The sequence below is a fragment of the Cheilinus undulatus genome, linkage group 7 (assembly GCF_018320785.1).
Source record: "Cheilinus undulatus linkage group 7, ASM1832078v1, whole genome shotgun sequence".
Taxonomy (NCBI): Eukaryota; Metazoa; Chordata; class Actinopteri; order Labriformes; family Labridae; genus Cheilinus; species Cheilinus undulatus.
Genome location: NC_054871.1, coordinates 3475650 through 3531812, shown reverse-complemented (window position 1 = coordinate 3531812; position 56163 = coordinate 3475650). Strand labels below are relative to the sequence as shown.

The 56163-nt window shown below is 40.0% G+C and overlaps 1 protein-coding gene across 2 annotated transcripts; it reads left to right on the top strand.

The window, feature by feature from the left end:
• The first annotated feature begins 4457 nt into the window (after positions 1-4457).
• On the top strand, positions 4458-48445 carry vcam1b (vascular cell adhesion molecule 1b). 2 transcript variants are annotated; one of them, XM_041791280.1, is made up of 10 exons: positions 4458-4579; positions 13518-13820; positions 16776-17081; positions 17158-17418; positions 17763-18032; positions 19965-20243; positions 24077-24379; positions 28550-28819; positions 45096-45356; positions 47120-48445. In XM_041791280.1, exons 1-10 carry the CDS (start codon positions 4543-4545, stop codon positions 47278-47280), a joined length of 2451 nt encoding a protein of 816 aa, XP_041647214.1. In that variant the 5' UTR covers positions 4458-4542; the 3' UTR covers positions 47281-48445. The 2 variants fall into 2 exon arrangements, with proteins under 2 accessions (XP_041647214.1, XP_041647213.1); XM_041791279.1 differs by lacking the exon at positions 4458-4579 and having other exon boundaries at positions 11741-13820.
• The last annotated feature ends 7718 nt before the right edge of the window (positions 48446-56163 follow it).

Below are 56163 nucleotides of genomic sequence, written 5' to 3'. Positions count from 1 at the left end.
AAACACCACCGTCTTCTCTGGACCAAAGCTCATTTAACATGGACTGAGGAAACATGGAAGACTGTTCTGTGGTCAGAGGAAACCACAGACGCTGTGTCCTGTGGACTAAAGAGGAGGGGGAGCATCCAGCTTGTTCTCCTGGCTCAGGTCTAAAGCCTGCATCTCTGATGGTATGGGGTTGCATTAGTGCCTATGGCGTGGGCAGCTCTAACATCTGGAAAGGAACTATCAATGCTGGAAAGTAGAGAGAGCTTTTAGAGCTACATATGCTCCCATCCAGACAACGTCTCTGTCAGCAAGACCATGCTAAACCACATACCACATCCATCACAACAGCATGGCTTCACAGGAGAAGAGTCCAGGTCCTGAATTGGTCTGCCTGCAGTCCAGACCTTTCACCAATAGAAAACATTTGGAGCATCAAAGACGGAGAAATTAGAAGACCCAGGACTGTTGAGCAGCTAGAATCCCACATCAGACAAGAATGGGACAACATTCCTCCTAAAATATTATCTAGTTTGCAACCTCTGAAAATGAACATGTATTACTATGCAGACAGTGATGGCTCCGCTCTAATAGTGACTAACAGTCATGAAATAAACAGTGAAAGTGAGTGGTCACATGACTCCTCAGCACTGATAATCAGGGAGAGAAACTAACAAAGCTCATGTTGGTGTGTGCCTTCAAAAGATGATGGCAAGGGTGAGGAGGAGTTATGGGAGGGACTCCTTGCTACACTCCTTCCCATGGCTGATAAAAAACGAACTCTGAGCAGACCATAGTGGAGACAAATCCAGAGTCTGGGCAACAGAGCACACAGCTAGTCATACATAATGATTGTTCAATGAGATGGAGAACACTAGAAGCTAATCAGACTGGTTCTGGGCCTGACTTCTTCCTTCTGATAAAAGTCAGAAAAGACTGATCTGCTGCTCCCAAAGATTGTCTTGTCAAATTTCCCTGTGGTGTTGGGGTGTTGAGAGTGGTTTACCCTCCCCAGTCTGCAGAGAAGACGATGCTATCACCCTGTTATAAATAGGAAATATTAAACATGTTCAGTGAAATGAATGGTGAGTGAAGTGGGCTCTCAGTCAGAACAATAACAGGAGATGAGGAGAGACCAGGCGTTCAGCTCTGTAGCTTGACCTGAGGACCAGGTCGTTTAAAAACAGAACTCCGTAGGGGAGAGTGGGGTGAGTTGTGCCAGTTTTTACTCAAAGTGACTTTAAAGTGAGGCCATGACAGTAATGCCTCCAACTTAAGTACGTACATATATTTCAGGATGTGGTGCTTCCCTGGGAACAATAACGTTGGATCTGACATAAACATAGCTTTCAGAAAAAAGAGGTCTCGTGGCACATCTTGCCCCCGGTGCAGGGTAAGCTGTGCCTTTAGGGAGAATACATTGGGGTAAATTGTGCCAGTGATTATTGAAGTAAAACAACATTTTAATCTCATAAACTGTAGTGCTATATAAAAGCAAGGCAAATTCAACACAAAATTACTTTTTAAGGTTTATTTAGATATCATCACCCTATCAAACTAATGGCATAAGTCATATTTTCTAGTTTTTGGTAAAATACAAAAAATTAAATACACAATATACGATAATACGACAAAAAGGCGTTGTCACTAGATGCCTGTTAGCATACATAGAACGCTGTCTGTCAGTTATGCAATATGTAAGTGACTTTTCTGCCAATTTCTGAACATCCCATTGTGGCTTCGGCCACTTAAAAACTGAATAAAACTGCTCTTTTATAACAGTACAAACTCAAAACTGAAATCAGTGTGAGCTAAATTAAACAAATGGCAGGTAAATCAAACACTGATGGGGCATGTCCATCTCCTCACTTCTGGTTGTGTGGATTTGTTGGGGTGTGTGGGTTAGGGTATAGGGCTGTTGGTCTGGGATTTGTGTCTCTGGGTTTGTGGGTGTTGGGGTCTGGCTGTGTGGGTCTGGGTGGTTTGATTTTATCCCCTGTGGGTATGTAGGTCTTGGTCAGGGGGTCAGCAGGGGCTGAAATATGAATTTAAGTCCAATCTTAGGGCCAAACAGGGTCAACATTAAACCATAACCTGTCAACCTTTTTTCCACAGGTAATACATTTAAGGGGGAGAAAAACTGATGATAAATGATTATGAGATTTTAAAAATATTCAAAATGATAAGTTTAAAGGCTCAAAATCTGAGATAAAAAGTCAAAATATTAGCTAAAAAGGTCAGAACACAAAATCAAAAGTGAAAATTATCAATCAGGTTTGAAAAATGACTTCATTTAAAAAAAAAGACAGTAAAAAAGATTACGACTTTAGAAGCGGTAAATGTCCCTGAACCCAGAATGAGAATTTTTTAGATTATAAAACCCAAAAGTCAAAATCTGACCACAGTTTGGGTTCTTGTAAATTTTTGAATTACACCGTTGTAAAATTAGGATTTAAAAAATGTTAAACTTAAGAAAAAAAATGCATTTTTAATGTCAATTTAAGAATATTTAAATTCTGAAATTTTGATTTTTTTCTTGTAAATTCCTGATTTTTGTAACTCTGAAATGTTGCAAATATAAGACTTTATAATCTAAAAAAAATGTATTTTTTTCCAAACAAAATTTTGATCTTTTTGATTAGAAATCTTCAGACTCTCCTTATATTTTAATCTTTTATGTTGGCCCCTATACTCTATTGTACATTTGGTTTGTAATCATGATTTTTTTTTTTTTTTTAATGAACATCTTATTTTGACGATGCCAGAGCAGGCAGGTTTGAGTCCTAATTGTGAGATTCAAAATTGAAAATGTGAAATTAAAACACATGTTAATTTCTTTCCCCATATTCCTGACTTCTTATCTAAATATTTTTACTCCTTACTTTTTCAGATTTTGTGACTTAACAAGGAAATCTTAAATCATCAAGGATACATTCACATTTTTATATTTGAGGAAATCTGCAGACCTCAGACTGATGGGACAGTTAGAACAGAAATACCAGATCATCTTGAGGGCCGGATTAAACTGTTCCACGGGCCGGATTTGGCCCCCGGGCCTTGAGTTTGACACCTCTGCCCTAGGAGTCCCAGGACCCCAGGTTGGGAACCACTGCTTTAATATAATAATTGCAGATATTTCTGGCTTTGAAAACTTGGAAAAATAAGAGGTCATGTAATTAAAAGTATTTATGTGCAGTTTTCCTGTTTTAGTTTTTGAAGACATGTAGAAATTTCACGTATAGTGCCTTTAAATAAAGCTCTAAGAATATCTAAAATGAACAGAATCCATCTAGATCAGTGATACTCAACATGTGGCTCTTTTATGTCTTAATTTGAAACATTATTCCCCCAGAAAACCTTATAAAGGGAAATTTGACCTCAGAATTTATCCATTGTAAGTCACATTAATCAGTTTGTTTCCCACAGTTGGCTTTATTTGTCAAACTTAATTGTCAACCTCTATTTTTGTTAACATCTTTCCATTTCACATATTTGCAATTTTTTGCTGCTCCATTTTTACTGATTTTAGCCCATTTTTGACACTTTAATCCTGCTTTTTGAATCTTTTTGCCACTTTTTTTTTGTCACTTTCTGCCCAGTTAAACTACCTTTTGCATTTATATGCCACTAATTTCCCATTTTGCCTTTCTGATGTTTTTTTGCCCATTTTTCCCACCTTTTTTTCTGATTCTTGTCCATTTTATTCACTCATCTTTCTCTATGTTTTCGCCACTTTTGGACCATTTTTGCCACCTGTAACTCATTTTTTTGCCACTTTTCACCCATTTTTGCAGCTTCAAGCCCATTTTTGCCACTTTTCTGCCACTTGTCACTTGTTTTTTCAGCTTCAAATCCATTTTTGCCACTTTTCTCCCCTGTATGACACTTTTATCCTGCTTTTTGCAATTTTTTTGCCCCTTTTTGACATTTCACGCCCACTTAAGCTGCCTTTTGCAATTAAATGCCTTTTTCTCCCATTTTTCCCACTTTTTTTCTGATTTTTGCCCATTTTAGTCACTTTTCACACATTTTTTGTCGCTTTTAATTCATTATTTGGTCACTTTCCACCAGTTTTTTTTTCACCTTTCTCTCAGTGTTTGCTGCTTTTTGTCCATTTTTGCCACCTTTAACTTTTTTAATAGCCGTTTTTCTCTGCTGAGATTGAGAGTCTTGCGAATGTATTTTTCAACTATTTGTCTCTTTGGTTGAGCAGGGCTGAGTAACACTGTTCTAGATAATCCATCAGTCCTCCAGTCAATAAAACATGTTTCAGATGGATGATTTAATTTTTCATTTTCAGCTGTTTTTTAACGCTGAGGGAGAAAAGGGAAAAACTAAAGAGCGTCCTGGTGGTCCAGCAGAGGGCGCTGTGGTCCACAGAGACACAAAGACACAGACAGACGGAGAGAGAGAGGGTGAGAGAGAGGGGGAGGTGGTAGAGGAGGTGTTTTTGTGTCTCCCCTTCACACATCCACTGATTCTGAAACGTCGACACTCAGACAGTCTGCTGATCCTCACTCCTTCATTCATCACTCCTTCACCAGAGAAGAAGAGAGGATGGACGTGAGCTCGATTCATCTGCTGCTGCTGCCAGGTCAGATCTTTGTTGGTTCATTTTATAACCAGGTAGAATCTCCATGTTTGATTCAGGCTCATCATCATGATAATAACAGTGATAATTAGGGCTGAGTAATGGCTCGGTAAAATCCTCATTAACGGCTGGATTTTGGTCTTTAATCACATTCATCAGATTTAAATCAGAGTTTTTAATTGAGCCTACTTCCAGTTCAAATCAGATTTACCCTCAGTGCTGACAGTGTGAAGCCTTTCCTCCTCTGTTGATTAGAGAGTTAAGTGAAGTCAATCAGCCGTAGGTTATGACTGTAGGATTGATTATTTCAGCCAGAGCTGCTCTGCTACACCAGTGTGGTGTGAAACCAGGACTGAGAGCTAGGAGACGCTCCACAGAGATTATTCTGTCAAATCAACTGTTAAACATGAGGAAACATGCAGGACGGCATGTACAAAATGACTCACTGACCTCCAGTCATTGGGGGGTTCATGTTTAGCTGCTCTCTGCCTGAGTAATCCAGTCAAGGGTGACGATTCAATCAACCAAGTCTTCTTCACTTTGAAATCTGTACTGTCTAAAGATAAGGGTACTGTTATTCCTATTTTCTATGAAAACCTGCTTTTATTTTGAAAGAAAATGAGAAACTTCTTAAAGATTTACTCCAGGGGTGTCAAACTCAAGGCCCTGGGGCCAAATGTGGCCCCTAGTGCAGTCATACCTGGCCCGCCAGATCTAATGATATTTTAATTATAACCAGCCCACCAGTATGAGGTCTGCAGATTTACTCCAGTATAAAAATGTGAACTTAACCTTGATGGTTTATAACATCATTGTTGAATCATAATAATTAGAAAAAGTAATCAGTAGAAATAATTTGATAAAAAGTCAGAAATGTAGAGAAATTTGTGTTTTCTCTGTATTTTCAATTTTTCATCTCACACTAAAAATTCTGGTTTTGAATTTTTATTTCATATTACAACCTTTACGTCTCATAACTGACTTTTTCTCTCATATTTGTACCTTTGAGATTCATAATTTTACATTTTTAGAATCTGTTTTGTCCTTGTAAAGTCATGATTTTGACTTTATCTCATGTTTTGACCTTTTTCAACACCTAACTTTGACTTTTATCTTTTATTTTTTACTTTTTAAACTCATGATTTTTAATTTTCTTTCATATTTTGACCTTTAAAACTCATGAATTTGAAATTCAATCTCATATTTTGACATTTTAAACTACATTGTTGCCACTTTTCTCCCCTTTGTGACACTTTTATCCTGCTTTTTGCAATTTTTTGCCCCTTTTTGCCTTATTATTGCCACTTTCCACCCATTTGAGCTGCCTATTGCAGTTAGATGCCACTTATTTCCCATTTTGCCACTCTGATGTTTTTTGCCCATTTTTCCCACCCTTTTTTCTGATTTTTGCCCATTTTATTCACTTTTCACTCATTTTTCTCCATGTTTTCACCACTTTTGGACGATTTTTGCCACCTGTAACTCAATTTTGTCCACTTTTTTGACACTTCTCGCCCACTTGAGCTGCCTTTTGCAATTAAATGCCTTTAAACTATTTCAATGTTTATCTCATATTTTGATTGTTAAATATCATGATTTTGAATTTTATCTAGTTTTGCTGACCATTTCAACTCCTAACTAATTTTTATTTCATATTTTGACCTTTAAAGCTCATGATTTTGACTTTTATCTCTTTTTTTGACTGTTAAAAATCATGGTTTCAGTTTTCTATCTCATATTTTGCCTTTTAAAAACATTATTTTGACTTTAAATTTCATGTTTTTACCTTTAAACTTTTAAGTTTGACTTCTTATCTCAGATTTTGAGTTTGTAACTTATCATGTTGACCTTTTAATCTCACAGTCATTTAGGTTGACACTCAATGCTTAAATATTGACCCTGTTAGGCCCTCAGGTTAGACCCAAATTCAGAATCCGGCCCCTGCTGTGACTGAGTGTGACGCCCCTGATTTACTCCTATTCAGTAAAAAGAGCTTGCTACTGATGGAAAAATCATGTAAATATGTAAATTTAACAGTAAGAAGGTGACACTGGCAGCAGGGAGGTCAGTGAGTATGCAGCGTCTGGGCTGCTGTGGTAGCTGAAGTACGGCAAGCTTTAAAGGACAGTTTAAAAAAGTGATGCATCAGCTTTTGAACTTACACTGATTGATCAGCATTAAAGATGATTAAAGAGAGGAATCATAAATGACAGACTGATGTTTATGACAGTTTAGTATTATTGATCACAGATCAATCAGCTATCAGCTAATCAGTTCAGTAAACATGGGGTTACTCCATGAGAGGTCACGACCTGTAGTTTGATAAAAAAAAGTGTGAAGTGCCATTGATCAGATTAATCAGCTAAAGATGCATTTGGCAGCAAAGTTACATAAATCAGACATCAACCTTAGTCTGGGAATTATTCATTCAATTCATCATCAGTAAACAATAAAATAAAAAATGTTATGATTTTTTATCATTTTATAGTTTTCAGAAGGAAAATAAATGATGGGAAAGTTGTTCATTTCCTGTTTTATGATTTTCAAAGAACAGAAATAAGCTGGAAACAGGGTTTTAGTGTTGTAGCATTTGAGACCGGTCTTTGTCTTGAGACCGGCCTCAAGAGCACATTTTGAATGTCTTGGTCTTGTCTCAGACTTGAAAGCATTTTTACTCGGTCTTGTCTCTATCTTGGACTGGCTGGAGTAGGGATTTTCCATCAAGACCAGCTCTGATCTGCTATTCTTCAACTTCATTAATGTGATAATAAAGAGAAGCACTTAATAAAACAACAAAAAGCAACACCTGCAAAAATGTGGACACCTGTCCATCTTATTTCTACCTCAGAATGCTCACTTCAGCCCTCATTCACCTGGCAAATATAGGCAAACATCTGACTTGTCAGTGGCTTTTAAAAGGATTTACTTTTTACAAGAAATTAGTTGAACAAATTTGTTAAGATTTGAGATTTTTGCATGTTGTGGTTTTAGAAAGTTGCAGACACCTTGTTTTTACCTGTCAAATTTATTAAAAAGGAAACTAAAACTGAAGAAAGAATGCTTTTTAACTGTTCACCTTGTCATGGTTTTTTAAAATTGATTTTTACGGTCATGGTCTTGTCTCTGTCTCGGTCTCGGCCCCCAAAAGTCTTGGAAAAATATGTGACTTTTCAGACTTACAAGCACAGCAATTACATAACATTAGTTTTACTAAATCGATTTATGATCCAAATTCAAGTGTCACTTTGCACAGACATAATATGCAATGGGAGTTTGGCTGGCCGGACGCTGACGTCGCCGCCATGTTGCCAGAGGCAAGTCCACTACGTCATTCAACACAGTAGACAAGGACTGTGCAGGTTTACTGAATAAAAAGCTCAAACAATGAGATTACATGGATTTTAATGAATCATTTATAATAAATGATCTGTATAAAAGTAATAACTGACAGTGAAATATAAGTATATATAAAAAAGTCGTAAATCGTTTTTGTGCAGACGGTCCATTTTGGCAGAAGTGGTCCGGCACACTAAACGCTGAACTGGAAGTACTTCTTATACACGTGAAAAAGGCCTTGTTGTGCAAGTTATCGGAATAAAAAGGTCAAAATGTGTTTTGAAAATGTGCACAGTCCTTGTCTACTGAATTGAATGACGTAGTGACTTTCCTCTGGCAACATGGCGGAGATGCCGACGTCTGACCAGCCAATCTGCCATTGCATATTGTGTCTGTGCTCAGTGACACGTGAATTTGGATCATAAATCGATTCATTAAAATAAATGTAACCTTATCGCCGTGCTTGTTAACCCAAAAACTCACAAGTTTTTTGTCTACTTGTTTTTTCTTACCTGGCGGACTTGCCTCTATTGACATGGCGGCGACACACGAAGAAAACAACCAAGAAGACGTTCAGTTCAAGTGACTCCCTGTATTAGAAGATGAGATATGGCGGCGATTTTCCGACTTCTAGTATGAAGTGGAGGTCCTTGGACGCATCCAGGTCCTCTTGGTGGAAAGGGGATGAAATGGGATTAAAAAGAAAAAAATTGGTTTAAACTGGCAAAATGGGCTTAACAAATATTGAAATGTGGTTCAAAGGAGTGTAAAAGTGTGGTGAAAAGAGGTTAATAGTGGCAATAATGAAAAGGGCAAAAATTGGTTTAGTAGTGGCAAAACGGGCAGAAAAATGTTGGAAAGGGTTTAAAAGTGACACAAATGGCTTGAGAGTAGAAGCGATGGGCGGGAGAACTGATGAAACGAATTTAAGAAGTGACAGAAATGGGTTTAAAGTGGACAAAATGGGAAAAAGTGGTGAAAACTGAATAAAATGTGGCCATATTGTTGTCAATAGCCAAAAACTGGTGGAAATTTCTCAAAACGGATGAAAAGTGGCAGATAATAGTGGTAAAATTGGGCAGAAAAAGTTGATAAAAAGTGGCACAAATAAACACTTTGAACATTAGAACCTAATAATGGCCTGCTGATAAATACATGCACTGATGTCAATACATCATAACTGGGGAGGGCCCAGTCTCTGGTTTGTCAGGGGCCCAGTGAATTCTCTGTGCAGACTTATTTTTTATGAAACATTACGTTGAACTCACCAAATGACCATGCTTTTACTGGGCACTTTAACTAACTTAATGCATAATCATAAAAAGCTGTTCAAATATACGGTTTGAAATCATTTAAAAAATATTCTTAGTTTTTTAAGGCATCTGGTGACCCCCTCTCAGTGTCCTCACGTCCCCCAAGAGGGTCCCAACCCCCAGGTTGAGAACCACTGCTCTGGATTACACCAGGGTCACAGTGGAGATGTTAGTGATGGGTTTTTAAAGCTCATATAGCTGGAATGAAATGGTGTCTGCTGTATAAACAACTGTTTTCATCAGCAGGGATTCATACCAGACTCTGACCTTTCAGATACAGAGCAGTTATTGTTCATACGTGTGTGGACGCAGTAAAGTGGATACTGACAACGGTTCTGTATCTGATCACTCAGACTGATGTAGACCTGGTCTGGGATGGATTGGATTGGTTGTGCAGACTCATCAGTACCGGTACTGTGGGGTGGGGGGTTGGGGGGACCGTCTCACAATCGAAAGGTTGTTGGTTCAATCCCCAGCAGTCACATGTCGCTGTGTCCTTGGGCAGGATGCTTAACCCCAGGTTTGGGCTTAACTCAGCTTTATCAGTGGTGTGCAAGTGGGAACAAATGAATGTGCGATGGGATTGGCTAATACTGATGACCAGTTCTCCATAGCAACCTCTGCCATCAGTGTGTGAATGGATTGTAGGTGTGATCTGTAGTGATGACTAGAGTTAAAGAGCGCCCTATCTGCTGCTGTAGTCTGCCAAGCATGTCTGTATTTATGTCCGTCCTGCTTCACTCAGACGGGTGGCCGTTTCAGCTCCTTTTAGAGATCCAGATTATTTGGCTCAGCTTAGTTATAAAAGCCAGTCTTTCTGCTCCCAAACAGCTCTTCATCTGGAATCAGTTTAGCTTTTATACAACAAAAACGGTCAAAACGGCTGCTAAAAGAGCCAGCTCTTAGAACTGTCTGGTCAAACGACACATCACAAACCCCTCATGGCTCCTTTTAAACTGAGCTGTCATTTCAGTCTAACCAGTACTCCACACTGTTTATTTAGCTAGATTATATCACTGTCTTTGAAATCATGTTTATGGCAACACGAGGCTGTTGAAGAGAGCGCTAGCCTCTTAGCTGGTGGCTATTTCAGCTCCATTCATTCTTATCAGCATGTAGAGCAGTGATGCTCACGTGTGGCTCTTTTATGTCTTAATTTGAAACATTATTCCCATTTTTGCTGCTTCTTTTTGACATTTTTATCCTGCTTTTTGCCACCTGTAACTCATTTTTTGCCATTTTCCCCCATTTTTGTCACTTTCCCTCCGTTTTTGCCACTTTACCCCCATTTTCCCACCTTATTTTCTGATTTTGCCCATTTAAGTCACTTTTCACTCATTTTTTTTGCCATGTTTTTGCCACTTTTGGACCATTTTTACCACTTTCTCCCCTTTTTTGCCACATTACCCCCAGGGTTTACTGGTTTTTGCCCATTTTAGTCACTTTTCACTAATTTTTTGCCACATTGTTGCCACTTGTAACTCATTTTTTGCCACTTTACCCCAAGTGTTTGCAGCTTTTTGCCCATTTTTGACACTTCTTTTTTTCACTTTTCACCCATTTTGACACCTTCATCCTGATTTTTGCAATTTTTTTGCCCCTTTTGCCTTTTTTGCCACTTCTCACCCATTAAGCTGCCTTTTACAGTTAAATTCCAGTTAATCCCCATTTTTACCTCCGCCAAGGAGGTTATATGATCAGCAGGGTTTGTTTGTTAGTTTGTTTGTTAGCAACACAACTCAAAAAGTTGTGGATGGATTTTGATGAAATTTCAGGAAATGGAAGAAATGGCATAAGGAAGAACTGATTCAGTTTTGGGAGTGATCTGGATCACTGTCTGGATCCAGGAATTTTTTAAAGGATTCTTTACTATTGGGAGATAGGGCTAATGGAGGAGGTCTGGGCTGTCAGAGTGCTTTTCTAGTTCCACCTTTTTTCTGATTTTTGCCCATTTTAGCCACTTTTCACTCATTTTTGCCACGTTTTTGCCACTTCTCACCCATTAGGCTGCCTTTTGCAGTTAAATTCCACTTAATTCCCATTTTTCCACCTTTTTTTCTGATTTTTGCCAATTTTAGTCACTTATCGCCTAATTTTGGTTATATTTCTTCTACTTTTGCACCGTTTTTGCCACCTGTAACTCTTTTTTGCCATTTCTCCCCAGTGTTTGCTGCTTTTTGCCTATTTTTGCCACTTCTTCCCCATTTAAGCTACCTTTTGCAAGTAAATGCCACTTTTTGCCCATTTTCCCACCTTTTTTCAGATTTTTGCCACTTTTTGACATTTTTTTGCCAGCTTTAACTTATTTTTTGGCCACTTCCCACCCTTTTTTGCCACGTTTCTCCCAGTGTTTGCTGCTTTTTGACCACTTTTGCCACCTTTTTCTTATTTTAATTGCCACTTTTCACCACTTAGATTGTGGCTCTTGCAAATGCATTTTGTTTGGTTGAGTAACAGAGCGCTGCAGAGATGATGGATGGGGGTGGGGGTGGGGGGTTGGGGGGGTCAGCAGCCTTTTTCAGCTGAAATCCACCAAAAACCTGAAGTGAAACTTCTTTAGCGAGTTTCTCATGTAACTTCTGGAGCGCTAAACCACATCATCAGTGGTCACATATACAGATCTGTGTTATGAAGGGCAGCCAGTCAGCAGCACTGATTTTTTCCATGTTACACATCTGCAGCCCACCTTTAGGTCCTGACCTGCAGGTTGAGAACCTCTGATTTAAAGGTTTATCTGTGTAAAATGTACCAGCTGAACCTTGTGACCAACAAGAACAGTCCTTTAAGAAGATCAAGCACTAGATCTTCACATTTTAACTGATTTCAAACACTTGAGCTGATTTGTTCCTGGCTCAGCTGGTACAGCATGTGCTGTATAAAAGACATCTGTGGAAATAAAGGGGTTAAACAAGCTTCAAAACAACATATAGAGGATGAAAACAGAATAAACACAACACAGCTGCATCTAAACATCACTAACACACCAGGCTATTATGGTGAACACTGAAGGGTGTTTGATTTAAGATCATATTTGTGCTGTGTGCAGGATGAGGTACCGAGGTACAGGGACAAACACTGTTAGTCTGTCCTGGAGTTAAAGGTGAATTTGGGGATTATTTACAGCTGAGGTGTGTTGGACTGCAGTTTAAGGATGATGGGATGGTTGAGTTAGCAGCCTGAGATTGACTACTGTTAGTTTAGGCGTAATCTGTTACAGGAAACCTTTCATTTAAACAACTGAAAATACCCAGCTTTTAAGTTTGAACTCTGTAGTTCCCAACCTGGCATGGCTTTGTCTGCTCTGAGGCTGCCAAAATCAGTTTTGCAAATATTGACTAAAACCACGATAAAGCAGTTATTGAGTTGGTTATACAATTGTCTTTTGATAAGAAAAGCATGCATAGGCCTTTTTTATGGTTTTATCAGTGAAACAAATAAGATCTATGTTGATTTTTGGCAGCAGTGTGTCATTTTTTCTTCTCTCTTGGGTCCTGGAGGGGCTCTGCTTTTCTTTGGTACATGTAGGGGGGCTTCAAGGAAAAATGGTTGGGAAACGCTGAACTAGAGCACATGAAGTCTAATCACCAGAGACACTGCACATTTCTATTTCATCAAAATTTGTAAAATAGGCTAAATCGTTGTTAAACTGTTATGAATTTTTTCCTGAAGTCAGTTAGAAAAGTCTGATTATTGTGTTAGTTTTTCTAAAGTAAGACTTTCAGAATGCATGTAAATGTGCAAGGAAGCAGCAGCTCTATTCCAGGCTCCCCCAGAAGGTCTGAGTTTGAAAAGCTGGAAATTTATAAGAAAAAACTTCAAATTTCCATGTTTAAAAAATCTAAGATTTTGACACTAGTAACTCAAAAATGTCAAGTTTTTAAAATCATAAATTTCCAATAGTATAAAATAAGAAATACAAGAACTTTTTCAGGGACTTCCCTACTTATTTAAGTGAGACAATGCTAAGAAACATTCTGCACGAGTTACAACAGCATGGCTTCACTATGAAAGGGGCCTAGACTGACCTGCATACAGTACAGATCTATCTCTATTAAATAGAGCATTCTGGAGCATGGTAAACATACTCCATCCCAACTTTTTTAGAATATGTTGCAGCACCAAATTCATAACGTTCTTATATTAAAGAAACAATGAAGGTTAACAGTTTGGACTTTAGATGTATTTTCTTTTTTGTTTTCATTGCACACTGTCCCAGTTTTTTTGGTGTTGGGGTTTATATTTCATAGAAAGTGTGTCGTTGTTACTGTTGATGTTGTTGTTTACGTCCACAGCTGTGCTGCTGATGTCATCATGGTGTGTTCAGGGCTTGCGTGTAGATGTGATTCCCAGGCGACCTCTGCTGAAGCTGGGGGAGCGAGGCCAGCTGGTGTGTCAGGTTCATGACTGTCCCACGGTGCCAATTGTGACCTGGTTACTGCTGGGGGACCGCCCTCTCACCGCCGCCGTCAGCACCAACAGGACGCACTCTGTGGTGACCTTTAACCCCGTGAGGATGGAGCACGAGGGGGCGCTGTTGTGCAAAGTGGACTGTGGAAGAGAGAACAAGCAGAATAAAACCTCCGTCAGAGTTTACGGTGAGTCTGAACTTTAAAACCTGATTAGGGTTATAAGAAACCTCAGTATAGTCTGATTAAGTCTCATAAGATATTTCAGTCTCACTCTTCATGGCCCGCTAGACCAAAGAAAGAAGACAGAGTTTCTGTTCTAAAAGTTGTCCTACTCCAGATGTCCCACTTCCCAGCTTCTCTTGGGGACATCCCGAGGCTTTCCCAGGCCTGAAGGGAAGTATGATCCCTCCAGTGAGTTCTGGTCTACCCTGAGGTCTCCTCCCAGTTGGACTCTACTGCTGTTGGATGTTGGGGACACTAGGTTGATATCCATGTGAGGTTTATGCTGCAGATGGAAACACCAAATAGAAAAGCAAGTCTTATCAGGGAGTTGTATAAGGCTATAGCTGAGCATATAACATAACATACACTATATTGCCAAAAGTATTCGCTCACCTGCCTTGACTCGCATATGAACTTAAGTGACATCCCATTCTTAATCCATAGGGTTTAATATGACGTAGGTTCACCCTTTGCTGCTATAACAGCTTCAACTCTTCTGGGAAGGCTTCTGGGAAGTGTGTTCATGGGAATTTTTGACCATTCTTCCAGTAGCGCATTTGTGAGGTCACACTGGTGTTGGACGAGAAGGCCTAGCTCTCAGTCTCCGCTCTAATTCATCCCAAAGGTGTTCTATCAGGTTGAGGTCAGGACTCTGTGCAGGCCAGTCAAGTTCATCCACACCAAACTCTCTCATCCATGTCTTTATGGACCTTGCTTTGTGCACTGGTGCACAGTCATGTTGGATCAGGAAGGGGCCATCCCCAAACTGTTCCCACAAAGTTGTGAGCATGGAATTGTCCAAAATCTCTTGGTATGCTGAAGCATTCAGAGTTCCTTTGACTGGAACTAAGGGGCCAAGCCCAGCTCCTGAAAAACAAGCCCACATCAAAATCCCCCCTCCACCAAACTTTACACTTGGCACAATGCAGTCAGACAAGTACCATTCTCCTGGAAACCGTCACACCCAGACTCATCCATCAGATTTCCAGATGGAGACATGCGATTTTTCACTCCAGAGAACGTGTCTCCACAGCTCTAGAGTCCAGTGGCGGCGTGCTTTACACCACTGCATCCGATGCTTTGCATTGAACTTGGTGGTGTATGGCTTGGATGCAGCTGCTCGGCCATGGAAACCCATTCCATGAAGCTCTCTACCACTGTTCTTGAGCTAATCTGAAGGCCACATGAAGTTTGGAGGTCTGCAGCGATTGGCTCTGCAGAAAGTTTGTGACCTCTGCGCCTGAGTATCTGTTGACCCTGCTTCGTCATTTTACATGGCCTACCACTTGGTGGCTGGGTTGCTGTCTTTCTCAGTCGCTTCCACCTTGTTATAATACCACTGACAGTTGACTGTGGAATATTTAAGAGTGAGGAAATTTCACCACTGGACTTGTTGCACAGGTGGCATCCTATCACAGTACCACGCTGGAATTCACTGAGCTCCTGAGAGCGACCCATTCTTTCACAAATGCTTGTAGAAACAGTCTGCATGCCTAGGTGCTTGATTTTATACACCTGTGGACATGGAAGTGATTGGAACACCTGATTTACATTATTTGGATGGGTGAGTGAATACTTTTGGCAATATAGAGTATTACGAGTCATAATGGGTTATTATAATCTGACACTTTGAATTAAATCTAAACATTAAGCAGGCTCATGAAATACACTATCTCAGTGTTTGATTAGATTCCAACCCTCAATTTGAGAAGCATCCAAAAAGCCTGAACGGGGCTGCAAAAGCAAATCTTCACACATTTATTCCCATTAGAGATCATTTAACCCTTAATGCTGCAAATGTATTTATGCACCTTTTCATTTTTCCCCTTAAAGATAAAGTGGAACCTCCTGGTCAGAAGGAGCAGCTACAGCAATTAAAGCTGGAATAATGATTAACCATTGGAATTATAGAGAGCCCCCCAGGTTGCTCACTGACCTCGTGGTTCCAGTCAGAGCTTTGTAACCCGTGGAGCAGCTCATGCAGGCTGTAATGTGTTTTTTCATAAATCATGACAAGGAGGAGCAACTTTTTCTGTTCAGGATTAGTATGTGGAATGTTTCAGCAGCAGAGTTTAAACTGGATCCAGACTGGGGTCATTTTAGACTTGACTGAAGCGGACTTGGTCTTGTAGTCTTGTTTGATCTCGCCCCTCCTTGCTTATTTTGTCTTACTATATGCTATCATTCAAATTCTCTGTTTTCTCCTCTGTTGTTAAGCTTGTTTGGTTCTTCTTTGTTGCATTGTGTTTATTTAAAGCCCATTTAGGAATTGCAGGTTAGCTCAGGCTATAAATACGGTAGCACAAGGCCGCCCAGAGGGGAGGAAATAGGTACGTTTCATGGGGCTCAGTCATATCAGGGGACTTGTGGTGTTTAAGAAAAATGGTCCATCCTGAATTCAAACAGCAGCAAACGTATATTACTTCTGACCTACCTGTTTTATTTTATGACAGGAAGTTAGTAGGACAGCTAACATGTTGAGAAACCCTTTCTTCTCTCCATCTCCACCCTCTTGTCTAAAGTATTTGTGCAACTTTGACAAAATTCAGGAGCCTACCCACTACTTTTATTGATTCAAACAAAATACATGACCCAGTATTTGGTGTCTTAAACTTGTTTATTTGTTGGTATCAAACAGGTATCACCACTGTTTTTTTTTTTCTTAAATCAAACTAAAATTTTTAATTCTAGTATCATAAAAACTTTAACAAGCAGGGGAAATGTAGAGGTACGTCTGAGAAATGAAACTTCTTGAAGAGGTTAGTTTCTTCCTGTGATTAACTGCAGAATCTTAAATTTCCAAAAGGAGGGTAAGCCACAGGAGGTCACTGCTGAAGGGGCAGGCTGTTCTCAGATTCTGAGACTAACCCCGCCCTCATCATCAGCTAACTGCTCTCTGATTGGCTCCTATCCTTCCAGCTTTCCCATCAGTCCCTGTGATCAGAGGCCAGGACCGCCTGAGGCTAGGGGCGGAGTCTAGCCTTACCTGCCAGGTGTCTAATGTCTACCCCCCTGAGCTCCTGACCCTCACCTTGCTCAGAGGAGATGCCATCCTGCAAAGCATCGTGGGAGATCCAGGATCCAACGTGGTGCTGTCTGAGTATAGCTTTGTCCCCCAGGGCCAGGATGCAGGTGAGACCATCACCTGCAGGGCCACCCTGGACCTTAAGGACCTGCCCCTCGCTGACCAGACCAGAGAGACCACCACCAACCTCAGCCTGCTCTGTGAGTATGCCTGATCCTGATTGGGAGGCGGGGTTTAATCTGTGTTACAATATCTGACTCCACCTCTCCTGTGTAGATGCTCCTGTTGTCACGGTGACCACAGGACCTGTGCAGGTGATGTCTGGCTCTCGGGTCACTCTGGACTGCTCTGCTGAGGGAAACCCCACCCCCTCACTCACCTGGACTCTTAGGACACATGAGGGGGGCTCAGAGGTTAAAGGTCAAGACAGTCAGCTGGTCCTGGACCCTGTGAGTTTGTCTGAGTCTGGATGGTATGACTGTGAGGCCCAGAACTCAGAGGGGAACCAGACTGCCACAGTGGAGGTCAAAGTTCACGGTGAGAGTCAGGACGTTTACATGAGGCTAGAAAAAGTGGAATAATTGTGCCAGCTATAGCTGAGGAAAACCGTCTATTTCTTCTTATCAGTGTGATGTCATGTTTTTCTTATTATTATTATTATAAGCCTGTAGCCTGTAGCCTGTAGTTTTTCCTCAGTCAAACTCAAACTTGACGGAGCATTCTGAGCATGCTCCATAGCCTCTGCACTGGGCTCTGACCATGAGTTATGTTCATGTTCTCACCCTCTGACATAGAACTAATCAGCTGCCTGCAAACCAGACCCCACCCCCTCTTACATTAACTGTGCCCAGGTCTGACTCACCTGTTTTCTCCTCCAACAGCCCCGCCCATCAACACCTCCCTCTCAGTGAGTCCAGGTGAGGAGGTGGTGGAGGGTCAACAGGTGACCTTTACCTGCCGCTCAGAGGGAGCTCCGCCTCCTACGCTGGTTCTGAGAAGAGAAGGCGTGGATCTCCTAAGGACTGACTCCGCCTCTTCCTCGCTGTCCTTCAACGTATCCTCCACTCAGCAGGAAGACTCCGCCCTCTACCAGTGTGAAGCGTCCAATCAGTACGGATCTCAGCTGGTCAGCACCTCGCTAACCGTCAGAGGTACTGCTGCACTTTATTTAACAGAGGACTTTTATTTTGGTAGTCTGTAACTTGACCTTTCTAATTATTCTTGACATGAAGGTCTGATCTAGGCCTTACCAGATAAACTGAGACACTGATCAGGTATTACCTCCAACAGTGATCTCTCATCTCTCAGGCAGAGTTAAAGATGCTAATTCTGTTAAAACTCCCTTTTTCACCTGCCTTCAAAAGTCCTCCCTTGACTGTTTGATCCAAAATCTCCTGCATGATCTGCTTGTATTACCATCTTGTTTTCTCTCCACTGGCCTTTATTAAAATTCAGAATACATTTTAAACCCTTGTTTTTGTTTGAGAAGCCCTGCATGATCAAGCACATTAATACATCTCTAACCTGACCCCCCTGAATCTCCAGTAGACCCCTCAGGTCTTCTGGCAGCGGTCTACTTCCTGTCCTTGGACCTTTGAATCCTCTCTGCAAATATGCTCTGCATGTTTTTGTAATTACTGATGCTTTTTAAAGACCCTGTGAAGGAAAAATAAATCTGTTTTTTGGTTTGTTGTATGACAGGTCACTGTGGTATGAACCCCTAAATCAAATTTCAGTCATATTAAACATCTCTAAGTTTATGAATTTAAGCTTCAAAATCATGAAAACTGAGGCAATAAAATCTGCTCCATGATGGTGTGGACGTGTCCGTTGAATGAGCTGAAGCCACGCCCACTCAGGAGAAAAACGATCCTCTCAGATTAAAAAGAATGCTACAATCTGACTGGAGTAAAGCACTCATACTATTAGCTCCGCCCCTTGACCTTACGTTGACCTCATGATCAGAGCACAGCTGCCTGGCTCTGTGCCAGAGAAGAGACAAAGTCTGTTTTCTGGCTCAAATCTCTGTTCTGCTGCTTTAACTGATCCATAGACCACTGTGGCTGATCGATTTGGTAAATTTACCTCACAATGAACAGAAAAACAGCATTTAACTGACTGTTAACTTTTAATAAAGGCAGTGACATCAGCTAACAACAGACTGGACTCAGATGAACTGCTCTGTGATTTTAGATTGTAGTGTTAGAGGGGCGGGGTCATTCCCTACTGTGGGCTCATGACATCATGAGCCCACATATTTGCCCCGCCCACATGAAACCAGTCTCAATCCAGAATTCAGTCACATGTATATCTCAGTGTATTCACATGTTTACAGCAGATTCCAACATATCTAGAGTGTTAAGATTTAGATTTCACTTTACAGGGACCTTAAAGTGCTTAAAACTCATTATTTTAAACTAGATTTTGGCTACATTTTATCTTGATATACTTTCGTACAAACATTTTTCTGTGTTCTCTGTTCATCATTTATGGGGAGTTAGCCCCGCCCCCAGGTTCGGTTGGCACTCCCTGCTTGGAAGAAAGTTCTATGAAGCCACATCCATTTCTTGAGAGGGGTGTGGTCAGGGGTGGAGTCAGACAGCTCAGTAACATTTAAAGCCACAGGCACAGAAACAGCTTGTTCTGAGCAGGGCTGAAACAGAGAGGTTTTTAGACATGCAAAAATCCAACACTTGAGTGTTTTTACTGCAACAAACTTCACAGGCATGTTTTGTGGACCTCTGAGACAGATATAAACTTGTCTTTAAGGGGTAGAATATGTCCCCTTTAAGACAATAGGAGACATCATAAGACGTACCGAAACATTAAAGGATTCTCCTGAAGAAATTATCTGGCACACGGTAGGATCAAAAACAATCCAGTCCAATTTACTTTATTTATTTTAAAAACATTGAGCTATACCAGTATTCACTATTTTAATGGGGCACATTATGAAACTTTTGGAGACATTATGAGACATATGAGAAATAGTATGAATGTGTTTTCTGATTGCAGTATAGAAAAACCCTGACTAGTGTATCTGACTCTGATATAATCCAGATTATTCTTCTGTCTTCATGCAGCTCACCGTCTGCAGGTTGAAGTGAGTCCTCTGTTTTCTGCAGCAGAGAGGGGTTCAAGTCTGAACCTGACCTGCAGAGCCTCTGAATGTCCCCACCCCCCTGCCCTCACCTGGAGGAGGATAGACGGGGCAGGGGCGGTCCTCCAGAGGACGCAGCAGGAGGACGGACTGTCCCTGCTCCACCTGCAGGACCTGGACCTCCAGGATCAGGGAGAATACACGTGTGAGGCCGAGTGTGACTCTGTGACCAGGACGGCAGATACAGACGTCCAGATTTACGGTGAGTCTGACACACCCGACACCAGCTATTAGTATTATCACTGCAGTACGGTGGCTCAGAGAGGACAAACAGCTGTGAAGAGATGAAAGCAAGACAAAGAACGACTACTTTAGTAGAAGCTGACACTTTGTGTCCATTATTGCCACCTCATTTTGCCACTTTTAACCTATTTATGCAAATTTCTGTGGCCATTTTTATCAATTTTTGCCACAATTGCAACTTTTCACCCATTTTGCATCATTTTTCCCTACTTTTTGCCACTTTATGTTCATCCCTTTATCCCCCCTTATGGGCAGCCTTACATATCAGCATCTACTTTACCAAGAAAAAAGGGGAAAAAAGAGTTGATTATCATCAGTCAGAAAAGACCATCCAGAGAAGATGCAGATTTCAGAGATCTTGAAAGAAGAGTTAGTAAATAAATCCACAATCTGAAACACTCAACAAGTAAAATGCAGGTATTTTTTCATTTGCAGGTATTTTTTTTGCCATTCAGGCCGTTTTCTGCGTTTCCTGTCTTCAGATTTAGATGTCTTCTGGGATTAGTCAGGGAAATGTGGCTCATGTTGAGTGTGAGGAGATATTTTTGACCTAAAATGAGACAAACCGTGTCGCTCAGCGCTGAGTTTTTGCCGTGAAACAGAGAATCTGAACTCAGAGCTGCTGTGTTTGGACAGAGCGGGGGTCAAAGGTCAGCAAGTCTAAAGAATGAAAACACTCACTCAGATCTGTTTTTAATCTAAACTCCAACACACAGGAAGTGACACAACAGGGGAGAAGAAACTAAAAACCCCTAAAGCATGCCCCCGCTCCCACACATGCAACCCCCCCCCCCCCCCCGTACTCCTCAGAAGAGTGAGATCCTACCCTGTAGAGAAAGAGAGTCTCACAATCACTCACTGTGGTATTAAAAAAAAAATCTCTGATAAAACGTCTCTACTTGTCGGCGGGTTTATCCCCTCAGTAAATATTTTCAGTCAAAGTTCAGGATATTTAAACAAAGGAAAATGACTCAATACCAGAGCTGAGGAAAATATTTATTTAACTAAAGCAACAACTAAACAAACACAAACACTTAATTCTTTCACCAAGTCCAAAATCTAGATAATATCAGGTCCAATGAAAAATCTAAACACACGAAAATCCTCAGGATGAAGTGAGAGGAGGGACAGAGACACGGCTGCCCATAAGGGCGAGAGAGTTCTGGGGCCCCGCCAAACTGGGGGCCATGGTGGTCAGCAAAGTCACGGCCCATTAAAAAGTTAAGCTGTGATAAACATGTTTTAATTTTTACCAGAATAATACCCACTCTGGGGGCTGCACGGCGGTGTAGGGGTTAACGCTGTTGCCTCACAGCAAGAAGGACCCTGGTTTGCTTCCCAGTCTGGGCCTTTCTGTGCGGAGTTTGCATGTTCTCCCGGTGCATGCGTGGGTTCTCTCCAGGTACTTAGGCTTCCTCCCACCACCAAAAACATGCTCGTCAGGTTAATTGGTAACTCTAAATTGCCTGAATGTGAGGGTGCCTGGTTATCAGCCCTGTGAATGACTGGCGACCAGTCCAGGGTGTACCCCGCCTCTCGCCCAATGACGGCTGGGATAGGCTTGCCCCCCCCCCCCAGCGGGATAAGCGGTATAGAAAATGGATGGATGGATGAACATCCACTCTGATTAAAGCAATAAATATTTGTTTTAGGGCTCCACGGCGGCACACAGATTAACGTCGTTGCCTCTGACCGGTCAGGGCCTCTTTGTGCAGAGTTTGCATGTTCTGTCCGTGCATGTGTGGGTTCTCTTCAGGTACTCTGGCTTCTTCCCACCATCAAAAACATGCCTGATAGGTTAACTGGGGACTCTAAATTGCCCATAGGTGTGAATGTGAGCGCGCCTGGTTGTCTATCTCTATATGTCTGTCCAGCGATTGACTGGCAACCAGTCCAGGTTGTACCCCACCTCTCAGCCACTGACAGCCCGACACGACCCCAAACCGGATAAGTGGTTTAGAAAATTGATGGATATTTGTCATAATGTATGTATGCCATAATAGATACCTGTCTTCAAAATGTAGGCCCATTGTCTTTAAACAGAAGTATAATGGGTTAAAAGTGGCAAAATATGCAGACAAAGTGGTGGAACGGGTTTAAAAAGTGGCAAAATGGCTTCAAAGTGAAGAGAATGGGTCAAATTTGGGAAAAACGGCAGAAAGGCTAGTGAAATAGGATCTTAAAGGTGACAAATATGAGTGGGAATAGTAGCAACAATAGGTAGAAAATAGCACAATATGGGTCAGAGTAACTAAAACATGCTAAGTGGTAGAAAGGGTTCAAAAAGTGGTGTAGAAATGGTGTTGAAATAGGATTTTAAAAATAGCACAAATGTGGCAAAATGGGTTTACAGTGGACAAGAAAAATGAATAGAAAAGGGGTTAAAATTTGAAAAAATGAAGTGAAATAAAGGGGAAAAAATGGTAAAAAGTGCACAAATTTGATGAAAAGTTGCAAATGGTGTGGCATTGACATAGGATTTAAAAGTAGGATGAATAAATAATTCAAACATCAGAATAGATTGACACACTATTCATTTATCAACTTTATTATTTTATTAATTGGTGTGGCAGTTTTTAGCCATCTTAATGTAAATCCCTTTTCTTTAAAACAGAATAGAAATGGGTTAAAATCTGCAAGAATGGATTAAAAAATGGCAAAAACTGGAGGAAAAAGTGGTTAAATTTGATTAAAAGAGGCAAAAATTAGAAGAAAGCCACACAAAAAAAAAAATCGGGGAGAAAAGGCAAGAAAGGGATAAAGTGGCAAAAACTACCATATAAAGTTGTAGAAGGGGGATAAAAGTCACAAAAATGGGTGAAAATTTTTGTGAAATGGGATTAAAAAGTGGGGAAAATTGGTTTAAATGGGTAAAAAGGGTAAACTTAGGCAGAAGAAAGGGCAGAAATAGGCAGAAATTGGTTAAACTGGCAACAATGGGCATAACAAATAGTAAAATGTGGTTAAAATGTTCAAAAATGGACATAACAGGAGGTTAACAGTGAAAAGGAGGTGAAAAGGGTTTAATAGTGACATAAATGTCTTTAAAGTGTCTAAAATTGGTGGGAAAAAGTGATGAAACTGGTTAAATGTGGCAAAATTGATGTAAAGTTAAACATACAAAATCAACATTAATTGAGTAAAGTGGCAAAATGGAGGAAAAGAGGCAAAAATGGGCACAGAAAATACAAAATGGATGAAATTGGAAAATATTTGTGACAGAACTGAGTAGGGAAAAGTGGCTAAAAGGTGGCACAAATTAATACCTTAAACATCAGAAACCAATAATAGTTTGACACACGTTTCAGCTCCTAGCACCAATGCTACTGATCCACAAACACTGATACTATTAAAACATCAGAACTGGGGAGGGTCCATTCTCTGGGATTATCAGGGGACTGTTCTCTGGGTTTATCAGGGACCAAGCCAAATCTTTAAGCAGGCCTGCAGTACCATGCAGACTGAAGCCTGATTCATACTTTTGTGTCACAGTTATATCCTAAGTCTGCTTAGTCCTAAACCTTTTGCAGAGGTCTACCATGTAGCCAACATGTACCTCCTCTGATTGTAACTCTGCTCTGAAACACAAACACTGGTCCGCTGGTTGGCACAGGCATATTGTAAGTGTTTCAGAGTAAGATAAATGGCTGCAGACTCAACTAGTCAAATCTAGCCAAGAATATCATGCTCTTCCTCCTCCATGTCTCTCTCAGGGGTCAAATAGGTGCAAGAAAACTCCATCAGAGATCTATTATTGTACGGTTGAATGTCTGTCTCTTTTTTTTTCTGCAGCGTTTCCGTCTGATCTGGTCCTAAAGGATCCTGGTCCCATCCTGCTGGGTCAGGAGGCGGTCCTTATCTGTGATGTCATGGACGTCTTCTCAGCCAATCAGATGAGGATCCAGTGGTTGTTTGAGAACGAGACTCTGAGGTCAGAGTTGTTCACGTTCTCCGGTTCCTTGCAGAACGTCTCGTCTGTTCTTCAACGCCAGGTCACAGAGGAAGAGCAGGTTCTGACCTGCAGGGCGGAGCTACTGACAGAGGGCGGGGAGGAGTGGATGTCCAGGAACGCCAGTATCCACCTGCAGGTCCACTGTGAGTGTCCAAGATCATTAAGGAGTTTCTATTAAAATAACTAGGGGACTTTTATTGTGACGTAGCAACAGGAAGTGCTAGGGTGTAAGATGAGGAGGCAGAAATGACACATTTAAAATAACAGACAACAGAAAAGGATAAAACCCAACCATTTTCCCTTGAACCTACTGAGACCCATTCATAACCATCAGCAGGGGCTATTTTAGTCATTCTGAGGTCGTTTTAGGAGTTATAAAATATCTCATCAAAAATCCCTCCATAAACCAGAGCTACAAAAACACCTTTAAAAACGAGGAAACACTAAAAACTATCAGACAAGTTATTAACAACAGGAATGCATCACTACGAATCAGAGACATGTTTGAAGCTGGCAGGAACAAGTTTGGAATTAAACTGATTTATTAGTGCAGAATTTTCACAAAAGGGAGGTTTAAAAAGAGCTTTACATACATGCAAAGCATAGAAAAGGCAATGCATAAAAACCTGGACCAAAAATAACCAAACTAATGACAACAACAGCACCTTTTTTTTGCAAAATGACCCAAAGAAACATACCAAACCGACAAAAATAACCCCCAAAAATACATTATGAGTATGCAGGCAACAGGAGAATCCAGTAATATGGACAGAGACCAGGAGACAGACAGATGTAAGATGAGAAGAATAAGATAAGAATGATAAATAGAACAATAAGAGGAGACAGAACAGAAAAGCAAAGGTGGAAGCTGTAAAATGACATAGGATGTTGAACAATTTTATTTATTTATTTTTTTACTTAGATGTATTCTACCAGGAAAGCCTCATTGAGGTTAAGAATTTCATTTACAAGAGTGTCCTGGCCAAGACTGGCTGTTTAACAATGAACATTAAACATAAAAACACCACAAAAACCAGATCAACCAATCCAGAGTCACAGATCAGAAAGTCATCAGTCAAAATAACCTGATGCATCTTCCTCCAACGCCTTCAGTCTACTTTTAAACCATTTGAAAAGACCAGCTCCCCAAGATGGATATTTTCCTGCAGAAGATTCCAGGCTGAAGGAGTAGCACACCTGAAACCCTTTTTACCCATGTCAAGATGGACCTTGGGTACAAGTAGGATGGAAGCAGATTAAGTAAAGCCTTATAAATAAGGATATGCCAATGATTTAGCCTGCGAGTGGTCAAAGAAGGCCAACTAACTCGATCATACAGAGAACAATGATGAGTTAAGGACTTAGGTTCACTATAAACCTCAGCGCCCCGTGGTACACAGTATCTAAAGATTTAAGGCACAGATGTCAAACTCAAGGCCCGGGGGCCAAATCCGGCCGGCAAGATGATCTCATGTTTCTGTTCTAATTGTCCCATCAGTCTGAGGTCTGCAGATTTCCTCAAGTATAAAAATGTGAACGTATTCTTGATGATTTAAGATATCCTTGTTAAGTCACAAAATCTGTAAAAAATAAGGAGTAAAAATATTTAGATAAGAAGTCAGGAATGTGGGAAAAGAAATTAATTTGAGTTTTATTTTCACATTTTCAATTTTGCATCTCACAATTAGGACTCAAACTTAGGATTTTGACTTTTTATTTCATACTTTGAGCATTTCAACTCATAATTTTGACTTCTCATATATTTTGAGCTTTAAGATTCATAATTTTAATTTTTAAGTGATATTTTGACCTTTTTAACCTTTTTGTATTTTATCTAATATTTTTAACTCCAAACTTTGACGTCATAATCCCATGGTTTGATCTCTCAGACTCACAATTTAAAATTTTTAATCATGTTTTGACTTTTAGTTTCATGATTTTTACTTTCTTTCTAATATATCTGCCTTTTAAAAAACATTATTTTTCAATTTCAATTCATGTTTTGCCCTTTATGAACTATTAAATTTATTTTTCTCAGATTGTGAGCCTTTAAACTTATCTATTTAACTTCTTAAATTTCAAAATCATCAGTGCTAAGTTTTTTTTTTCATATTTTATTACCAGTGAAACAAGGTTGACAGTTTATGGTTAAAAAGGTGACCCTGTCAGGCCCTCAGGTTAGTCCTGAATCCAGAATCTGGCTCCTGTTATCGCTGTTATTGAGTTTGGCACCCCTGATTTAAGGCACTGAAAAAATGCATGTATACAGAACATCACCGTAATCAACCAGAGGCAGAAAATGGGCTGCAACAAGTTTTTTCTTTGCAGAAAAGGAAAGACAAGATTTATTTCTGAAGTAAAAGCTCAGTGTCAGCTTTTACTTTTTACAAGTTGGTCAAAATGAAGCTAAAAGTCAAAGAATCATTGATCAAGAATCCAAGATATTTATATGAAGAAACAGACTCAGTCACATCACCCTGAGACGTGGTGACATGAGGAAGGTTAAATGACTTTCTCTTTGAGTTTGAAAACATCATCAGTTTGTTTTTTTCAGGATTCAGAATCAATTTAAACTCCCACAGAGTTTTCTGTACAATATCAAAGATTTCCTGTAAGCGACAGAGAGCCTGATGCTGTGTAGAAGCAGAACAGTAAATCACATTGTCATCTGCATATAGATGAACATTAGCGTTTGGCTCATTTTGACCAATTCTGTTGATATAATGTATAAATAACAGTGGTCCCAACACTCAGCCCCGAGGTACTCCGTTTTTAACTTCAATACATTTTGAAGTAGTTCCCTAAAGCCGGGTGTACACTGTGTGATTTTCCTGCGATTTAGCCATGAATTTTGAGTTGCACGACTCACTCTGAAGTCAGGCCGACTTTGAGTTGGATCTGGCGTCATTTGTTGTGCTGTTTACAGGGGGGTACAATGGCCGACCACGGCCCGACTATGACCTGACGACCTGCTCCTGATTGGTCGGGAGGATTTCTAGCATGTTTGATATTTTGGTCATATGACTTTCTGATGCACCCCGCTATGATAAGGGAAATAAACGAGCAGGAGACAGAGAGAGATAGCGGGAGAGGTAGAGGTGGGAGAGAGAGAGAATATGACTGGAAACTCTTCACCCTCAGACCCTGAGGAAACTTCGCTGGTTTCTGTCACAGTCCATCCCGACTTCAGTCGCACAGTGTGACCACACAGCTTGTGCACGGTGGTCGTGTGTCATAAACAATTCAGTCGTACAGTATGAGATGACATTCTGCCACGACTGTCGTATGGTCAGCTTGAAATCGCACAGTGTACACCCGGCTAAAGCCTGCACACGCTGAGTTCAGTTGAATAAATCATTTTCAAACCAACAGACCAACTGTTCTGACAGACTGATACACAAAGTCTGACTTTTAAAATTATCGAAAAACTGACAAAAAAGGCCATGAGAACCAAAGCAGACAAACTAACAAACAAAAAAAACAGGGAAGCGATAAAAACAATAAAGGAAGTAGAGACTAAAAATGAGAAGAGAAGTAAAAGGGACATTTCCAGTAAAAACATGGAGACAAATTAGTAAAACATGAAGACATTAAATAAATAGAAAAGTAAATAAATGCTTTAAGATATTTGGACATTACTCTGACTGTGTTTGTGGGGTCACAGAGTAAACTCAATGAGCCACTGCTCAGTATTTCGATCAGGGGTCTGAGAAGATGCTTACATTTTCATTTCTTATATTTATCTCTGTAAACTCACTCTGTGGCCCAGAAAACTCTTCCTAAGTCGCTTTAATGTCTCAGAAGACACGTAGACGTCAAGATAAATTCTTAAAATCAATGAACCAGTTGCATGGTGCAATGTTTAATGGAGCGTCACCAGTTAATCCAACTCCAGTTTAACCGTGACACCAGTGATGTGAGTTAAAACTTCTATTTAGTTACTTCTGAGATGTGTAATATTAACACATAATCAAGTATGCTGTGATAATTTAAAAATGTCTCTCTTTTTTTCCATTTTATTTTTTTGTGCCTATGATTTTTAGTTTTTCTTAATGACCTCCAGAGTTACTCCATCTATAGTAACACTTTGGGAAGTGCTGCTTTAAGCCAACAGAGACAAGTTTAAATCAAAAAAGCAGATCAGAAGCCAGTTTACACCAAAGAAGCACAAAGAAGGATCCCGTTTAAAACCATCAGAGATGAATTTATGATTAACAGAAACACTTTTAAATACATGTTTGTTTGTTCCCCTTAAGCCAGGCTCAGTAGATGTGATCTTCAGGTTTTCTTAAAACGGTTCCTTTTGTTCTCAGACGCTCCGAGGAGAACGTTCCTCTCCTTGAGTCCAGCTGGTGAGGTGGTCGAGGGCCAACAGGTGACGTTTACCTGCAGCTCTGAGGGAGCTCCGCCTCCAACACTGGTGCTAAGAAAAGACGGGGTGGAGGTCCAGAGGGCTGACTCCGCCTTCCCATCACTATCCTTTAATGTCTCTTCGGCCCAGCTTGAAGACTCCGCCCACTACCAGTGTGAAGCATCCAATCAGCATGGGTCTCAGCTGGTCGGCAGCTCACTCACTGTCAGAGGTACTGATACACTTTATCTTGCACAGCAGACTTTTATTTTGGTAGTTTATTTGTTTATATATCAGGTTTTTCAACAGACTGTTTCTTATGTCCATGGCATGGAATATATTTCACATCCATCAGGGCAAAAGCCCGCTTACAGGGTCTATGGGTCTCCTGTCTCTTTAAAACTGTCATATCTATGCAGCACGGGCTGTTTCATCCTCTGAGCTGCACAGTAGACATGGGTCGTTGTTAGCATCTTAAAATTAGTTAAAACAGCCACAGTAACAGGATCGACTTCATAAATAAATCTAACAAGTGCTCTGTTAGCTATATACCACCTTAAAGCCAAAGCAAATGAAAAATTGAGTCTTACTGTGAGTTGTCCCTTATTAGTGAGACATCATACTGGTGATCTCAACTGTAACCTCAGCTAAAACAGTAATTCCAGTGGTCATGGTTTATTTGTAGTAGTCCTGAAGACTACTGAAGAATCCTCCACTGTGGATAGTTCACCATAGTACTCCTCTTATCAATGGCTCTTCCCACACTGCTGCTGCTGATTAGCCAGGACGTCCCGAGCATGAACACCCAGCTATGGTGTAGTGAAATGGAGCTCTTGCCATTGATCCATGCCTTTCTACCTGGCATGATTCTGTGTTGAATTCTGTTCCAATAAATCTGAGATTTAGTCAAAAGTAGATTTACCCACTCATCAAAATGCATTACAGCTCTCTGCTTGGCCCAGGCCTGTCATTGTCCCATCAGTGTTTATGTCACTCAGCTCTCTACAGTTCCCTTTAATTCAGCTTCTGTATTACCTGGAGTGATAATTCCCTCAAAATCCTTCCTACCGCTGATTTCTCTGCAGTTTTCAGCTGCTCTGACAACCCGAAATGGGTTTAAATTAGCAAAAGAGGATTACCTGAGGCAGAACATAGGCAGAAATGGGTTGACTGGCAAAAATGGGCAAAACAAATAGTGAAATGTGGTTAAAATTGTTTGAAAATGGACGTAAAAAGTGGTAAAAAGGTATGAATAGTGTCAACAATGGGTCAACAGAGACATGGGACGAAAGCAGCAAGATTTGGTTTAACCTGAATTCCTCTTATCAGACAAACAAATATCCTTTTTTTATGTATTTGTGTAATAGTAAATAGCCTTCTTAAAATGTGAATTCTTTCTTAAAACATAATTAAAATAGGTTAAAAATGTCTAAAATTGGTGGAAAAGGTGGTTAAATTGGATTTTAAAAGTAGCAGAAATGGGTAAGAAGTGATAAAATTTAGATTAATGTGGCAAAAAATTGGCAAAAATTGGCCTAAAAAGTGGTCAGAGGGGATTACAAGTGGCTGAAATGGGTTTAAATGGGCAAAAGTAGTTTAACTGAGGCAGTAAATAGGCAGAAATGGGTTGACTGGCAAAAGTGGGCACAACAAATGAAATATGGATAAAATTGTTAAAAAAAAAAAAAAAAAGGACATTAAAAGTGGTAAAAAGGTGTGAATAGTGGATGAATGGAGGCATTGGCTGAAAGCGGCAAGATTTGGTTTAGAAGTGGCAAAAACAGGCTGACAAAAATATGATGGAAATGGTTTAAAATGGACAAAAAAGGGTTTTAAGTGTCAAAAATGTGATGAAATTGGGAAAATTGGTGGGAAAAAGTGATGGAAATGGAAAGAAGTTGGGAAACATTGTTTTGAAGTGGCAAAAATGCATCCAGATTGTGCAAAAAATTGATGACAAGTGGCACTTGTCATCAATTTTTGCAAAATTTGGGCCCTGATTTTACCACTATTATAGTGGGAAAATGGTGTTGAAAAGGTGGTTAAAAAGCAGCAAAAATAAATACTTACAGCATTAGAAAGCAACAAAAGTTTGACACACTTTTCGGCTCCAAAATGAGGAAACTGTAGCTCAGGATGTGAGCACCAATGCTACTGATAAACACAGGAGCCCTGTGGTACTCCGTTTCAACTTTGTGATAACAAACATTAAAACAGAACTTTTCAGATTCAATCCTCCACTTTATCTTCTGCGTTTTGTTCTGATGCTTTTTTTCCCCTGTTCTGACGGCTGTTATCAGCCCAGCGACCTCTCACTCCCTCTCCCGAGGCTCAGAGCTTCTGCAGACAGAAATAAACTCTGAGTAATCCTTCAGACTCCTCAGCCTCCAGCAGACGCTGATTCAGAGCCCATCTTCACTGAGCTCTCCGCACACGCTCATCAGTACGGATTATATTACAGTGATCAAATCAAACTGTTAGTGTTCTCACACCTGAGGGAAGAGCTGCTCAGTCCCAGCATGCACCTGTCTCACCTGTAAATGTCATTTTTAAAATTCTGGTTATTGATTTCAAAAGACAAAACAGCTCAAACACTTTGAATAGAGCGTCCATCAGCATGGTATGAATATGATTATTATGTTGGTGGTGGACTTTAACAAAACGAACCTTCAGCCCATTCACTCTTTATGCCAAGCTGCTCTGAGTTTTTATAGGTTTCTTCTATTTCCTCGTAAAAACACAGAATCTGTACGTCTCTTAACTGATAACATCAGACATCAGAGATTTCCACAGTTGAATAGAAATGGATTCACCTGACCCACTTTTGTCCTCATAGCCTCCATAGCCTAGGGTGACTGTTTGTCACAGTTTTACCAGGACTGTCCCGTTTTTCACATTCTGTCTCCTGAGCACTGGTGGACTCAGAGGGGGGGTATTTTGGTGCCCAAATGTGCCCAAAAGCTTTCTGTTCCCAAACGGTTCAAAATGTTGCAGGTAAAGATAAAGGCGGATGGTGCCACTATACACTGAATCCAGTCACTTGTAGGGAGGTTTTTAAGGTAGGAAGAATGAATTTGACAGCAGGGGGGTAAAGCAAACATGCAGCAAACTCATGCCTGATATAAAAGCTGTGACGGTGCATGCCAGAGCAGTGTTCATTTTGGCAGATATTTTTAATTCCAGTTTTAGTTTTAGTCTTTAAATGAAACGCATTTTAGTTTTAGTCACATTTTAGATGCTTCTACCCTTTTGAGTTTTAGTCTAATTTTTATTCTGCAAAAACTAAAAACATTTTAGTCTAGTTTTAGTCCGTAAAAAGTCCTCACATTTTAGTCTTTACTTTTAGTCCAAGCATTTATTTTCTTGCCTAAATCTGGTGCCAAATTATGGTAATTTGTTCTCTGCACTCTGTCTAACCTGGGGTCCATGCTTTCTACAGCTGAAAGGCAGAATAACTACAGCTACATTATTGTTAGGCAGATTTACCCACAGTAGAGAAATATCACGGATTTTGAATGTCCGACAAAAACTAAATTACATTTTAGTCTAGTTTTAGTCATCTTGATGAAAACTAAACTTTTTTGTCAGTTGTAGTCATCACAGATCTATTTTGTCCGTCTTCGTCTAGTTTTTGTCATGGAAAAAGGCTGTCGACAAAAATTTTTAGTCATAGTTTTAGGTCGGCCACACACAAAGGGATTTTAAGCCCGATTCGGAGCAAGATTTGCCCCCTTCGATGATCGTGGGGGTGTATACTGCCTGGAGCCTCGTCGCAAATGATTATTTGTCTGAGTAGTCTGCATGTGTGTGATTCATTTACTGCTCCAAATCGCGTCGTAGCCTCCCAAACCTGGAATCGTAAATATCAAACATGTTTGATATTTACGATTCGAGGTTGTAGTGCCGCTGACGGAGTACCCACAACAACCAATGAGAGTGAGCAGACCGGGTAGCGTCACCAGACAAATCACCGCTCCAGCCAGGATTTTGTCCTGAGTCTTTCCCTTGTTTTATGATTGTTACTGCACCTGTAACTCATGCCAGGACAGCCTGTTGTGGAGAGACAGCAAGACGGTATCGACAGACATGAAGTCACGTGATCACGCAAGGTCGTAGGCAGGTCAGCAGGTGTGTGGTCTCCAGTGATCTGACAGTCTGGCGTTCAGAGGATTAAAGATGAAATATCGTTGGAAATTGTCCTGAAGTCTGTGGTCTCTCAGGGTTTTAAAATTGTTTCAGATTAAAAAATCATCTAGTTTGTGGCAGGCCTTAGTTGTCAAAATTAACACTGGGCCGGAGCGAACATGTGAAGGAGATTCAAGCAGCAAGCATGGCGCCAGTCTGAAACGGCCAGTTAAGGCAGTTAAGGCAGTTTTTAGTTCAATATAAGAGAGATACACACATCTATCCAATAAGGTGAATTTGTCTGATCATGCAGGGTTCCTGTTAAATTGGGCCATGACAGCTATCGCTCCATTTCTCCATGATCTGCCCTCTTAAATAACTCTGCTCTTCTAAACTCCCCCAGAGAATCTCTTGAAGCTCCTGTATTCTGCATTAGGACAGACTGCTGTGAAAATGAAGCATGTAAAGATGACAGTATGTTAGCTACTGCACCCCCCTGTATCTATTACATAATGAATCCTGGATGTCAGACTGTGAATGTTTAAACCACGGCCATTTTAAATAGAACAGTGATGAGCTGTTTCCTTAAATGTGACAAAAACTGAAATGATGTAAACGTTTGTCTAAAGAGGAAGTGAACTAAAAAAAACCACACGCGGTCAGATGACAGAGGGGTCCGCTATCAGGTGATGATGTGTGGGTCGAAGGGTTAAAGCTGGTTAGCGGGGTCAGCTCAGCAGCTCATCGACTGGAGATTTACTTATCTACAGGACGTCTGCAGACAGCCTACTTTATTCCTCATGGTATCCTGAGGGATTTTTGATGCTTTTTGGTGTCTGACGGACACTTTTTGCTACTTTTAAACCATTTTTGATGCGTTTTGCCACTTTTTCCCACTTTTTTTCCCATTTTTGCTTTTTTTTAAACCCATTTTTTCCTTTTCCCCCATATTTTCCCACTATCTTCCCATTTTCTGCCACTTTTAATCAGAATGGGGTTTTATTGTTGAGTACATTTTCATAAACGGGGAATGTGACTTGGTGTTTGGTGCAAAACAGGTAACATAGAGCCCAGTGTACACCTAATGTTTAACCAGAATTGCAAAGGTTACAGTGAAGGGCAACCATAAGGGGTCCCAGTCAACTGGGGGATCATGGAGGCCAGTAAAACCATGGTCCATTGTTAAATTAAACTGTGATAACCAATATATTTAGCCTAAACAATAAACACTCTTATCAAAGTAACAAAAATTAGTTTCATTTATTTATGCTTTTGTCAGATAAAGCCTTCTTAAAAATGCAATCCCCTTAAACTGATAGTCTTAGCATATATGCTAAAAAGGCCTTAAAATTGAAATTATGTATAAAATTATTTTATTTTAAATCATGGAGTACATCTTTTCATTTAACTGAGAAAATACAAGAAAGCAGATTCTGCTTTTATATTTCATTGTCAGTTATTATTTTAACATGGATCATTTGTTATAAATGATTCATTAAAAATCCATGTAATCTTGTCGTTTGAGCTTTTAATTCCAAAAACGTGCACAGTCCTTGTCTACTGTATTGAATGACGTAGCGACTTGACTCTGGCAACATGGCGGCGACGCTGACATCCAACCGACCAATCTTCCGTCGCATATCATGTCTGTGCTCAGTGATATGTGAATTTGGATCATAAATCCAAAAAAAATAAATCCTAAAAAAATGGTGGCAAAAGGTTGCTAAAAGTTGGCAAAATTGTGGTAAAAAAGGGTAAAAAGTGATGGGGAAAAGGGGCAGAATTAGGCAAAAAATGGACAGTTAAAAATGGGCGGAAAAATGGAATGGCACACCCACTGCAAAAATGAATAAAAAAAGGGGGACGGGGCAAACAGGGGTCGAATGGGATAAAAAAAAAATTTGGCGTAAAAAGGCCCAACAATAGCAGAAGTGGGCAAAAATTGGCAAAAAGGTGTTAAAAATGGGTTAAAAGTGATGGAAAAATCTGTCAAAACTGTGAGAAGAAAAGTGGCCAAACAAAGGCAAAAATCTGTGAAAAAGGATTTGAAAAAAAAGAAAGGTGGCAAAATTGAGCAAAAAATGGCCAAACAGTGGAAAAAGTAGACAGAATTAGGTTATAAGTGAGTAGAAAATGTTGCAATAATGGGCAAATAATGGATGAAAAATGGCAAATAGGTGGCAAATGGGTAAAATGGGGGAAAAACATGTTAAAAGTGTCAAAAAGGTGAAAGAAGTAGGATACAAAAATAGTTAAGAGGTGGTAAAAAGGGGTTAAAAGTGTTGGAACAACTTAGGAAAAAAATGGCCAAACAATAGCAAAAGTGGGTGAAAAGTGGCAAAAAGGTGTCAAAATGGGTGAAAATGGGGTAAAACAGGTTGAAAGGGTCAAAAAGGTGACAAAAAATGTTAAAAGCAGTAAAACAGTGGCATGAAAGGAGTTAAAAGCTGCAAAATGGTGGTAGAAGGGGTTAAAAGTGATGAAAAAAAACATGGCTAAAATGGCTGTCTATAGCAAAAGAGGGTAAAAAGTTCCAAAAAGTGTCAAAATGGGTCAAAATTAGCAAAAAGAAGTGGTGAAAATGACAAAAAGCTGCAAAGTGTTGGTAGAAAAAGCAGTGAACTTGGTTAAAAGTAGCATGAATGAATAGTTTCAACACCAAAACCCAGTAATAGCCTGCCACGCTTTTCAGCTGTTAGCCAGGATGCTAGCAGCAATGCCACTAATCTAACACACATGCACTGATATCAATGAATCACAGCTGGGGGGGGGGCATGCTCTGGGGTTTTCAGAGGCACTGCCAGATCTGTGGGCAGGCCTGGTTACACTTGGCATAAAGTTGTAGGAATAACGTACGGCTGTACAGATTCCTAAGGCACACCTGGACTTACCTCAAGGCACACCGGAGTGCCTCGCCACCCTCGCCACAGAGGAAGACTACAGGTTTTAGGAGGCTGATAAATCATCTTTGCCACTTTTCATCCTTTTTCCACCTCATCATGGATCAGCAATGAAGTCTAACATTACTTTCCTCATAGTAAAGTTCATTGTGCCGGTACCCATTGGTAACATGACCAATAAAAGGGTAATTCTGTTTTTAAAAAGGGAGATTAAAATGATTATCACAGCTTAACTACACTGGACTATGATTTCCTGACCTCCATTGGCCCCAAGTTTGGCTCTGCCCCAGAGAACTCTCACCTTCACCCCCTTATGGGCTGCTGCTGGACCGTGAGGAGGATAGAGGAAGAGGACCTGAGAGTGCAGGAAGGTGTGCCGATGAGCAGGAGGTCAGAAATGTTTGGAGTGGTGAGGTTGTGGATGGCTTTGAAGGAGAGGAGCAGAATCTTAAAGTGAAAGCGGTAGTTGGCCAGTAGCCAGTGGAGCTGCTGAAGAACAGGAGTGATGGTGTAACCGGACGGGGTTCTGGGTGATAAGGGCACCAGAATTCTGGACTAATCAGAGTTTATAAATGGATTACTGAGGAAGACCACGAAGACAGGGTTTACAGTAATGGATCCAGGAAGTGACCAGAGAGCGGACTGAAATAGCAGCAGATGTGGGAGTGAGGGATGGACGGAGGCGGTTAATGTTGCGTGGATGGAAGTCTGCAGACTTGGCTGGTAACATTATTGATGTGGGATTGGAAAGATAGTCGAGGATTACGCCTGAGAGGAAGGAGAAACTAAAGAATGATCCACTGTGAGGGGGAAACTGTCAGATTTTGTTATGGTGGATCTAGTGCTGATAAGTAGAACTCCAGTTTTATCACTGTTGTTAAAGTTGTGTGGAAGCCAGGACTTGATTTCCTGTTGGGATCCACAGAAGGAGGAGGGTGGAGTTAGGTTTGGTGGATAGGTAGAGCTGGGTGTCGTCAGCATAGCAGTGAAAGTTGATGTTGAATACATGGAGGTCATGATAAGGAGGAAGTATGTAGATAGTGAGCAGAAGGACGCCCAGGACAGAACCCTGAGGAACGCCAGTAGAAAGTGGAAAAGGGAGAGATTTAGAGACAAGTTGTGTGAACTGTGTGTGGCCAGAGAGGTATGAATTATACCAGTAGAGGGGTGTGGTAGTGATTCCAATGGAGGTCGGTCTGCCGAGGAAGATGTGATGGGAAATGATGTCAAAGAATGAGGATGGTTAAGAGTCCTGAGTCAATGAGAACATCATTCTAATCAGTCTTAGTGTAAGCCATCTGGTTTAAGTCCTATATCCAAGATTTTTACCCTTTATAGTACTAGTCCTGTTTTTTTCACTTTGTATTTATTACATGTTTGTCATAAAGTTAAAGAAGAAAGAGGAAGTCAGGAATAAAAAACACAAACAAGCTGATTCACAGATATGTATGCATGCACAGCAATATATGAAGCCTAGTATTAGTTCACGCAGGACACGCCAAACTTTTTATCTCATATTTTGACCTTTTAGGTTCTTAGTTTTAAATTTTGAGTGATATTTTTGCCTTACAAACATGATTGTGACTTTCTTTTTTATATATTTGATTTTTTAAAGCATTATTTTAACATCTAATTTCCTTTTTTGACCTTTTGAACTAACAAGTTTGGCTTTTTATCTCAGATTTTGAGCCTTTAAGCTAATCATTTTATCAAAATCACCTATCGTCAGTGCTAATTTTTCCCCCATAATTTATAACTGGCAAAACTAGGGTTAACAGTTTGATTAAACGTGGGCCCCGTTAGGCCCTCAGGTTAGACCTCAGTTCAGAATCCAGCCCCTTCTGTGATTGAATTTGACACTCCTACACTATATGGACAAAAGTATTTGGCCACCTGACCATTCCACCAACAAAGACTGTAATGACTTTATATTCAAATCCATGTGCTTTAATACGGGGTCGCCCCTTTTGCAGCTCTAACAGCCTCCACTCTTCCTGGAAGGCTTTCCACAAGCCGAGCATTTATGAGGTCAGGCTCTGATGTTGGACCAAAAGGCCTGAGAGACGCGCGATTGGTCACTCCACAGTTTCCACTGCTCCACAGTCCAGTGTTGGTGTGCTTTACTCCACTCCATCTGATGCATGCTATCTGACTTGGTGATGTGAGGCTTGCATGCAGCTGTTACCATGGAAACCCATTCATGAAGCTCCTGCTGCAGTTTTAGTGTTTACATTAAAGCCAGTGGAAGCTCAGAACTCTTCAGCTATGGAATCAGAGGAGACTTTTACCCATGAGCCTTAGCAGTTGTTGACACCACTCTGGGATTTTACCTGCTCTTCTGCTTCTTGGCTGAGTTGCTGTTGTTCCTAAACTCTTCCAGTTTTTTATAACTTTTTATCACTTAAAGTTGAGTGTGGAATATCCAGCTGGGATGAAATTTCACCAACCTCTTATTTCAAAGGTGGCATCATCACAGTTCCATGGTTAAAGTCTCTGAGCTCTTCAGAACGTCACGTTTAGGATTACAGATGTTTGAACATGGAGACTGCATGGATAGGTGAAGATTTTACACACTCCAATGTGGATCTGATTGGAACACCTTATCTCAGTCATTTGCAGCTGAATGTTTATGAACCCTCCCTCCTGGATGTTTGCTTGTTGCTGATGAAAACACATCACGATGATCCTAAGAGAAGAAAAAGAAGATATCATCTCATCACCTCTAACATCCAGTCAAGTAGTGAGAGATTAAGGAGAGATGATGCTGGCATAAATAATTCAAAAGTCAAACCCAGAGAATCTAAGAAAACAGGCTGGAGCTAGAGATCCTGTCAGTGTCCTGACACACATTCCTCCTCACTACTAAAGGTCCTGGTACATGTGTGTGCCAAAAATAACAGGCGATGTCAGGTCACATGTTTAGTATGCATGCCAGCATGCTCCTTGGCTATTTTGACCCACAATCCTGCACAGAGTGGAGCAAACTCGGACGTCCCAATAACCAATGAGAGCTTCGTTACAGACTGAAGGTCCAGATGAAAAACAACACGACATAGAAAGACAGCACAATTCATAAAAAGCACAGTAAAAGTTTATTATTATTATAAAAAACAGAACTTTAATAAGTTCAGACTTACTAGAGGCATCTATACATGTCTCCATAACTTAAGTGCTATCTTTAAAGCATCATTATTATCTACCTGCAGCCTCTGCATGCTTGTTGTCTTATAGTTTGTCTATAAGTGTGCAGTATAACATCTATAAAGACTATTCCGTTCTGCAGCACACTTTAAAGACAGACATCCTCACAACATTTTCATTTATTTAACCTTTATTTGGATCAGAAATCTCTTTTACAAGAGAGACCTGGCCAAGGTAGCAGCCAAACAAAGTCAAAAGTGATATAAAACAAGTACAGATACATGACACATAAATGATCAATAAAACAGTAAAAATAGAGTAAGAGCTATTCAGAGAAAGTGGCCTCTCAAGAAAAACAGTGATATTCCTCCTTTACTGCATTCTTTATGATACTTTTAAAATCATGAAAGGATATGAATGTTTTTAATTTGGGAGATTTTTGAAGGATATTCTATGACCATGGTGCATGATAGGAGAATGCCGTTCTGCCCAGATCCGTCAAAAACTGGGGAACATTCAGAAGCAACCACTTGGAGGCTGGCAGATAGTCACTACTAGAGCTGATAGAGAAAAGGTTGCTGAGGTATTCTGGGAGTTTTCCTAGCAGAGCTTTATAAACTTAAAAAGTAAGGCCATTTGTGTTTGATACATTATTTCTTTGCTGTAACAATGCTTCTTGGTAATAAATCTTATACCATTGGAAAGCCTGTTTATTACCCTTTTAAATGATGCCACATTTGTAAGGATCATGCATTTGTAGGATGAGCAGCAGAGCTGAGTATGTGGGTTGCGCCCATGAAAAATGTGCCAAATCTTCTCTGCCAATGCTAAACAGTTTATTTTGCTGTTGCTATTGACTCTTGTTTTGAGCTGCTGTTACCCCAGAGACAAGTTTAGATGAACATACTGTATACTAGTGTTGTTGTCTACGAATGCTTAGGGATGTCCGACCAACCAGATCATAAAGAATGCAGTGGTGAGTGAGAGCTTTAGCATTTGAAATGAAACGTAGAGAAGCATGATACACTGAATCCAGTGTCTTTAACAGGGGTGTCAAACTCAATCACAGCAGGGGCCGGATTCTGGATTCAGGTCTAACCTGAGGTCCTAACAGGGTCACCTTTTTACCCATAAACTGTCCACCTTGTTTCACCGGTAATAAAATATGAAAAAAACAAACAAAACTTAGCACTAATGATAAACAATTTTGACATTTAACAAGTTAAAAAGATAAGTTTAAAGACTCACAAGCTGAGAAAAGTTAATTTATTAGTTCAAAAAATTCAAAACATGAAACTGAAAATAATGTTTTTTAAAGGCAAATATATATGAGAAAGAAAGTCAAAATCATGAGTTTAAAAGGTCAAAATATGAAATAACATTTGTATTCATGAAATTAAAAGTCAAAATATGATTCAAAGTTTGAAATTGTGAGTCTAAAAGGTCAAACTATGACATTATGAAGTCAAAGTTTGGAGTTGAAAATATGACATAAAATACAAAATAACTGGTTTAAAAGGTCAAAATATCACTTAAAAATTAAAATTATGAATCTTAAAGCTCAAAATGTAATGTGAAAAGTCAAAATTATGAGTTGAAATGCTCAGAGTATGAAATTAGAAGTCAAAATCCCATCTTTGAGTCCTTATTGTGAGATGCCAAATTGAAAATGTGAAATTAAAACTCAAATTAATTTCTTTTCCCACATTCCTGACTTCTTTTCCAAATATTTTATTCCTTACTTTTTCAGATTTTCTGGCTTAACAAGGAAATCGTAACCCCTTAAAGCCCGTAGTATCATATTTGATACACACTTTAATGATACCTCTGTCTAATCAATATGATCATAAATGGCTTAAAAAAACTTCTGAATCCAATCTGATAAGTGATAAAAATGCCCTCAAGTGGATTATGAGTTACCAAAAACATATAATGTAAAAATATCTATCTTAAATTCTATGGAAATGTATATTTTTAAAATTTAATTAGAAAGTGAAAAAAACATTTCAGTTCCAAAAAAATGAATTTTCTGGCTATAATTTGTGTTTTAGGCTTTAATGGGTTAAATCATCAAGGATAAGTTCACATTTTTATACTTGAGGAAATCTGCAGACCTCAGACTGATGGGCCAGTTAGGAATTCATGATTGACTGAATCAAACGCTAGAAAGATCTACAAATAAGGCGGCACAATGCTTTTTTCTTTCCAAGGCACCAATAAGACCATGTGTCACAGCCATGGCAGCAGTGATAGTACCATGGCCACTTCTAGAGCCAGATTGATACTCACATAAAATGTTATTATCAGACAAAAATCGTTTCAACTGATTCAAGGATTTTCGCTAGAACTGACAGTTTGGACATGGGACAATAGTTGTTTGAATCAGAAGGGTCTCCACCTTTATGTAAGGGAAGAACACATGCAGCTTTCCAAATTGTAGGTATTATTGAAGATGTTTGAAGACTTCAGTTGAAAATATATGCAATAGGCTCAGCAATAATGTCTGCAGCTATCTTTAAGAGATAAGGATCCAGGTTATCTGGACCTGCAGATTTTTTTGTGATCAATGTTTTTTAGAGCTTTGTGAACTTGGGTGACTGTTTAGGATTTTTTCCCCCGCTAGTCTCCTCAGTTTATGCACGCTTTGACATAGCCAAAACAGAGTGCCATGGTCATGTCTTTGCTTGTAATATAAGGACCTTCCCGAAATCTTCCTCCTACAAAAATCAGAGCCAAGAGGAGTCAAAGTAACATTGTATTCCTGGCATTCCAGTATAAAGTCTTTACAGAGTAAGCACATGGCCTTGGACATCAGATAAAAACACAAACATGTCGAACTGTCTGTTCTTTACCTCTGCTTGTTTTTAGTAGCAGAGACATTTTGACTGGTTTATGTGTTCACAAGAACACGTGGATGAGAGGAAATATAGAGACAGGGAAACCTGCAACACCCTAACTGGGGAACAAATGTGGCCAGTGATCATAGAAATGTTATACACTTGCATTACTTTATTTCAAAATAAACTTGTGTGGATTATCTTTAACCCTTTAAAACCTACCATTGTGCAAGTCCTCAGGACATATTCTTACATTTTTACATACTGTAGTGCCATTTTTAGGAGTGTTTTTATTTTTTTATTTCAACATAGGAAGTGCTGCAAATACCCATGGTCTTGTTTATAAAGATTTTTGTTATGTGCGATTTATTGTGTATTTTTACAAACCCATCACTGCAACGAAAAAGCGCTCTGAATCATGGTGAATGAATGAAATGTTAGTGTAACCCCCCAGGTTTTATATGCAAAAAGAATGATCCATCTATCTTATCTGGTTTCAAATCTACCGCCACTCAAAAATGAATATGCCAATCATAGCGTCAGTGCTGCGCTGGGTTCTATAGGGTTAAGTAATGGGCTGCTGATAACGACCTTGGAGGTCTGACCTGGCCCCACCCCTCAAACTGGAAAGTTATAACTGTCAACAATGGAAGAGATTAGCATGGATGCAGTTATAGCAGCAGTTTGATCAGAAGCAGATAACCACACTGGCAGATTTTCTTGATGGAGAAGATGCTTCTGCTTTTCTCCAGACTGACCTCAGCTAGAGTTTCATTAACCCCCTGAGGTCCAAGCACTCGCCGGCGTGTTTCTGCTATGTTCTTATTAGTATCATTGGCTGTAGAAATGTGGTTCAAACACTTCAGTGAATGGGAGAATCTCATCTTTCACTCATGTCCTCACTTGCCATCCCACGTGATTCACAGCCGGAGTTACAGAGCCGATAAGAGAGCCATGGCCACACATCGCCTCTTCTCGCTGTGTGTCAGTGGATGAATCCTTTGACCGTCAAACTTTCCCAACCAGTTGACACTCTGGAACCCCTAAGGCACTGATCATCAACTGGTGGCCCAGGGGCCATATCAGGCCCCCCAAAGCTTCCTGTCTGGCCCCCTAAAGATCATTAAATTCAAAAAAGGAGGACAAGAAGATGTTGTGGATTTAAGAGTATCCTTTGGCTTTAAATGTCTGCAGCTGTTAAATCCACCCCACAAACAGTTGATATTAAATAGTTTTAGAATGACTTTACATTTAATCTGTTTTTACAGAAATTTGCTGTCAAAATTAGTAGATATTAAAAAAGGGTTAATGTTGGCAGAAGTGCTGCAAAAATGACCAGATAAAGTGGTGAAAAGGGGTTAGACTGTGGGGTGATAAGTGGCAAAATGGGTTGTGGAGTGGCAAGAAATTAGCATAAAAAGGTGTGAAAAAAGGTTTAAATGTGGCAAAAACTGGTAAAAGAGGAAAGGGGGGAGAATATCAAAAATTGGTTACTAAGGACAAAAAACAGTGCAAAAAATTAAGGAAAAGGGGTTAAAAGTGGCAAAAAAAGAAGAAAAGTGGCACAAATGGATAAAGGAGTGGTCCAAAGGGAATAAAACTTAGAAAAAATTGTGTCAAAGAGGTAAAAAGGGGTTAAAAGTGCCAAAAATGAGTTAATACCAGTACTAAATCACTTTAGAGGAGGTCCATACTCTGGGATTTTCAGGGGCCCAGCCAATCCTGTTGTCAGGTCTGTCTCCTTGTGGCCTGCTGCATTATAGATAATAGGGATAGATCTCACTGGTCACGACTAAAAATGTCCTGCGTTTGAAGGAAAATACAAATACTACTACAATAATGTTTCAATCAGACCAAAATATGTATTTATTTATTTTTTGTGTATATGAAAGTCCAGCCCCCAGTGTTTCTTTCCAAACTAAATCTTGCCCTTGTGCAAATGTACTTGATGACCCCTGCCCTAAGGCCTTATCACAGTTTCTGCAGGAGGGGTAAGGCAGGAGCTAAGGGAGAGAATTAGACCTGTTGCTCTCCGATGACGGTGAAGCATTTGAATGTTGCAGAAGCCTTGTAACAAAGACTGAGAAGCAGTGATGAAGATGATGCAGCTTCATGTTGCTGAAAATAGAATGACAGAAAACATTTATGGATTTGGGCTTCCCATCCGGCCCCCAGATAGTTATTAAATTCAGAAGATGGCATGCAATTGTTTTGATTTTTTCTTGAAGCTTAAATAAAACCTTCAACTGGCGGCTTATCGGACCAGGAGCGCACTAGTATCTCTGTAATTTGGCATAGTAAACTTATTATTGTTATTTTGAATGAAGTTGCTGGTAAAAAATAAAAGCTGGTGCTTGTGAAAATGGAGTTGATGCCCCCTGCTTTACACAGTCCTCTAAGGCAGTGGTTTTCAAACTTTTTTTGCCCAAGGCACACCTAAGGTTAAGCCAGAATCTCAAGACACACCATATTCATATCAATACAAAATAGACTTTTTAAATCATACAGCAGTCAAGGCGGCCTATAAGGGGGGATAAAGGGGAGAGGTTTCTGGGGCCCAGGCAACTGGGGGTGGCAAAAGTGGGCAAAAGGTGCCTGAAAGGTGGCAAAAATTGGTTAAAGTGATGATATGAATGGGTTACAAGTGGCCAAAGGGGTAAAATGATGTAAAATGTGGTTAAAATGGTTTAAAAGTGATTTAAAAATGGGCAAAAAAGTAGCCAAACAAAGGCAAAGTGAGTGAAAATTAGCAAGAAGGTGGCAAAAATGGGTTGAAAGTGTAAAAAAGGTGGCAAAAATAGGTTACAAGTGGAAGAAAAGTGGCAAAAAAGGGTTAAAGTTGCTAAAACGTGGTAAAAAGTGATGAAAAAAATTGGCAAAAAATGTCCAAATAATAGCAAAAGTAGGCAAAAAGGTAGCAAATATGGGTTAAATGTGTCAAAAAATTCTAAAAAAGTTGCAAAAAAGGGTCAAAAGTATTTAAAAGAAGTTGCAAAAAAACAGCAAAAATGGTTCAAGTTGACAAAATTAGTGGCAAAATGGGCAGAAAAATTGGTTAACTTGGTTGAAAGTAGCATGAATAATAATAATTTCAACACCAATTTCAACTCAATAATAGCTTGCTAAATAAGGTAACTGTTAGCCAGGATGCTAGCACTAATGCTACTGATCCAACACACACACTCATCAATAAATCACAACCAGGGAGGGTCCATTCTCTGGGGTTTTCAGGGGTCCAGCCAGATTCCCAAGGCACACCTAGACTTGTCTCAAGGCACACTAGTGTGCCCTGCCACACCATCTGAGAACCACTGGTCTAGAACACAAATGGGCCTCAGTATGCATAAAGCTGAGACTGTACTGAAAATGCTGATATAAAACACTTGAGTATTGTGTTATTTGCAAGTATCTTAGAAAGGTGAATAAAAAAACAATGTAAAAGTCAAGAACCCTAGACCTCACAGGGTTAACCAGAATGTTATCTCTGTGAATCCTTGTTTCTCAGCTCCTCCCAGGAACACTACGGTCCTCATCCTGCCGTCTACGGTGGTCCAGGAGGGACAAAACGTCACCGTCTGCTGCCAGACCGTCAGCTTCCCTCCTTCAGCCGTCATCCTAAAGAAGCTGACCAATGGGACGGAGCTTTACTCCAACAACGGCACCTTCCTGTTGGTCAACGTCACGGCCAGAGACTCGGGGGTTTACCAAGTCAACGTGACCAACGACCTGGGCTACCAGGTCAAAGTGTTCAGCATCAGCGTCACAGGTCAGCACCCATCAGTCACACCTGACTGTGACTCGTATTTTTAAACGGCATGGAGATGTTTCAGGTTTGATGATTGAAACATACAGAGAGGTCGGATTCACTGCAGCAGCTGCTAGTAGCTTAGAAAGCTGCAACCTTTTAAACTTCCTGTTTGTGCTGGTTTGCAGAATTTATGCATGGTTTTCATTAGTGGTTAGGGTTAGCTGAGGTCGTTTGCTGTTAAATGTTGGTCGTTGTACAAACTCAAAGGCCAAACGGGACAAAAGTTGGAAAAAAATTAAGAGTAAAAGGAATTTTTGTGATTAATTGAAGCTAAGTGGAATTTTTTTCCAGCAGCAGTTTTCAGTGATGTTAAACTTTCCCAAAAATAATTTTGTTTGTAATCCTCCATCTCGATCGTATGAATATTCACTGCCTGAATTAGCCATCTGCTGTGTTACCCAGATAAACAACCGTCAGCTGGGCAGGAAGTAGCGTTGCCAAACAGACAGTAGATCCATAGAACGACTAAAAGTGCGAGTCCTCTTTGCAGCACATCTATAGGCAGCAGATCCTTAGTTAACACTGTTTATATTATGTAGTCATTCTACAGTTTTTATAGGTTAATTTGCATATTTTTCAGCCTGACATTTTGGCCGCTATTATCTTTAAACCCTGGCACTGAGGGTTTGTTCTGAAGTAGCATTAACCCTTTGTTTGTAAACCTGTCTGCCTCTTTTTGCCTCAGGTTTAGAGAGAGACAAAGCTGCACAGTCCTTTAGTGCAGTGGTTCTCAACCTTGGGTTCCTGAGACACTGAGAAGGGGTCACCAGATGCCTTAAAAAACTAAATATTTTTAAAATACACTGTTGCCACTTTACACCAATTTTACCAAAGATTAATCCTTTTTCATCCATTTTTAACACCAATTTTAGCATTTTTGCCACTCAAAACCCATCTTTGTCTATTTTAAACCCTTTCCATTCCTTTTTTTGCCTGTTTTTGCCACTTCTAAACCAATTATTACTACTTTCTGCCTATTGTTGCCTCTGTTGACCTGTTATTGCATCTACCAACCACTTTTTACATGTCGTTTAGTCCATTTTAACCAAGGTTAACCAATTTTTGCCAGTTTAAATCCATTTTTATCCCATTCCATCTAATTTCTACCAGTTTTTTTGCACTCAAAAGCCATTTCAGCCACATTTTAATCCCTTTTTGTGCCATTTTTTTCCACTTAATTTTTTTTTTGGTTGTTTTTGCCACTTTTAAGTGTTTTTTTTGCCACATTTAACCCATTTATGTTCCTTAAAAGTACCATTTCATCACCTTTTACACCATTTTTTTCCATTATTAACCAATTTTAGCCATTTTTAACCCATTTTAATTCTGTTTTTAACAGAAGTTATTTTCATTTAAAGAAGGATATTTACCACATAAATGAATAAATAAAGATATTTGTTTCTTTGATCAGAGTGGTTATTATTCAGGCCATGGTTTTTACAGCTTAACTTTACAACAGACCATGGTTTTGCTGACCTCTATGGACCCCCAGTTTGGCTGGGTCTCAGAAACCTCCCCCTTTATCCCTCCTTATGGACAGCCTTGTTTCCACACGACTGTTCTTGAATGTTCATGTTCATGGTGTTTTCAACCACCTTTAGGTACAGTGGGGGTCCCCGGTCTCTGGCACCTTTATTTTGGGGGTCGTGGGCTTAAATGGTTGAGAACCACTGCTTTCGTGAAGGTCCTTTAGTGTAAAGTCTTTGTCTTTTTTCTCACAGAGAGAAGATCCATCGTTCCTCCCAGAATCAGTGACATCATCATCCCCGTCCTCTGCACAGCGGCGGGGCTAGCAGCCACCGCTCTGCTGCTCGACTACCTGAGGAGGTCAAGGAAGAAGGGTTTCTATCAGCTGCCCCAGTCCGCTCCACCCTCAGCCTGAGGCTAAGGCCGGCCCACTACCACCAACATGTGGCTTCAATATCTCAACGCGTGCCATCAGGAGGCTTCCATGTCTGAAAATACGGCCACAACATCCCAACGCAGGACACTTCCATCTTCATGTGTGGCTACCGTGCCCTTGTTTTCATTTACATGTCGATTCCACCTCCATCTATGAACGCTTCCAGACTTTTGGCTGCTAATTTGCAACGTGTGACAATCTTAATCAAGGTTTTTAAAACATCAATACTGCATTTTAAAATGATACTGTCTGTTATTAATGAACGATAGTATCAGAAGTACTGACACTTTAGTAAAAACTGCATGTATTAATGAGACGGATGAGTAGGGGAGGAATAAGTCTTTTAAAGTCGTGCACAAACTCCTGCACATGGGTCTGAATCGCACAAAGATTTTCAGCATTTCCACACAGAAGCATTGATTTTTACTAGAATCATATCAAAGTTTTAGATTCTGATATCATAAAAACTCTGATTTTAATATCTACTGAACATGTGGCTTTGACTCTCAAACATGTGACAACTGAGTGTGACTAAAACATCCCAAACTCTGGGCTTTAATATCACAAAACAGGACAATCTTACCCCTACATGTGGCTAAAATGCTCTGACATTCAGCGTGCTTTCACACCCAGATCATGTGGAGAGGATGTTCCAGAATGAGAGGGTGATCCCTCTTCAGACCCGTTCATTAGGACCCATGCAAACATGACAATCATGCTGTTTCAGAGCAAAACAAGTCCATCTGAGTTTAAGATGCTCACAGGAAAACTTAGCTTACCTCAGCTGCAGATATTTAACTCATTACAAACCATTTAAGCCCTATTTAAGACGTCTATCTGGGCCTTCAAACTTTCTAAAACAGCTCTATGAATTAAAAGATGTATATCATGTCTTTCCATGAGTAATGGTATGCAAACATGCAGCCTTGATAAACAGGGTACATGCCTATTACAGACCTTAATGGTGATAATAAGATATTTTAGATCATACATGAAACTAAAACACTCTGAGAGCTTTATAACCATAAACTGTCAACCTTGTTTCACAAATAAGAAAATATATATTTAAAAAAATAGCACTGCTGATCAATGATTTTGACATTTTTAAAGTTTAAAAGATCATTTTAAGGCTCACAATCTGAGAAAAGTAAATTTATTAGTTCAAAAAGGTCAAAATATGAAACTGAAATGGAAAAATAATGTTTTTATGGTAAATATATTAGAAAGAAAGTCAAAATCATGAGTTTAAAAGGTGAAAATATGAAATAAAATTAGTAATCATGAAATTAAGTCAAAATTTGATTCAAAATTTTAAATTGTGAGTCTAAAGGGTCAAACTATGGGATTATGAAGTCAAAGTCTGGAGTTGAAAACATGAGGTAAAATACAAAATAATTGGTTTAAAAGGTCAAAATATCACTTAAAAATTAAAATTATGAATCTTAAAGCTCAAATTTTATATGAGAAGTCAAAATTATGAGTTGAAATGCTCAAAGTATGAAATTAAAGGTCAAAATCCTAAGTTTGAGTCTAAATTGTGAGATGCTAAATTGAAAATATGAAATTAAAACACAAATTAATTTCTTTTCCAACATTCCTGACTTCTTATCTAAATATTTTTACTCCTTACTTTTTCAGATTTTATGACTTAACAAGGAAATCTTAAATCATCAAGGATAAGTCCACATTTTTATACTTGAGGAAATCTGCAGACCTCAGACTGATGGGCCGGTCATAACAGAAATATGAGATTATCTTGGGGGCCGGATTTGACTGTTCCATGGGCCGGATTTGGTCCCCGGGCCTTGAGTTTGACACCTGTGACTTAGGGCCTCCATAGACTTTTTGCCACTATTTTTTTTTTCCAGGCACTTGTTTGTGCACCACTGGAGGGAGCATCCCGACCCACTACCTGAGAACCACTGCTTTAAAAACATGTTTATGACAAATGAGGGAGAAAAGCTGTTAAAGAGGCACACATTCATTCTTGCTTCACTGCAGACAGCATGTAGGGAAACAAAGCCACAGATGATTTATGGGCTGTTAATGCAGAATATGGATGCAAACACTGAAGTGGACTACCTGGTATCTGAACGCCCAGACTGCTCTGTAAATTAGCAATAATGATTGTCTGAATAACCCCTGAGCATCACACCTGAGCAGCAGGTAACCTTCCTGTCATTCTGCAGAAGCTCCTGCCTTTTCTCTGAAACCAGTGACTGTTAACTCTCCCTTTAACTCCTCAGCCTGAGCCAGACTGAAGCAGAGACCATGAATCATATTCTTAATTATGTAAGACCCCCTCACCCCCACTTCAGAGCCCTAGAGGGGGTTTCTGTGCGGGGCCAGGAGGAGGTTGAAAGTGAAACTGAAGCCGGGACAGAAAGTCTTTTGGTACTGCTGCACCTTCAGATTGTACATTATGAACCTGTGTTTGTGTTCCAGTGAGATTATGTGATAAGTGCTGACTGATAAATGTGTACTGTTCTGTTTTTGTTATTGAAATATTTATTCGCTCACTTTGTCCTGGAGCTTGTTGGAACAGGATCAGATTTTCTGGGAATTTCCTGTGATTCAGCTCTGCAGCTTTCACTTTTACTTCTGTCGCTCATGCTGTTTACTGGAAGTCTTCAGGATGTCTTGGACGGTTACCATGGCAACACCCACGCTCCATCAAACCCTCGGTGAAAACTGTCTTTATGAGAAACTCTGTGGGACGGTGTGAAGGAGGCGGGTCACGTCATTAGAGCTGCAGGAAGCTTCAGGAACATCAGATTACCTGCTGATGAAGAGGAGGAGATGCTGTAGAGACTGGAGTCAAGATTTTAAAGAGGTTTTTATACTTAAGGAGGAGCAGGAGGAAGGGTCATTAAATGCCCAAACGTCTACTGTGTGTCTGAGAGAATGTGATAAAGTGAGCATGTGTAAATAAATTTATAAGTTTGACATACAAGAATGAACTCTGCTGGCTGCTGTTGTCTAAGATAAAACACTGAACTCATGGTTAAAGCACTATTAGTTCCTGTAATATCCTAACGCAGTTTTCCCTGAGGACAAAAAATGTCTGCTTCCCAAAAACAGCTGTAAAAATAATAAATATTAATATTGTTTTCCACTTTAAACCAGTCAGCCTTTAAGGACTACTTCAGCCTGAAATATACATACCAAACATTCATTATTTTTGGGGGGATTTTTAACCCTTTAAAAGCTAGAATGTTTACACAACTCCAATGTTTTTTTATTAAAAAAAAAAAAAACTAAAACAATTTCCATGTCATACATTTCAGGTTTTTTTTAATATTATTATCAGGCCAATTGGCAGCAACATGATTTTAATGCATTTATTTTTCTTTCTTTCTTTCTTGTCTTTTTTCTTGTTTTTTTCTAAACTCACACATTTGTGGTCCTTACAACAAAAAATGTCTGCTTTCTAAAATCAGTGGTAAAATTTAATTTATAAATATTTATCCACTTTAAACTAGTCAATCTGTTAAACTACTTTAGCCTGTAATATAAATATATATGATATATGGATTATATTTTGGGGATTTTAACCCTTTAAAGGACAGTAAGCTCGCATAACTCCACTGTTTTTAACAGAACAAAATCACACAAAAAAAATCAAATAAAATACACACACACTTTATTTTCAAACACACCATTATCCAACATCAATAGTGACACACTTAGCATTTTTAGTAGCATGCAACCCTTGCAGAAAACAGTAAAAAGTGTGAAAATTTGCGAGATGCCTTGAATGGGAAAAGTAGCGCCATCTGGTGGACAAATATAAAAATTAAAAATTTGAAAGCCAGTTGTCCAAAATGAACTCTTAACATAAAGGGATGCATTTGTTGATTTTAAGATAAATGTGGGATCAGTAATGACTTTTCAGTGGCTACCAATGGGACATTTTTGGTCCTCATGACCAAGTGTGTCGGTTTTTGTGTAGCTTACCCATTTTAGGCTAATTTAAGAAACAGACAAGAATTCTATCACATTGTAAATGAATATCCTCTGGAATATTTGAGTTATATTCATTCAACACAGCCAAATCTCTCTCTCTTAAATCTTTTAAGGCTTAACTTATTTTCTGTCATTAAACCCAACTGTTAATGCTTTATTGATGCATTAATGAAGGGGTTCTCAAGTGGGGGCAGGACCCCCTTGGGGGTCATGAGATACTGAGAGTGGGTCACCACATGCCTTAAAAAAAGATTTCAAACAGTATATTTTACCATTTCTATGAGGAACATGTACATAAAATTAGTTAAATCTAAGATAAAAACATGGTCATTTGATGAGATTAATGCTGAAATTAAGCAAATGTTTTAAAAGAACCTGTAAAAAGTAAACCTGCATACAGGCCTGCCCGCAGATTCGGCTGATAAACCCAGAGAATGGCCCCTCGGGTGTGGTTTACTGCTGATGTCTGTGTGTGTGCTGGGTCAGTGTCAGTGTGAACATTCTGGCTAACAGTTCCCTCATTTTGGAGCTGTCAAACTATTACTGGGTTAAGATGTTGAAGCCACTTTTTAACCTCTTTTCCTGCCCAATTTTGCCACTATTCAACACTTTTACACAGTTTGTGTGCATTTTTGCATCTTTATGCCACATTTTAACCCTGCGGCACATTATCTAGCCTTAAAACAGACCTCCGCCATCAGCCCTATCTCCTATTCCTGCATCCAGATGGTGATCCGGATCACTCCCAAAATCTAATTCGGTGATAACTCCCTCCCCGGTGGGGTGGAGACACGGTGAGGCAAAGCATTTGCTTCGCTACATGTAGACTGTCATGGCCGAAGCACCCATGGTCTCGCTGGACAACTGAAAGTCATGGCAGAGGGTGAATATTCCTCCATTCCTCCCAGCATAGTGAGTATTCTCGCTACAATTCACTGTCTTTCTCTCTGTTACGCTCCAACTCATCTCCTTAACAGGTGTCTTTCAAACTCTATAAACTCCAAAACTTTGAATGGAAACACACCAAAATAATGCTGCTGGATTTGAAATTACTCATGTCCGCCATCTCCTGGTGTAAAGTGGTAACAGAGCAGACCTCCACATTAGCCCTATCTCCCAATAGTAAAGAATCCTTTAAAAAATTCCTGGAACCAGACGGTGATCCAGATTAGTCCCAAAATCTAATCAGTTCTTCCTTATGCCATTTCTGACATTTCCTGAAAATTTCATCAAAATCCATCCTTAACTTGTTGAGTTATATTGCGAACAAACGAACAAACGAACAAACCCACCTGAGCACATAACCTCCTTGGTGGAGGTAATAATAAATAAATCCCTAGGGGGTCTGGGGGTCTTCCCCCAGAACATTTTCAATTAAGTAGATGCCATTTCCTGTATTCTAGTGCATTTTAACACCATATTAGCACCAGATAATCCAAACTGGTTCTGTGAGATACAGTTCTGGCTCAGTATAGATCAAAAGAGGGCCCAAGATAAAATTCATTGCAACAGTAATGTTTCATAGTAGTTCTTGGTTCAATGGTCTTCTGGAGTTTAGTGTGTTTTCTTCACTCAGGAGGTCAGTTTAGTGTGTTTTGCCAATGAGGAGGGCACTTAAACACGCCTTTTTGCCTCCCAATTCGGCAGTTTATCATGTTTTAACCACCCAAGGGGGCAGTTTAGTGTGTTTTGCCAACCAGGAGGGCACTTTAGCGTGTGTTTTGGCTCCCAAGAGGGCACTTTTGCAGCATTTTTTAACAGTTGGGCCACGAGGGGGGCGACCACCCCCCCATGTACACCACTGTTCCAGACCCTAAACGTACAGCCAGAGCTACAGTGGACTGGTTTAGATTGAAGCATATTCATGTGTTAGAATGGCCCAGTCAAAGTCCAGACCTAAATCCCAGTGAGAATCTGTGGCCAAACTTGAAAATTATGTTCACAGACGCTCTCCAAATCTGACTAGTAGGTCCGAGCTTTGGTAAGAGAGGTTTTTATTTAGGTTAAAAAAAATATGGCTATCTCAGCTTAACTTTACAGAGGACCATGATTTTGCTGACCCCCACTTTGTCTTACCCCCCCTTATGGATGACCTTGAACAGAGACAGCATGGTGCAGACTGGTGGTCCCACACAGACCGCACTGCTAAAGTCTGCAGGGACACCAGCAGAGACTTCAGGGGGCTCTCGAGTCAAATGAAGTACCAGTCCTGATGGCAGTCGGAAGAATTCTTTATCAGTTGTTTACATGATCAAAGCAGTAAAATAAAAGCTCATGATGGCCGGTGGAATCATCACCGTGGCTATTTTAGTGTTGGACTTGGATGCCAGACTGTGCCCTGTCTCCTGAGACCCCCCGTCCTGTCCAAACAGAGGATCTGTCCTCTTTGAGGCTCAGAGAGATTTCAGAGACAGGCTGGCTGAATGTTTCAGGAGTTAAAGTGTGAAAACAGTTCCTCTCTCTCCATCACTCTCTCTCTGAAACCCCAGAGCCCTTTAACGAGCCGGACGAATAAATTAAATGTTCTGCTGCTTTTGTCTCTGACACAAAGCTGATTGGCTCTCAGCTGGTCGTCATGGAGACAGGAAGGCTTGAGATGTGAGGTGTGAATGTGGATCAGTCTAAATAAAAAGAGAATCAGGGACAGATTATTCTCTGACTCACAGATCGGTGTTAGAATAACAAATCGGGAACATTTAGGAGTTATTCTTCTGATAGGTATCATGGTCCTCAGCTGGTCATGTGACCACAGCTGAGCCATCTCCATGACAACAGAGAAAACTGAGATGATGAGAGCTTAAAGAGGAGCTGATTTGTGTTTGCTTGTGTCTGAGGTGTGATGGTGCGTTTGTGTGCCCCTCAGAAGAGCCAGCAAACTGAGTTTGGAAGGCCGGCTGTGGTGAGGCGTTCATGAACGCTGGTCCAGTTCAGACCACAGATTAGCGATTTTAGTGAGCCACTGCAGTTGGAACTGAGCTGTTGCAGCTTCAATCAGGCCCGTTTATGGTGCTGCACGCCATTCAGTTTAAGAAGCCAACAGCTAGTTGGAGAACATCAGAAACATCCTGTTTCAGCAGCCAATCAGCTCCTTCCTCAGCCTGTGACATCATAAACATCGTCAAAGACTACAGTAGTTTATCAACGAATACAACTCTTCAGCAACACCCTCCGTTACCATCAGCTGTTCTACGGTGAAATACCGTCTCAGTCTTTAGTCTGATAAACCAGTGATTCTCAACGTGGGGTCGGGACCCCTTGGGGGTCGCGAGACTCTGAGAGGGGGTCGCCAGATGCCTTTAAAAACCTAAAAATATTTAAATACTTTTATACAAACAGCCGCTCCCCAGCTGTGACTTATTGAGGATGTCATTGTGTTGGATTAGCAGCATTTTCCTCACTTTTTAATCCCATTTCACCAACATTTCCACCCATTTTTTCCACCCTTATCCAACTTTTATGGTAGTTTTTGCCACTTGATCCCTGTCTTGCTTTTTCACCCCCATTTTTTGTATCTTTATTCTAATTTTTGCCTTTTTTAATCAATTTCTGCTACTTTAAAATCCAATTTTTGTATCCAAGAGGTCTCCAGGCTGCAGCCATATACTCTTGCCCAGTTTGGCTGGGCCCCAGAAAACTCTCCCCTTTTTCCCCCCTTATGGACGGCCTTGTCTGCTGTGTTCAACCACCTTCAGGTACGGGGATTGTGGTCTGTGGCACCTTTATTTTTAGACTCACGGGCTGAAAAAGTTAAGAACACCTGAATTACATCACCTGGACTTTTACCACTGACATAATTTTTAATACACTCTATAGTTTAAATAGACCTATTATTATACTATAAAACACACTGGATGGCTATGTAGGCTTAATTTTGCCACAAGGGCTTTTATTAAAAAGTGTTTTCCTGTGAAAACAGGAACATGGCTCAGGTGTAACTTGGACATTTCTGAGAATATGCCTGATGATGGGAACCATGCTGTTTAGCTCTATTTTCACACTGTACATTGAAGTTAAAGACACCGTAAAGTGAAAACAGATCCGTATTTAGGTTTGTTGTCTGACAGGTCATTGTGTTATGAACCCCCAGGTCAAATTTCAGTCAAATAAAACGTCTCTAAGTTTATAAAATTCAGCTTCAAATCATAAAAAAATGAGGCAGTAAAATCTGCTCCAGGATGGTGTGGGCGTGTTGAATGAGCAGAAGCCACGCCCACTCAGCAGAAATACGATCCTCTGAGATTTAAAAATGCTACTTTCTGATTGGAGGAAAGCGCTCACACTACAGTATTAGCCCCGCCCCTTGACCTTATGTTGACCTCATGATCAGAGCACAATGTCCGTTTTCTGGCTCAAATCTCTGTTTTGTTGCTTTAAAACAGTGGTTGTCAACCTTTTCAGCCGCAAATATAAATCCTTTTCTTTAAAGCAGAATTAATTCATCTTAAAAATAGCTAAAATGGTGTAATAATGGCAAAAATGGTGGGAAAGGTGTTGAAATTAGGTTTTAAAAGTGGCAGGAATGGGATAGGAATGCAAAAATTTGGTAAAGTGGCAAAAAAATCCCAAAAATGGCAAAAAATGGGTCAAAGTGGCCAAAGTGGGCATATTAAGTGGTAAAAGTGGATACAAAAGTGGCTGAAATTGCGTTAAAGTAGCAAAAACAGGTGAAAATTTGGTGAAATGGGATGAAAATTGATATAAAGTGGCAAAAAGTGTAAGCTGAGGCAGAAATAGTCCGAAACTGGCAAAAATGGGAAGAGTAAATTGTGAAATGTGGCTTAAAAAGTGGGAAAAGGTGTTCATAGTGGCAGTAATGTGTCAACAGAGCCAACAATAGCTAAAGAATTGCAAGATTGGTTTAGAAGTTACAAAAAACAGGCAGGAAGAAGGAGCGAA

Bases quoted from the DNA above. Each gene is read 5' to 3' on its own strand.
- vcam1b (XM_041791279.1), top strand. From the start codon at position 13,403: ATGTATTTTCTTTTTTGTTTTCATTGCACACTGTCCCAGTTTTTTTGG. The intron at 17,082-17,157 runs GTGAGTATGCCT...TCTCCTGTGTAG, and splicing joins CACCAACCTCAGCCTGCTCT to ATGCTCCTGTTGTCACGGTG. The intron at 20,244-24,076 runs GTGAGTCTGACA...TTTTTTCTGCAG, and splicing joins TACAGACGTCCAGATTTACG to CGTTTCCGTCTGATCTGGTC.